Raw genomic sequence first — 71732 nt, 5'->3', positions numbered from 1 at the left:
TTTGAAAACAATGGTTGGAGGTAAAAGTTTGAAAGTCGACAAGTTCACTAGGAGGAATAATTTTTGTTTGTGACAGATCAAGATTCAGGCAGTGCTTAAACAGCAAGGTCTATGTACACCTTTGTTAAAGCCTGCACCAAACCCTCTATCTGCTGATATCGCCACTCTAAAGGAGAAGACACATTCTACGTTGCTCCTTGCTTTGGAAGATCATATCATCACTAAGGTTGCTGAAGAAGATACCGCTGCCGGTCTGTGGTGTAAGCTAGAGAGTATATACATGACGAAAAGCTTAACCAACAAGTTGCTCTTGAAGCAACGTCTGTTTAGTCTGTGTATGCATGAAGGTATGTCCCTGAGAGAACATCTAGATCAGTTGAATTCAATATTATTATATCTGCGTAATATTTATATTAAGATTGATGATGAGGATGTTGTCTTGATTCTGTTAGTTTCTTTACCATTGTCATATGAGAAATTTATGGAGTCTTTCATTAGTGTTAACAATTCATATTCTCTGGAAGAAGTTAGGTCTGACATTCACAGTAGAGATCTGCGACATAGTTGTAGTGACACTATTTAGGATGGTCAGGTTGTTGGGCTAGTAGCAAACAACAATCAGTGATATGGTAAATCAGGGGAAAATAAGTTCTCTAAGAAACCGCACAGAAGGGGTCTGACACCGAATGATATTTGCAATTACTGTAAGGAGAAAGGGCATATGCAACAACAGAAGGCATCAGGTACTGTCGTTGTTGCCGAGGATGGTACACATTCCGAAGAGGATATCGCCTTAGTTGTTGATGGCCACACACATTACACTGATGTGTGGGTTCTGGATTCCGGAGCATCTTATCATATTTGTCCTAGGGGAGAATGGTTTTTAACCTATGAGCAATTGGATGGTGGCAATATTGTTATGGCCGCTAGTTCTGCCTAGGTTGTTGGGATGTGCTCTATTAAGATTAGGACTCGTGATGGTAAATTATGTACATTGAACAAAGTTAGACTTGTTCCACACATGACGAGAATCTGAGTGATTTTGAAAGGTGTGAAGAGGGGTACTCTGTACTTTCTACAAGGTACTACGCTAACTGATTATGGTGTTGTTGCTTCCTTCGAGATTGACCAAGAAGATATGACGAAATTGTGGCATATGAGGCTTGGGCATATGAGTGAGAGGGGGATGCAAATTCTTGCTAAAGATAATCTTCTTTATGGACACAAGATAAAGGATCCTGGGTTATCTGAACACTATGCTTTTGGGAAACGACATCGCAATAAGTTTCTAAAAGTGATTCATAGAACAAAGGGCACACTAGATTACATCCACGATGATTGTTGGGAGCCTTCACGTGTGGAGTCTTTGGGGGGTCACAAGTACTTTCTGTCCTTGATTGATGATTATTCAAGGATGACCTAGATATTCATAATGAAGCATAAGAGTGATTCTTTCAAGAACTTCAAGCAGTATAACATATTAGTGGAGAATTAAACTAGTAAGAAGGTCAAGAGATTGTGAACTAATAATGGTTTGAAATTCTGTTGGTCTGAGTTTTATGAGTTTCGCAAGAGTGAAGGGATTGCAGGCATCATATGGTTAGAAATACACCTCAACATAATGGTGTAGCAGAACGTATGAATCAAACACTTCTGGAAAAAGCACGATATATGCTCTCGAATGTTGGGTTAACAAGAACGTTTTGGGCGGAAGCAGTTAATACAACATGTTATCTAGTAAATCGTGGACCTCACACAAGTATAAATCTGAAAACTCTCTATGAACTGTGGCCTGGGAAATCTGTTGATTACTCTAATTTAAGGGTTTTTGGTTGCACTGTCTATTATCATGTCAATGAGTGGAAGTTGGAGCGAAGAAAGGAGTATTTGTAGGCTATGGGGATGGTGTGAAATGATATAAGATTTGGTCCCCGTCTGAGAGAAGGGTTATTTTAAGTAGGAATGTTATCTTTGATGAAAATTACATTTTTAAACCAACTGTGAAGTTCACTATTCTAGACGACTGTGGTATTGAGAAGCAGGGGGCAGAGAGAAATTGAGGCTACTTGTGAAGCAGATGAGGGCTCTCCTCAGTCACATTCAGAGACAGAAAAATCAGTTGTTCCATTATCATCAAGAGAACATCACATTATAACTCTTAATCGCCCTAAAAGAACTAATTGCGAGGTACCTCGTACGAGGTATGGCTATGAGGACATGGTTTCCTATGCTTTACAGGTTGCAGAAGAAGTGGATCCTCATGAGCCATCCACTTTCGAGGTAAACAAAGTGGGTACAACAGACAACCCAACTGATATGTTTACCAAGCCGGTTCCGTAGAGCAAGATTCAACATTGTTTGAACTTGCTCAATGTTAGAAGTTGTTGATTGCCCTAGGAGGGGCAAGGCCTGAGGCAGAGTAGGCTCATCTGGGCATTCTGTGTAATGCATCTGCCACATCTGGTACGTCAAGTGCATCTGGTGCATCTGGTTATCAGGAGAAGATTCAAGTCACGATGGAGATTTGTTGAAATATGCCTTTAATTAATGTTGGGAAAATGTTCTACATCAGATAATATGAAGAAATATGCAAAGACTTGGTCATATAAATAAAAGTCTTGTGTGTTAGTATTTCTTGAATCAATAGTTAGTGGATTTTACTATAGCCAATGTTACCTATATTATTCAGTATCTGTAATATGTAATTATTGATTATAGTAAATTCTTTTCAATGGCTCTGCTCGTGGATTAGTCATTACATTGTTGGATACCACGTTAAATTTTGTGTCGTTTTTCATTCTGTCTTTTACCATTATTGTCATTATTCCCACTTCCTGTTATAACAAAATAAGTAGTGATGACAAAACGGACCCACCCACCTTCGTTTAATTAGTTTGCTCCATCTAAACCAGCTTAAAATGGGACGAAGCGAGCTGAGTCAAATTAGATGGTTGAGTCTAACATCTCATTGCGCCCGTTTAGTGCGGACTAATTAGTTGGCAGCCAACCCGCCAAACAAGACTGTTTTTTAGAGAAAAAATAACTTTTTTTATTGCATTTTTTACAACTTAATTGTTACAAAAAAAAAAAAAAAAAAAAAAAAAACTAAGTTGTTTTTATCGTAAAAGTATATGTAGCAATAAATTTGTGGTAAAAACAAGATAATTAGCATATTGTCGAATTCAACATCATACTTTATTGCAAAATAAAAAAAAATCCACCAATATAAAACAAATCATCAAAAAATAAATCCAACAGCCAAAATAAACTCACCAAATATGTTTTCTTATATACATATTCTTTTAATTGCTTCCCAATAGATATTTTGTCAACAACTCCACTTATTCATCATAAAAGGTGAATTTAACAACTAAATTACTTGACAAAAAAATATTTCATCAACAACAAGTGACGAAGGAAGAAACAATATTTAAAGGGGGCCGATTTATATAATACAAAAAAAAAAAAAAAAATTGTTAACAAAATATAAAGATAAGTAATTATGTATGAAAAAAATACTTTACTTTTTTTTTTGTCAGGTAGACCAGTGGTTAGAATTCATCTTTTCAAGGTAAATAAGTAGGGTGTCCGGGGTTCGAACCCCGGCCCTTGCATATGCTCATGGGGACGACTTTAATTTTTTATCGACATAGAATACTTGGACATTGCAACAAAAAAATTAACAATAACATTACAAATATACATAAAATGTCCTCGTGAGCATAGCTCAATTGGTATGAACAATGCATAAAATATGCTAGGAATCTGGATGTGCTATGTGCTTTTCCAAACACCCAGTGGAGGAGTATTTTTTAGTATGTTGTGATTTTATAACTTTTTTCCATTGTGTTTTACTCACTTCAATTAATTCTTGTACGTCGATTAGAGATATTATTCATAAGCAATATAGGTGCACAGAGAAAAGGCTTTGTCACCGTAAACAACATGTAATAAACTAATTTTATTTTAAACCAAGACAGGATAATATATTTATAAACCATAATTTTGAAGACAGTGAATTTGAACCTATCAACTTAACAATAAACGTCTATGTTTTATAAATTACCATTTTATGACTAAAATAACTAAAAGAACTGATATGATACACACATCAAACTTAAAGGACTCCATGATACATTTGATCTTAAATATAAAATGTAAAAGATGAATATTTCGGTACTTTGTGTTGGAAATCAAGTGTGAGTGATAATGTCTCACATCGATTAGAAATGGAGCAAATGTTGAATATATAAAGAGGAGACCCATAAACTCATTGTTTTAAGCTTTTGGATAAGTGTGTGATGTCTCTCTCTCTTAACAGATCCTAGACGTTTAGCCCATTGCCGCTTCAAGCACTTCCCAGTCTCCCAGCATATTTCTATCTTCTATCGTGCTTGCTTCAATTGGCTTGTGTTGATTTTGATACACTTATTCCTCACTCTTTGCCTTTTGTTTTTATATGTGAAGCTTAATTTGTTCTTTCATTTACCTAACTAAAAAAACATTCTTCTTTAAGTCTAACGTTTTTTTATTGCTTGGATAAAATGTCTGTTGTGAATCCAGAATAGCAATATTAAATAAGATACGGACATTGTTTTTAAGTCTCAACGTTGATCAACATTTGCATATGTTTTATCAATACCGTCTTTAATTATTTATTACATAGAGAGAAGTATATGAAATGAGATATTAAATGAATGAGACTATAATTAAAAAATGATAAATTATTATATCAAAAGTAGTAATATTTATTGATTCATTTGATTTGTGTAAAATGTCAAAAAAATGACAATTAAAAAGGAACAAGGTACTATCATTTATGTATAGATACACCCAATATTAATTTTGCATATTCCAAGAAAAATCGATAGAATTAATAATAAGGGATGTGTTTGGAAAATGAATGATAAATGTTTATCAAAATTTGTAAAGAGATGTACAAGATAAACATATGTTACAAAACGCTCTTATGATTAAGAACGGAGAGAGAAGCGATTTGCTTTTCTTTTCACTTTGTAATGTCATTGTTGGGTAATGAGTGTTGTTTACGAGTAGAACGGAGAATCAACCATATTGAGGCAAGAGCAACCACATGAGTTGGACACCACATTTTCATTCAAAATCTTAAGGCATTGGGGGCTTATGCATCCTCTCACTTATATATTGCTACTTTTTCATCTAATGTTGGACTTCTACCTCACACTTGCTACACAACAATCTCCCTCTCAAGTGTGGGTCATCCATCCATTCATTTGTGTATGCCCCCTCAAATTGATGCTTTTTATATATACTTGCACCACCATGCTCAACAGGACATGTTGTCTCACCACCATGTCATGAAGACTTTCAACATAAGGAGCAGATCGAACCCTATACGTTGAACCATCAGCTCTGCGACCATGGTTTTGATAAAGATCATGTGATGTCCAATTCACTTTTATGGTTGCTCTTAGCTCAATGTAGATGATTCTTGGGACTCTCCTCATGACCTAACAGTGAGTAGCTTGGTAAAAAAAACAGGAAAAAGATACATTTTGGTAAGAAAGAAATGCATGTTAGAATCTATAAAAGGCTTAGATATTATAAATGTGTCAACAATGTAAGTACTGAACAAAGGTATCTTTAATTTCCACCAACAATACCATGTGATAAACTCTCAGAAACCTTAGTGCGCAGACCCAAGGCATCTTTAAATGGTACAATTTCTGCATAAAATCACAACGAAATTGAACCAATCCTATGTATGCATTACTGAGTAGTCAGCAACATTGCAGCAACATGACTCCATTGTAATACCATTTCGGTCGCAATTTTTTTAATTGTGTATGTACTCTTAAGTTGCAATTTATATGCAATGTAAGGTTTCTTACTCACACCTTAATACTTCAACAATCTTCTCCTCAAGTGCGAGTAAAATCATCGAGAAAACTCTGATCGATACAAGGAGTCAGTCATTTGTAACTCAAATCATTGGTTTCGATACTATTGTTGGATCGCGAGGAGAGTCTAAACACAGGAATATTATAACATATACGTGGTTTTGGACACCATGTTTACAAAAAATATTAAAGGGCAAGATATATACATCTCCTCATTTAAGTATCGCTCATTGCTCAACACACATATTCTAGCTAGTATTGGAAATCCTTAAAACCTTGCATGGAATTTTTATCATAACCTACTTAGCCTAAGGAATATAACCTGGTTTTTTTATCATATAGAGTAACAAACTTACAGTATTTGCTGTACATTGATTTTATCAGAAGCTATACGATCTCTTAAACAACATCTCAGATTTCAACAATATAGATATATTGCCATGCTTACAAGAACATACAATGAAAACCATAAATACAAAAACAGTCTTCAACATACTAGTATAAACCTAATATGTAACCTGAAACTCAGTTTCCTTTAACTTACCTTCTCAAGAAAAAGTGCCAGTTCACATATCCTCATATATCTTCTAAAAATTGACACTTCAAATAATTGTTATAGCCTTAAGCACCTTCAATCAAACTATGTATATAAACTACTGAAAGAAGTTGAAGTAGCCACGGAAATTTAGAGACAGAAAAAATTTGTTTCTAATTTATTTCGGTGACCAATTTATTTTTCTCTGTCTCTAATTTCCGTTCTTAATTATTTCAACTTTTTCTAGTAACTTTAATGAATTTCAAAGCCTTAAGGACAAATCAAGTTGGCTAATATCCTCCTGAACATTTTCAGAATTACTATTATAACCCCTTGACCAAGAAGCCCCACCTTCCTTAGAATTACCATAACTAAACTGATCTTTTCTTCCACCATGCCTCATCACATGACCTTGTCTATAGTTGTTGTCAAGATGAGCATTTCCATGACTTCCAAGATGGTAATTAGTAGAAAAGTTTGAAGGGTGTTCTGGTAATTCAGCATAAGAAGATTGCATGGCTGAACTCATCTCCCTACTCTTCTTTGCAAGTGTCCTTTCAAGCTTGTGAGCATTTTGGTGTCCTCCCAAAGCTTGAGAGCTATAAAACTTTCTTTGACAATAGTTGCATGAGAATATCCTTTGCTCCATAGATGAAGATGATGATGAAGAAGAAGAAGAAGGTTCAAGAACAAGATCTAGATTCAGATGATGAATATTCTCATTATCTGGTTGGTTTAAGTGAAGAAAAGTATTAGGATGAAAATTATTCATGATTATAGCTATTGATTAAGAGAGAAAGAGAGATGAAAGAAGTTTTAGTGGTATAATGGTTTAAAAGTTGAAACTCAAAGTGTACTATATATGGAGGGGAATAGTGTGTGAATGTGAAACATAAAGAGTTTTAATTCAACTCAACTCAACTAAACTCAAGGGTTCATTGTTCCTTGCAAGACAGAAATAGTAGAAAAATAAGGGAGGGACATATATCTGCAAGATCAGTGGAGATCCTAAGAGGTTGTCGCCTTCATTAATGGCACAGTTTGGATCCTTTGTCGGTCGATGATCAAATGAAACTAAATTAATTAAAATATATAATTACCCAATATGAAGATTAATTAATTATCTGTATTGTTTTTTTGTCTTTGAAAATTAATGTATGATATTAATTACTAATTATTATTTAAGCATATATAGTGTTGTGAGTTGTGACCCTTATCAACAAGCAAAGTAGAGTTTGAACTTAAACCATGCAGTGTTCCATCAGATTTCCTTCTTTGGTATTGCAAAATAGACAAGATAAACCACCTTGACTAGACGAAATAGCGAACATGATTGAAGACCTTTTTTTGCATTTTGTCTTAAATCAAATTAAGGTGCACTACACCTATGTTTCACTACAAGATTGGACAATAATCACGTTTCAACAAGATCATTGGCTTAGATTGGACAATTTTTTAGAAATATTATTTGTTTTTACTTCTCGTATTCAAAGATCAAAAGAGTATTGTCTCCAGTCAAAATTATAAGTAAAAAATCATTTTTTTAGTAGGTTTATTAAGTAATTTTTGTATTTGATCTATAATATAGATCAATTATTCATCAGATACATCAATTATTCGATAAATTTTTAAAATTATTTTTTGCTTATAATAGTGATTAGAAGGAGTATATATTATCACTTTATCAAAATTACTGATGATTATTTTTGTTAGAAAAATAAGTATGTTAAATGAGATAATAAATAGTTAAGATTATTATAAAAAGAAAATTAATTTTATTTTTGTTAGGCAAAAAATATGTAAAAAATATTTATTAATTTTTTTTTACTCATATGTAAATAATTTTAAAAACGACAATAAAAAATAAACATAATTAGTAGTATATCATGAGACATGATGCTCATAGACCTTTTATGAGTTACGGCTCTGTATATGTACAATCAAGTAAGAAGTTTATATAAAAAAAAAATATAAAAAAAAAAATGTAAGGTATATACATGTCTGCCCATGTAGGTGCATGAACATAAGTATATAAGTAAGTATAGGTAGGAAAATAAAAACTTTACCATTTTGGTTGAATTCAGTCAATAATGGCATCTGCCAATATTAATCCTTAATTTCCATTCATGTTAATTTAATTTGGTCTAGCGTGCATTTCCATTCAAATTTGAAACCAACTATATATAGAACAAGCAATAATTTGCCAAGTGTAGCTGATATTCCAAAAAAGAGTGATTTGGTTCCACAATATACAAAATTACAGTTGTAAGAGTAAAATACAATGTTACTTAAAAGGTACTTTTTTCAATGAAATGCTCTACCAAAGGAGTAATTAGGTTAGTCCCGTAACTATATGAAAGAACATTTGATATATTAGTGTATGAGTTCAAACCTACCTTTGCACAGTTCTCAACATTTCATGTGGATAAATTTCGTTACTCTTTGTTACCAAAAAAAAAGATCAATAAGGTTTTAATTTTCTTTAAAGAAATATATATTTTTTACAAGAGTTAAACATTGGAGATCTCTCACACTATACGCAATATCTTTATTTATATTCTCTCTACTTATAGACCTAAGATGTTCTATTAGCCCAATTTCCTTAAGTAATCAATAATTGTAATAAAGTTTTAATATTTTTTACAATTTTTATATATTTATATAATATACCACAATTTCAACTATTAGATTTTCTAATCTAAACTTAATAATTTAGTACATTATCTTCTAATGCATATAGCTGACTTCAAATCTCTTTTAAGATAAGAATTAATCTATCAAGTAGTATTTTTAGAGAAATGATATTTGTACAACCATTTTATAACAATTTTTGTTACAATTTTATTTCTCACACTCATATTATATTTTTACTTTATCTCTCTCTATTAGTTTTGGTTTTCGTGTAAATAAACATTTTTCTTTGTAAGAATATGGTTATTTATTAGGTTGTCAAAAAAATAGATGTTTAAATAATATAACTCTTCTTTTTAAGGATCTCTCTAGTAGTCTATTTTGTGTGAGTGTGAGTAGTTGATCCCACATCGACTATAAATGATTTAGTGTTGAATATATAAGAAAAATAACTCATATACTCGATGTTTTAAGGTGTTTTATGGAGATGTAGTGTCAATATATCTTGTCCTAGATCATTGATTTTTTTTTTTTAAAGAACCTAGATCATTGATATGTGCTTCCTGTATTAGTTGATCATGGCATTTTCAATTTCATCGACTAACTATAGTCAGAGCCAGAATATAGAAACATGTTGTTCAAGCTCTGAACTCTGTTTTTGGCATGATGGCATTATTGCTAACTTCAATTCAATCTTGCATTCTCTCTCCAATTCTCTAATTTAGTGATTCTACAAACATGTTGACTGGACCAAGCACATGGGATATGAAATTATAAAATTGTAACGTAACAGACAAATTAAATTCGAAACCGTCCTCATCCAATATTTGTTATAGCACATAATCCCCATCACGAAATAGGTATTAATAACTTAATAGTAAAACATGATTGAGGGATCCTAATGATCTTGTCATCAACCATGATTGTCTCTAAATCACAGACACAAAATGAACTAAGAAACTACGTCCTGTTTCCGTATGGTCAGTCACTTGGTCTTAAGACTTCAAACCTTAGGAAACATTAATTCTTGTGCTAACTATACAATATCTACTCAATCTAATCGAATGTTTCCTTTTGTACATGAACAAACCTACACTAATAACTTGGTTCCATGTATATGCAGGCTAATGTTGATTAATCTCAAAATTATTGACGCTTGTCTGGTAAACATGTTACAGAACTGCACTAATCTCTGCATGCTATGCTAAGTTGTTATAAATTGTATGCTATCAAAAAAAAAAAGTTGTTATAAATTTTGGTAACACAAAATACCATGATTGTGATATTATGATTACACCCAAAAAGGTTTTTTCTAAATTACCTATGAAGAATGGTGGGTAAATTACCCACCAACCAATGAAAATGAGCAATTTGTTGGTGGGGTCAAGATAGTTCATGGATACCACTTAAAAATGTGCTTATGTGGCTAATGTGTATTGGTTGGGGTAAATTACCCACCATTCTTTCATGGGTACCCTAGTTGTCACCTTAAAAAAATGTATACTTAAGTTTCTTTTCATCATTTTTCTAACAAAAAAATATAGACTTAATTGCATTTTGTTCTCCTATTTTTTAAATTAACATGATCTTAATTCCCTACACACAGACGCATAAATTTTGAATAGTGGAGGCACATTATATCTCTTTTAACTTTTCTTACATGTGGATTTCTAAAAAAATATAGTAAATAATCATTTTGATCCATAAACTTATCATTTGTTATCACTATAATACTAATTTATCAAAATTACAAACACATTATGAAATATCTCTTTTGTTGCTATTTTAATAGATCAAATTGAGTGGCAAAAGATATATATAAGGACTTTAACAACATTTTAATCTTTTTTGTTTGTAGATGGATAAAAAAAAATGTCAAATATTATCCAATCTTGTTTTAGAACTTTTTAAAGAAATAGATTGCTCATTTTAGATGCACATGTATATATATTTTGATCTTTTATATATAATATTAATATTTGATTTAGTTATAATAAATTAATATGTATACAATGGTGTATGTGTCTATTTTTTTACAATAGCAGTGTTGATGCGTCTGTTTCAGTGTTGGAGTTCATGCTTCATAGATTGTCACAATAAAGAGAAGAATAGGAGAGAGGAACTATAGACAACAAGAAGGCAAGAGAAAAATAACCAACATACGAGAGAGTGACAGCCAAAGAATGAGCAACAATCATACTAAACATTCACAATAAGGAGAGGAAAGGGAGGGAGGGAGGGGGGAGAGAGAGAGATAGAGAGAGAGCAACGACCATATTAAGCAACACACTATAATAAAGAGATGATCAACCAACCACGAGAAGATGAGAGAACAACCAAATAAGGAGCAATGACAAAAAAAATTGAACATTAGAAATTGCAAGACCAAAAAAATTGAACATTAGAAATTGCAAGACCAAAAAAATTGAACATTAGAAATTGCAAAAGAGACCACGATGGAAAAATATTTTCAGACCATGTCAAAAATCACAATCTCGCTGAATAGTGGCGATGTTGTTCAAAAGGGATCAAAACGGGCACTATATACTATCTTAACCACATTAATACTAAAAATTCCATTAGAGCCTAGTTAATTATTCATTTCATTTTGAAGGACCAAAATTATGCTTTTTTAGGAACTTTTTTTCCTTCCAACCATCTAAAACATGTTGAGTCTTTATTCGCCAATCATCATTCATTTTCTTTTTTGGATTTCAAAGGCCCTATCAACCCTAGATTTTTTGAGATAACTCACGATGCTTTTAGGTCTATGCTTGATAATGTCAATCCCTCAAAGCAAACTTAACTTCTTCAAGGTATATTCAATTCATCCAAAACAATCAATCAAAGCAAAAAGATGGTTCAGATAACGAGTACATTGCATTCCTTTCCTTAGCCTGATTTCTTCGTGAGGGAAAGGATATTATATTAAGTAAACATTTTGACTTGGCTTTATGAATTTTGCACTGACTTATATGACACTCTTTCAAAGAGTCAAGATTACCTTTCAAATGCAGGTTGCCTTCTTTGACTTCTACAATTATGGTTGAATGCTATTTATGTTTCAAGTTTTCAAGATATCAATATCTCTCTACCTATTGGAACTCCTTATCATGGTAAACTTGCACGCTTGACAAAGTTCGTGACCCTTTCTGATTCGATGTCTTCCTTTATGCAACATTTCGAATGGTTTTGTACTCTTAAACAACACCATTCTTATTTCTTGTTTATCCTATGATGTGCCTTTTAAACTTGATCTTTGTTTCCTTAACTTGCGTTTTGACAATTGTTATTCGGATTGACCTTTCTAAGAAACCTGTTAAAAAGAAAGTTGAAAGGAAGCCTTGCCAGTCATCGAATCTTCAGACAGAGAGGAAGAACAGAAAAAACGACGGAAATTAGCAAATCCAGCCATTCATTTCATATGTGCACTCTTCTGTCGTAGAGGTAATCTTAAGTGTTTGAAAAGCTTTCATACAGATGATTTAACATGTATGTTTCAAGCTTATAGGATCGAACTAAACAAACTTCGTAAAATTATATCGACATTTTTCAAGTTTTCATGTCATTTTTTGTATAGGGACATTGCCTCCAAGTAAACCCATGTTTGAAGCTAAAACCGATGTGACTAACAGATTTAAGGAGTGCATCAACCATAAAATCGAAGTCCATTTTCCTATAGAAAAATACTTTTACTCTAAACTTACTTTGCCAACTTTAAACCTGAAATGCCCAAACATGCAATTAATAGTACTCACAAAGAGCTGACAAAAAGATTAGCATTACATGTTCTGCCAATTACCAATTAGTGAATCCCCTAACAAGCAGGGAGAGGAATAGGCCTATTGAGTCACAGGATTATCCCTACAAATCATTTTTAATCACATAATTAAAGAAACCGCATGGGTTGATCCAATATGCACATAAAATACACATTGCAGAGAAAGAATTTGCACCCACAGAAACAGATATTGCACATAACACACACAATAGTACTTCTATTGTTTTGGGAATATATTTTGTCTCCATGCATACAATTGCATTTTCATATGAAGTTGGTGTAATTGTATTCATCTTTGTCACACACGGACTTAATTTGTGGCAACTACTAGACCTTCGTTAAGTCTCGCAGTTAATTCCTTTCGCAGAATTTTTCCTGAGGCGGCTTTAGGAATTGTTTCTGTGAAGTAAACTCTGTTTATTCTCTTGTAAAATACAACCTGCAGCAGATTAAAACCACCTTAGTTCATAATTCTCTTACATTTCCTATTTTTGCAACAAACATATGTAAAGTAATAATATAATATGCAATACACTAATAGTAAGAAAATTATTTTTGACTGCACACCTTTGCATAGCAATATTAAACTATAATCCTTAAACTCATCTTGACACTCCCATAACAAGAAAATTAATCTACTAATTTGGTAAAGATTAAAGAGAACCTGTTGCGATATGTATTGCTTGATTTCATCCTCGCTGATCTTTGAACCATTTGATCTTACAACAAAAGCAACTGGAACTTCTCCAGCAGCTTCATCTTTCAATCTAAAACCAATACCACCATTATCATTATAATTAGTCATTCAAAAAATCACACTTAAATAAACTACAAATATAGAGAAAAAACATATAATTAGCAACCAAAGTTAGTGACGGAAAAAATAAAATCTTCATTCCCTCGTTACAAATGGATTTCATATTTTTTTTAATCTCTAGTCTGGTTACTTACGGTACGACAGCAGCATCAGAAATGTTTGGATGAGCAATCAACAATGCTTCGAGCTCAGCAGGAGCTACTTGGTATCCTTTGTATTTAATCAATTCCTTTAATCGATCAACAATGAAGAGTTCGTCGTCGTCGTCAATTAAACCAATGTCACCTGTGTGTAGCCATCCTTCTTTGTCTATAGTTCTCTTTGTCGCCTCAGGGTCATTTAGGTATCCTGATCACAGTCACAAACCATGTCTAGCATAGTAAGTCTCTAGGGGAAAAAATGAAAAATAGTTTCTGAAGAGTGTATTAAAATGAAAACATATCATATTAAATTATTCTTATAAATAAATTGTCTTAAAGTTAACACTCACAAATTCTTTTTTTTTTTTTTTATGAAAACACTCATATGGTTAGGTGAGGATGTGGACTTGTTTTTTTTTATGAAAACACTCATGTGGACTTTGTCCACTTGAATTAGTGAAGTGAGTTAGGTGAGGATGTGGACTTTTTTTTTTTTTTTTTTATCTAAATAAGAACCTATGGTGCACACACCTTTTCTTCTTTTTTTATTTGACAAGGTGCAGACACCTTTTTATACAATATCTAAATATAATCAAACCTTTTTTTTTTTTTTGTCTTAGATGAAGTGGTAATCCACTGAAAATAAACTCACACACAACTGTGAGGTCCCGGATTCGAACCCGGGTCATGACGTCCGACCTTGCAATTTCGGCATTTGCCAGTTGAGCTAGGACTTCTAGACAATATAATCAAACCTTTATTTTAACAAAAATTATAAATCAATCCTAAACCTTAAAATACTATATACAACAGTTCAACCTATAGCCAATTTTATTCAAATCAAAATAAGTTATCGAAGGCAGAGAAACAAGTCCTCGGAACTCAACTCAGATTTCCTATATCACTGATTATACACATTTCCATGGTCAAAGGATTTGTGATCATGCAAGATTAGATGGGTTAGATCTTTATCTCGAAAATTTTAATATTTAAAAAACAAAAAATCAAAATATGTTTATTTTATAGACAAGTTGATTTCAAACTAATTGTCATGGATCCCGTAACTGCATGAATGTATCTTCTTGCCCCCTGCTGCTATTTTAGAAGTTAGATTAGATTATTGCTTTAAAATGAGAAAGTGACCTAAATTAATGCACACGACAATTGTAAGCACTTGTCCACTTTAGCTGAAACCATTTGCATGATTTTTTTTTTATTTTAAGAGGCTAATAGCAAGTGATAGAAAACATTTCGTCAAAAAAAATGTGCGAGAAAGCATTCTGCATTTTTTTTTTAGCAAAGAAAGCATTTTGCATTATTAAAATATAGAAAAACGATTTTGTGTTTTGATGATGCATAGGTGAAAATTAGGCATAACATAACAATACTTAATAAAATGACGAAAAAAAATTAGGATTAGTATAGTTGGTGGTTGGGTCACCTAAGGCCCGTTTTTTCTTTTTCTTAGTTTTGAAAGTCAATTATCTTTAACATATCTTAATAATACGTTGAAAAATAAGGAGAAATGAATATATTTTCAAATAAATAGAACAATGGCAATTTGAAAAGAAAGAAAAAAATCAAGTAGCATAGTGACTATAAATTAACCTCTTAAGGTGAATAATGAGGTAAGACTTACGCAGACGAAAATATAATTATTAAATCGGAAGAATTTATAATTTCTCTAATCAGAATAATTAAATCTATTTATTTGAATGTCTAATAAATTGTTCCTTCCAATTCCTATTATAAATTGTTCCCTCCAATTCCTAATTATAAAACCCACCTTTCAAACTTCATACTTCTTTGTTCCCGGTATAAGACTACTTTTAAATTTTCACATGCATTAACAATTTCTTTACAAAAATATCTTTATCTAATTATAAGTTTCATTCTGTTTTTTTTTTTTTTTACAGGAATGTTTCATTCTGTTTTTCTTCTTTACAAACATTCTGTTCTACTTTATACTATGTTTATTTTTTAGTTATACCATATATACTATATGCTCGTGAACAATTGGCCCAATCATTGTAAACGAGGTGCGTGTGTTAATCTGCTTTCGGTTGGAGCATAAATATGTGGAGAAGTGATAATACCGTTATCACGTTGACACATGTCACAATTTGATGTAGGTGTAGAATTGACATGTATCCATGTGGTTTCATACACACACAAAAAAAATCACATTTTATGTCTCTCACATGGTGTGGTACAATGTGTGCACGGAAAAAAGGGTTTTCATGAAACATTGGCTCCATTTGTTTAAGCTTTTTTGCCAAAAATATCTATTTTTTTCCTTAAAAAATCTCTTTTTTCATTTTTAAGTGTTTGTTAAGGATTTTTAAAAAAATCATTTTATTAAAAAAATCTATTTGATCCTAAAATGAAAAGCTATTAGGATTAGCTTTTCTCAAAATCTAATTTTTTTTTTCAACAATAATGAAGTAACACATGTACAAATTAAAACTTTTTTTTTAAATGGATTTTTTTGGATAGTATGCAAACAAAAATAGTTTTAGATTTTTTTAAAAATCTCTAGATTCTTATAACTTAAAATCTTTTTTTTTTTTTAAGTCGAAATAGCAAAGAGCCTTAAGTGCAACTTTTACTGTCCCCACCACCAATCCACGATATCATCGATCAAAATATTTAAAATATTTGTAGTGATTGCCTTGCAATAAAACACCAAATCATCAACTTTTTTATCCACCAATCTCAAACATGACCCCTCAACCAAATCATCTACTTTTTCATGCTTGGTGCATGTATATTCAATTTTTTTGAATGTTTAAGTTGTTGCTTTTAATTTATTTTTTAAAAAAAAAAAAAAAACGCTACTTTTAAGTTTTGACCTAGTTTCAACTTTTAGACAAATGCCCTTAGCATGACCTTGTTAAATTATTATAAAAATATATATACAAATGAATACCCTTTCATATATTTTATAAAAGTAGAGTACAATGAGAGGAGGATATAGGAATGGGAATGAATACCTTTCATAACCTTGGTGCCTCTAATACAAATTTCACCAGCTTTGTTTCTTGGAAGGGAAGCACCAGTTTCTGTGTCCACTATTTTCATCTCAGCGTTTCTTACAACTGTGCCACATGCGCCAGGCTTTGTCTTGAATGGTTCCTTTGCAAATGCCAAGCTAATTGAAAGTGGTCCTGCCTCTGTCATTCCATATCCCTGTAGCATCATGTATCAAATTAAACCCACGAGTTATTTTTGAGCATCCACAATGGTGAGATTTTCACCATTTAAGACCTGGTACCTAATAGGTGCTCTCATTGTGGAAAAAAAACTTAGGGGTTTTAAAAGATTCAAGGTTTAACTTAAGACCCCATTCTTATATGGGCCCACATAACCTTTTATTAAAATAATAATTTTTATGGCTATTAAATAATATTTGTGGGATCCTATTAGACTTTTTGTTAAATGATCTCAATTGAGTACTTATTAAATACTATTATTAAAATATTATTAAAAATTGATATGTCCATGTAAGACCCGTTTAAGAACTCGAAGTTAAGGGTCTCCACCGTGGATGCTCGTATTTCTTTATCTTCTATTACATTAATTATTTTTGTTCACCAGCTACTCTATTACTTTTGCCCCATTTATATTATTTGTAATAATATCTTTTTGAAGGAATAACCAAAGAGAGTGTAATTGCACCATTGTCTAGATTATATTAACTATTTGTAAATCATAATAAAAAGTGGTTCTAAAAGTAAAATTATCATAATTAAGTTTGTTTACTTTAAAAAAAATAAAAATAACTTCTTAAAGAATATCTAAAACTTTTGTACGCTAATAAATTGTGAAATGGGGAACCAAGTAACCATCGCTAATCATTTGTGTAAACTTAAAATAAAAAAAGATCGCGTTAACTTGTGCATTTAGAGCGTATGTTCATAATTCTAATATATTAAAAAATATTATTTAATTTGTATGCACTTTTTAGGTTAAAAAGTTGTATACATACATCCAGTCATTTTTTATAAACCAATTAATAACAAATTTAAATCTTCTTCTCAAAAAAAAAAAAAATTTAAAACTCAAGTTCTTAAATTATATGTATAAAAAATTCTTATATTTTTTTATGTCACCACCAAAGAAAAATATATTTGTTTATTATTATATTTTTTATTTTGGTGGTGGTGATATGTATTATTACATAAATCTTGTTATCCTTACCATAGCTGTACTGCAATAGCGACGTTACGTTACTCTACTAAAATTATTATCACACGAATGAAAAGATACCTTCTATATTTTATCCAAATAATAATAATATTAATGAAAATGTTAATATAAATGAATCATAAATTTATGAAAATGTGATTATATATAAATGAATCATAAATATGGCACCAAACCTGTCCAAGTACAGTTCGTGGCAACCTATCTTTAACAGCTTGTTCAAGTTCCATTCCCATGGGAGCAGCACCAGTTATCATCACTCTAATAGATGACAAATCGTATCTCATAGATTCTCCACTTTTTACCAATGCTAAAACAATAGGTGGCACAAATGACGCTACCGTCACCTTATACTTCTCAATAAGTTCCAAAACCTTTGTTATCTCAAATTTCTCAACAATTAAAACAGCAGCACCAGAACGAATACCACATAGTAAAATCGAATTTAGTGCATAGATATGAAACATAGGTAACACACAAAGTAAGACATCTTCGTAGTTAGTGTATTGGTGTGGATTTTCACCGTCAACTAACTGTGATATTGTTGTAACTAAATTTTCATGTGTTAACATAACACCTTTTGGTAAACCAGAAGTTCCTGAAGAAAACGGTAACGCAACTACATCGTTTGGGTTTATTTTTACTTCTGGTAATTCGTTTTCATCAGCATTTGTTAAAACAGAAAAATCCACAACATTTTCATCTTCCTCCGGTGATGAATCAATGCACACGATTTTGATGTCGATGAGTTTTGCGAAATCGTTGATTTTATTGAGATATACGGATTGTGTTATGATGAGTTTAGATTTTGTTGCGGTGGCTTGTTTAGCGAGCTCCGATGAGGTGTAGAAGGGATTTGCGGTGGTGATAACCGCGCCGCGGAAGGAGGCACCGAGGAAGGTGAGTGCAAATTGAGGAGAGTTACGGAGGACGATCATGATGACATCACCTTGTTGGATTCCAAGAGTGTTTAGACCGGCTGCGATTTTGCGGACGGTGAGGTGGACGTCGGAGTAGGTTAGGGTTTCGCCGGTGTCGCCGTTGATGAGACATGGACGGTTGTTGAATTGAGAGAGGTTTTGGAAACAGTAAGAGTGTAATGGAAGGTGTGTTGGAATTTCAATATCGGGAAGTTTAGAACGGAATATGAATTCTTGTTTTTGTTCTTGTTGTGGAGGAGATGGAGATGGTGACATTTTGATATTAGGAGAATGAGGAAAAAAAATGTTTTATTTTGATTTAGCTAAGGTTTGGTTGATCTGATGGAGCTAATTTGGTGTTTATATATATTTGTATGTGTGAAATGTGAATAGTGGTAGTTTGGTTATGGTAACATCAATAGTTGTTGAGACAGGGACAGCCATATCATATGGATGTCATTTGCAAATGTGTTTTGTCCACGTTCTAATTACTTTCTACACCACTATTTCCTCACTACTCCATTATTTGTTGAGACAGGGACAGCCATTTGATTTGAGACATAATTATTCACTACAATATTTTTTAACTTCAATCCTCAAAAAAAAATTACTTCAAGTCACACGCCATTAGTTATATATTTTTTCACTGCAAGACAAGGTGGAAGAACATCCTTTCGGATTTCGATTTCAATTTTCTTTTAGAGAATAACTCAATTAGTTTATATAATTCTCGTCGACTGGTGGGGTCTAAGATTTTTTGAACGGGGTAGGATCTAAGTAGATTGACTCACAGATTTTAGTGGATGTTTGAGGTGGACCGATGTTGCACTTGTAAGACTTTTCAATCATGCATTGCACGGTAACAAATCCAATATTGGTTTATGGTGCATTTAGTTTACACTACTAAATAGAATGCTACAACTTATACCACTAAAATAACATATTGTAATAGCTTTTTTATCATCCAATCCGTTAGAATAAATTAATAATATATCAATGACTTATATTGATGGTGTAAGTTTGAGCAATCTATCTTGGTTTATACCTTTATATAATTGCATGAATCAATCTTAAAGTATGTGTGTTTGCATTGTTGATTGTTGACTTCTTACTGAAGCTGACTTATATCGCATCCAATAAGGATCAATTTATTTAGTACGTTTTATACAATTGTAATTTGTAAATTGAGTTTTTTCCACTTGAATTCAATTTCATATTGTGTTGAACACTAACTCGATAATTAATCTCGGGGAATTTAAACGGAAGTATATCATAATACTCTAGCACATAACTAATTACCGTAGGCAAGGAAAGAAGTGTGTTTATAACTTTATTATAAGGCAATTTCTATGATACACTCGAAAAATTTAAGTGTACCGGTGCACCTATATTTAAATTAATTGTTTAATAAATTGTTTTTTTAGAAAAAATATATTTTCTATTATTTACAATTATTATAACTATATTTTATTTATTAAAAGTATTGTTGAAGCAAAATTCAATTTTCTAAATTTTTTACTACTCATAATAGTGAATATTGATTATTTTTTCGATAAAATGTAAAAAAAGTTAGTATGATTCTTATAAACAATGAAATGGTGTTTTTTTTTTAAATAATATTTTCTAAAATATAAAAGTCGAAAAATAGCTCTTTGTTACATAAAAATTATCGTTATATTATTAATTCACGAAACAGCAGTGGGTGATAAGTATTATAATAACTATATAAACTATCTATTCACATATTTAATTATAAGGTCAATTTAGGTAGTTGAAGTTAAGTAGAACACTAGGTGGAAAGCTTATGTGTTAGACGACGTGTTTGATTATTTATTTATTTTAAAAAATTTAAAATAAACCATCAAAATTGATATATGAAATAATTGAACAAGATCTTTAGAGAAACACATTTCAAAGTTTTAAGTCAACAGTACCATGTCATCTCAAGTGGGTTACATAAGTTTGATTATAATATTTGTTAAGAATATTTCAGTTTAATTATATTTGATATTTTTAGTTGGTTGAGTCTGTTTCGATCGTCGTAGTAGGAATGTCATTCCATGTTGACTTGATTTCTAAAGAAATTATTTTACAGATTGACACCAACAATATAACAAAAATATATAATCTAAATTCTTTTTCTTTTAATGACACCAGCAACATTCTTTATTATGGAAAAATTTGTTTATGGGTATAATTGAAATAATGAATAAGTAAGTATAGATATACTAATCTAGTTTGTTACACTTTCTAAAGGATAAAGGAAAAAAGAAATTGGACATATATATACTCATATCGTGTTTGTTACACTTATATTTTAATATTTGAATTTACTCTTATCTATTTGTTATATGTGTTATTTGTATTGAAAGTTGAGGGTAATTTTGGGAAGAGAAAAAGTCAGCCTAAAAGAGTCAAAACATGCTTTTTTTTTTTAAATATAGTATTGATTATATATGAAGAGGATGCAAATTTTGGACTGAATTCTTTATAATTTCAATTATACCTTTAACCAAATTTTTCTATATTAATATTATATTATTTGTTTTATTAAAAAAGGTAGAGATTTACATATTTGTTAAATTATTGTTGTTATTGAAAAATATAAGCACGATTTTTTGGATTTTTACGATTTGAAAGTCACAAATATTTGTACTTATAATTTTAGTCAAAATCAAAATTTCATATAAAATACCCTTCATAATTTACATGTGTTAGTGCAATAAAAAGAGCAAAAAGACGGACACGTAAGTGTTCATCTTTTCGCTGGCAAACATAAGGACAATTATTGATAACGATTTTAAAATCCAATCTTATAATTTTTTTCATTATATACGGTATAATTTCAAAGGCTTTCCGCGACATTCAAAGACCATAATTCTACTATGTTTTTCAACAGTAGTATTTTTGTTCATTGACTAAATCACCCTTGTTAAATGAAACTATAAATTCCATAATGTTCTTCAACAATATAAATTTTAACATGTCAATTTGTGGGGACCTTTTAGATTCATCCATGCCCTTTTGCTTGTAAAAGTAAATCCAATAGTACCTAAACAACTTGCCAAAAAATAAATAAAATTAAGAGGTCTTGCACAGAGACCTATGATGGTCTCGTACCGTAGCCACAGTCAACAATTTTGTTCGACCAACTTTGAAGGGAAATTGTTTCTGTCGTATCTTTATTAACGTGTCTTACGGAATCATTTCAATTCAGTACGCGAAATCATTTCCCTATTTTAAATTTGTAGGTGCATGTAGGTGAATGAAGTACTACCATAATATTCCAACTTAATCTTCTTACATACATGGTTACATCTTTAGTTGTTGAGATAGGGACAACCACTGTATATATGCCCAGGAAAACCACATATAAAAGTCTCAATTGATTCATAATCACACTAGCGTCACTTCTTCGTCATGTTTTTGACCTTCTACAAAAGGGGTGTATGGAGCCAAGTGGTCAACCACGATAACAGTTTCGAAAAGGTATATGGATTAGTTTTTGGAAAATTGTTGTTCACATATAGTATATGGTTAAAAAAACACTAGTAAAATATTAAAATATTGAAACTTCAGCGGTTAACTACCACGTAACTTCAAACCTGAAATCTTACCGTGAAGTTGTTTGTTTTTCGTAGATGTAACTTTGTTGCAATGTTGAGTTTTTTTTTTTTGTATTTTTTGTTACACACAAAAATTGATATATGGGTAGTTTTTATTGTTTTGTTTAAAGATTGTGAAGTGAACCTGTGAATCTATTACTATGTCATGAACCCAAATTAAAATTTAGAAATTGTTTTGTTAATTTTTTAAAACTTACTGAAGTTGATTTTAAATAGAATTAGAATAAATGAAAACTCAAAAAATGTTGTTATTGTTTGGATAGACAGTTGAATTGAAGTTGTAGTGGGAGAAATGGGTGTTGTTGTTGTTACATGGAAAGAAGAAAATGGATTGTGTAATGTGTGTGTTTTGAGAGGTTGGAGATGATGAAGATATAAAGGTTGGAGATGAATATGAAAAAAGTTTGGAGATGATGGAAAATTTCAGGTTTGAAGCTCCGCAGTAGTTAACTAGCGAAGTTCCGCGGAAGTTAACTGCCGAAGTTCCGCGGCAGTTAACTTCCTCCAGTTAACTTCCGCGGCAGTTAACTATCGAGGAGGTATTTCGGTATTTTACTGATGTTTTTTAGCCATATACTATGTGTGAACAGCAATTTTCAATATTTTGTTGTACTGGGCCTAAAGCCCAACATATACATGGGCCTTATGACAACTTTATTTTCTGGGAAATTGATGTTTTCCATTTTGTTTTTTCTCATTCACCCATTTAAAAAGTGTCGGCGTGAGTTAACTCACATTGAAAAATGTCGAATGTGAGTTAAGAGAATTAGCAATTTTAAAAGGGAGAAGAATAATTTTTTATTTTCTGTCAAGGGAACAGTTGTGTAATACACATACAATTTTTTTTTTTTTACAAAACTTAATACACATACATAGTTTCACCTTTTTAAAATTTGCACATTCAAAGTGATATTGAGGTATGGAAAGTTCCTCCATTTTCGTTATTTGCAAGGCTGGCCCAAGGTAAGATGAGTCCTGAAGTGACATGAGCTTTAAGGTTGAATAAATCATTAAGAATGCCCAATGTGTAATTTAGGTTAGATATTCAACAGGAGGTCTTATAAAATGGGATTTCCAAACCAATTAAACATGTCATTGTAGTCGGGTGAAAGATTGCATTGCGGGTATCTAAGTTGTATTAAAGTTTTACATTGCTTAAGTTTTGTATATGTTGGATGTATAAATTTATTTGTCCACCCTCGCTCTTTGAACTATTTTTTGGTACGAGATTCAAACTCATTTAATATGGTATCAGAGCCGGATTTAATGGTCCAAATTCTACCGTAAACATTAGAGCAGATGTTGTTTCTAGGAGACGGTTACAACGTCTCTGTCAATAAAAGCATGACTGAACGTCACTCATTCTCAAGACACTATTTCACCATTCTTAATTAACACACACTCATTCTGATTTTCTCATTGACTTAAGTGTCAAGTGTTAATCTGGTTTGCAGGTCTCTTTCCCTCGTTGGAGAACAGTTTTCTCCGCACCGCAATCATTCCTCTGCCACACCTAACTCTCCCTAACACGAGCACATTTCTACTAGACTACTCTAGAACAGTCCCAATCGACAATTGACATTCCTAATCTATCGCTAACGTGGCAGCTATATCATATCATAAACAAAGCCACATAACAAACTCCTCGTGATAAATGGATCATTGGTCGTATAAAGCAGTGTGTTTGATTTGGAAGAGAGATTGTGAAGAGAGAAGTTGCCAAGAGAGAGTATGAGAAGAGAGAAAGAGATGAGAAATAGAGTAGATTTAATGTATTGTTTGGTATAAGAGAAAGATGAAAGAAATATAGAGAAGAAAGAAGTGTTAATTATTTTTGATAATACAAAAATACCCTTGCTTTTTAAAAATAAATCCATTGATGCATCAGCTTCACTCTACCATACTTATGAACAAACAATTCAACTTTTAACCCCTGATAATAATATTTTTTTATTTTCTATTTTTAAGCAATTCAATTATTAACTCATAATTATCATTTATCATAGCTTGTGCGATTCATTTACCATCAAATTCGATGCACTGTTCGTTATTTCCTTTCCCCAAATCCATTTCTTTTTCATGTGGGATTTTGATGAAGAAAAAAAAAATCAACTCCTATTATTCTATTATCCATTCCCATTCTCCACCTCCACGTATATAATTAATATAAAAAAAAAAATCTATAATACCCACTTCTCCATATAGGCTTCCACTTCCTCAAAGCAAGGGCAAAAAAGAGAAAACAATGAAAAACACAATTTCTCGTCTTTCTTCGCAGTTTTGTGGAGAAGAGATAAAGTGTGGGCCCCACACCAAATTGGTCTCTCTTCCCTATTTCTTCAGTCTCCCAAACAGGAGAAATGGGGCATCTCCTCCCTCTTTCTCTCTTTAATACTTCTCTCGCCCTTATTTCTTGCCAACCAAACACATTGTAAAAGCCAATACGTAAGAACCAAAATACCCTTTTTTTTTTTTTTTGAAGGATGTAAGAACCAAAATACTGTTGACCAAATCCAATGTTTTGCAAAAAAATCAATAGCACACATGGAAATCCAAATTTTCCACCTCTTTTTTTTAAGGAAATTTTCAACCTATTTGATATTGACAAATTAAACTTTTTTCATATTTATATATTCACTTTTATAGGGAAAAAGCTCTTACATTTGGTCATCAAAAGTATAAGAATATCTAACTACATTTCTTCAATCTTTATTTTTCATTTTAAATATATTACTAATCAGTATAAAGAAAAGTATCAAACCATTAAAAATAAAAAGAGAGTAATTTTTTTCACTCACATTTCTATAAAAAGAAAGAAAAAAAAAACACAACAGTTTTAGTAGAGTACTGTTATGAACCGGTCAAAGACTTGAGTTCAATTGCTTGGGCCAACAACAAACCAAGCCCAAATGCTACATTTGATAATTTACTCACAACACACCCCTTATCCGCAAGGGGGATGCTCAGAGCAACTGAGACATGTTCAAACAAACAATAACGTCTCTTTCCCACGTTCCCTCAAATATCTCACCGTCAATTACACTTCTCACGATTTCGTAACTGCCGGACACACGTGTGCCATTACAGCGGCTCTACATTCACCCACCTCTATAAATAGGATGTTTCTCCCAGCCTCCAAGGTAGAATCTTTTTCACTCTCAAACCCCCAATTCTGAACATCTACTGACTTGAGTATCGGAGTGTCTGCAGGTACACATCCCCCGTTCAGTCCAACGCTCACTAAAGTACTCTCACCACCGTGAACCACCACATTAAAGAAAGCACCGGCAGCTACCTTCTGATCAAGTACCATAAAATATCAGTTTCTAATCCATTAAAGAATAATAATTAATTAGATATAATATTTTTTTTAAAAATATGTGATGATGCCTTGAAAAATCGGCAAAAACTGCTTAAAATTCTCTATAGTTAATGATGCATTTTAAAATTGGTGTCTCTCGAATTAGATTTTTTATATGATCCCACTTTTCCGTCTTAAAGTCATTGAGTCTCGATTCACCATTTTGAAACCGTTTAATAGATCTTATTAAAATTCTCTCAAAAAAAATAAAATAGATCTTATTAAAATAGCATTTTAGATAATACACCGGTTACTCTGTCTTTGTAAAGTCTTTTTAGACTTCACAAGTTTAGTAAATAAATAACATGGTCTAACACAAAGGAGGTAAAAATAAACGTTAGAAGAGAAATGGGGATATTTGGAGTTTCTTACTAATTTGAACTAAAGTGAATGAAATCTTTACTGACCATAGTTACAAATTTTCTCTTTTCAATTCATTCTTGCCTAATACTCTTCATGCAGCTAAATACGAAACAGTCAAACTTTGATTAGTATATAGAATACATTAATTAGTAATTGAACCAAGCTTTCAAACCGTAGCCGTGTTGATAACTAGTACACGGTAATCTATTTCTACACGAAATTTCCATTTTCCAGCACCACTTTCCTTAACCAACCATCAAGTTTATTTATCGTTTAATTAATCTACAAAAATTCCTTTAATTTAATATATTCACATTCAAACACTCCATCTTTGAACTTACTCCTATAAATAATCTTTCACCCACCTACAATAATAATCATTTGCACACAAACTCTTCAATCTTTTACAACATGAGCACACACAATCAAAAGCAGAACAAGTCTTTACTAAGCCGCCTTAGAACGGCGGTGCAAAAGGTGAAGCTTCTTATAAGCTCCACCATACTCAACCACACATGGAACGCTGCAAAAATGCTTCGTGGTGCTTCTTTGAGTAATCGACAACTAAGTTTCAACGATCGTCCGGGATTGATGATGTGTTCTTCGGAGGAAACTGATTCAGAGGGTTCTGTTTCTCCATCTCCTTGTCTTCAAAGGACAATAAGTTTCCCTTCAGATGAGGATGACATTGATAAAAGATCGGAAATTTTCATAGCTAATTTCAGACGACAACTTTTGTTAGAGAGACAAATCTCATTGCAGCTACGTTATTGCAAGGAACAAAATAGTTCTGGATTGATATCTCCTTGAATATATATTGTTTTGTTTTTGTTTTTGTTTTTGTTTTCTTGAGTTTGATTATGTCTAATCGATATTAAGGATGATACATTAATGGAGGACTCTGTTTTTTGCTGGAAGGATCTCCAATGAGACCACATATTAAAACAATTGTTGGTTTATTTATTTCTTTTTTTGTTAGATTGGTTTGACCATAAGAGGCTGCAAGCAACATTAGTTTTATGTTTTTGTTAGTTGTTCCTTCGTTCTCTACCATTTGTTTCTTTCTTTTTCAATTGTTCATGTACAACAAAATACATTGAATTATTAAATTGTATTTTATAGACATAGTTGTCTCCTTCCAATCCAAGTTTCGTATCTACACAACTGAGTTTGGTATCATTTGGTCACATTTTGCTTTAATTATTTTGATGTTTAAAAGAGTTTAATTGTGATATAATATTGGTGTAAAAAGTTTTAATTTATCAACAAACCACAACCAATCATATGTTTAATTTTATTTTGAACAAATCATATGTTTAATGTTAGTAGTTACTATAGTTGAAATCAAATATGCTTTTTAATTTGTACCACAAAAAAAATGTTTTTTAATGATACGAAAGTTCTGATTGATTGATAATATAAAAAATAAAAAAAATAAAAACTCGCAGTAGATATAAATTAAATCATTTTTAAATAGTTTATTGATTCAATCAATATAAAATCAACAAAAAGAAAAAATTAGTATTGATTGTGTAACTTAATCATCAACAAAAGGAAAAAAAAAATAGTATTGATTTTGTAACTTAACCGGTTGTTGAACGGACGTCCAAACACAATTCATATATCAAAATTTTTCAAGTTTTTTTTTTTTGACAAAAACAAAATAATATTCATTCATTCAAATAGATAGATTACATTAGATACAAAACATCGCTAAAAACGTAAAAGGTGAATCTACGAACAAACTCACAGCACCCAAGTTAATAGCATAAAACGGAAAAATATCTACAAATAATATGATAAAACCTAAGTCACCGAAATTCACATGCTTCCGGATCTTCAACATTGACGCCCAAATCATTGGTTGAATTTGTAATTGACTGATGCCGATCTTTCAATAGGAAATAAACAAACACCGCGACAAAACGCGAAATCAAATACCGCACAAGACGACGAACAACACAACGTCGTACTTAGACGACGAAATCACAAAAAAAACAAAAAACTTGATATGTGTGAAACCACTTATTTAAATTGAAATAAAAGACAAAAAAAATGTAGAGGGGTGTTTCTAGGTCAAAAATGACCTAAAACCAACGCTCCTCAATGAACGAAAGAGAAAAAAAGTTTAGAGAGAAGTTGAAGTTTATCTCACTAAAAACTAAGTTAGTTATGTTGTAAAATTATTTATATTGTCACAAAATAAATTGTAAGTTAAACAAATACATTTTAACTATAAACATCTTTGTATTTACATTTACAAATTAAAGCTCTGTTTGGTAAAAAGAAGTCATAAGCTAGCTGATAGCTGAAAAACTTGCTTATTAAAAATAGTGTGTTTGATAAAATTAGTTGTTATATATATAAAATGACCTAAAAGTACATGACTATTTAATTTAAAAAAAAAATCAAAATTATGTCAAAAAAAATATATATAACCTTTGAAAATGAATATTCATCAAAACCTATGAAAGTTAAGTATTGTATTTGGTCCCTTCTTCATACATCAAAATAAACATACTATAATGCTAAATTTGAAAAGGGATAAATGTGATCATATACGTTTGATTTAAGTGACTAAATTATCATTTTACAAATCTAAAGAATTATATTAGACTTTGTGTATCTTCAAGACATTGATTTAAAATAAAATAAAAATGATTTTTTTTTTCTTTCTAACCCACATCCATTTAAGAAATTTACTTCCTCAGATAGCTTAGAAATAATAGGTAGAGAATTGGACCGGTACCAATTGAAAAATACATAAAGAGGCCAAAAACAAGTCTGGCATAACACAACCAAACCAAAAGGCACACCACAAAAACACCAGGAGCTGTTGTCATCACCTAATACAATGAAAACTCCAAAAACAAAGCCTGTAGACAGAAGGAAAAAAAAAAAAAACCAAATAGCAGCGTGGTCCCAAAAGAACCAAAACATAGGAAGCAAAACGCCTGCTGCAAACAGCACCAAGCAGCCGCAACAACATCAAACCGTCCCACAGAGCTACTGTCAGCTCCCCATTTTGAAGGCTTTTATAACTCTAGTAAATATTGTATCAGAATCATAGAGCAACAGATACATTCTCTTCTGTTACAGTAGCAGAAAGAGCACGAGGAAATCCAACGAAGAGAGACACACAAAACCTTAATTCATGTACACAACATTAAAATCAACATCATGGATCAAACGAATTATTGAACAAGATTCAAGGCTCAATTTTAATTTTAATTAATAAAATGTATTACAACCAAACACCATAAATCAAACTTGCCAAATAACTTAGAAGAAAAAAAAAACAGATCCTTTAAATACATATGACATAATAATATTAAAAACATGCCTATTACTATCATTTCCATATTAACTTGGCTATATTGTTACGAGTCTCTTTCATGTAGTTGATCTATCCTCTGGAATTTCATTGTTTGTGTCAGCATCATAAACATCTGGAAGTTCTTCATCACCCCTGTAATTTGGATTATGCTCGACCATAGTAAAGAGTAAGTCATCATGTGAGTTCTGTTGGAACAAAATGTGTTTCACAATGAACCTTATTAAGTTTTGATGATAACAAGGTATTAAAAATTGTCAATTGGTTATTACTAATAATTGTTCAAGTGTACAGGACCAAAGGCTACTCAAGTTATTTCAATAGGTCTTGGAAGAACAATGGAAAGAAAAAAAGAAATTCTGAGCATCTGAAGAAAACTGCTCCTGAAGCTAAACTGCTCCTGAAGAGATGACGTCATCAGAAGCAGAAAGTCATCAGAAGCAAAAGTTTTCATCAGAAGCAATATCTTCACCAGAAGCTACTTTTGATCCTTTAATCAAACTGAAGATTCAAAGTTGCTGATTCTCAATTCAGTCTTATCAAAGAAGAACAAAGAATTGAAAGGGAGGTATCAACGGATATATGGATAGCATTGAGCTCTTGTCTCTCGTTAATAGAGTTGACAAAGTACAAGTGTACAACCACTACCTCCACTACTCTGTTTTCTGTCTACGCTACAAGACAAAACAACAGCCATGCCTGCAGAATTTGTACACTCAAGATGGGAATGAATTTGAAGTTTATTCTTCAAAGGACTACACCCAAATCAGGCAAAGGATCACTGGTGGATAATCAAAGGATTTCAAACGACTCTTTAGACGTGCTGATTATCTCAACGTCTCTTTCACACCTCTATATAAAGGAATGAAGACTTGAAGATTTTAGATAGAGATACATAAGTTCAAAAGCGCCAAAACTCTGTCAATTTGATTCTACAAAGCACACTGAATTTCTGCACTGATTTGATACATCTTAGAAATTCAAAGTCTAGAGTCTTTTCTGTATTGTATTGTGAACACCACTGATTGTATATCAAGTGTTCAATTCAAACTCAATTCTCTGTATTTTTGTTTGATTAGAAGTCTCTTGCCTGCGTGCTTGAGCATTAGAAGTCTCTTGCTTAGTGCTTGAGCATTGGAAGACTCTTGCGTGTGTGCTTGAGCATTGTTTTGTGAAGTCTCATACTTTGAAAGTATTGAGCAGTTGTAATCTTGTGATTATAGTGAAATCTCCTTGGAAGTGCAAGGGGGACTGGACTACTTCCGTGTTGTGGAAGGAACCAGGATAACTGCCTGTGTCTTTGTCTTTCTTTTCTCTGCTCTGTTCTTTTCCGCTGCAATCTGACTCTGATCATTTCATCAGAAGCAATCAAACTGCTTCTGAAGTTTTATCAGAAGAAGAATCCTTTTTTAAGAGAAAAAGAAAACACAATTCAACCCCCCCTTCTTGTGTTTTTCACCTTCAATTGGTATCAGAGCTTGCTCTGTTATCACAGCACTTAACCGTGTTACAGTTCAAGATCTATTAGAAAAACATGTCTGGAGATGAGGAATCAGTTACTCCAAAATACACAAGTGTCAAGCATGACTATGATACTGCTGACAAGAAAACAGACTCTGGAAAAGCTCCAAAGTTTAATGGAGATCCAGAAGAGTTTTCATGGTGGAAAACTAATATGTACAGCTTTATCATGGGATTGGATGAAGAGCTATGGGATATACTGGAAGATGGAGTTGATGATCTGGATTTGGATGAAGAAGGAGCTGCTATAGACAGAAGAATACATACTCCTGCTCAGAAGAAGCTTTATAAGAAACATCACAAGATAAGAGGAATCATTGTGGCTTCTATACCTCGCACCGAATACATGAAAATGAGTGACAAATCTACTGCGAAGGCCATGTTTGCTTCTCTATGTGCAAACTTTGAAGGCAGCAAGAAAGTAAAAGAGGCTAAAGCTTTGATGCTAGTTCATCAGTATGAACTTTTCAGAATGAAGGATGATGAGAGTATAGAAGAAATGTACTCAAGATTTCAAACTTTAGTTTCTGGATTGCAAATACTGAAGAAAAGCTATGTTGCCTCTGATCATGTTAGTAAGATTTTGAGAAGCTTACCTTCAAGATGGAGACCCAAAGTAACTGCTATTGAGGAAGCTAAGGATCTAAATACTTTAAGTGTTGAAGATCTTGTTAGCTCACTCAAAGTGCATGAAATGAGTTTAAATGAGCATGAAACCTCTAAGAAGAGTAAATCCATTGCTTTACCATCTAAAGGAAAGACCTCAAAGTCTTCCAAAGCCTACAAAGCCAGTGAATCTGAAGAAGAATCACCTGATGGAGATTCTGATGAAGATCAATCTGTAAAGATGGCTATGCTGTCCAACAAGCTTGAGTATCTGGCAAGGAAGCAGAAGAAATTTTTGAGCAAGAGAGGTAGCTACAAGAACTTCAAGAAAGAAGATCAGAAGGGATGCTTCAATTGTAAGAAGCCTGGTCATTTCATTGCTGATTGCCCTGATCTTCAGAAGGAGAAGTTTAAAGGCAAATCCAAGAAATCAAGCTTCAACTCCAGTAAATTCAAAAAGCAAATCAAAAAGAGCTTGATGGCGACCTGGGAAGATTTGGATAGTGAATCTGGTTCTGATAAAGAAGAAGCTGATGATGATGCTAAGGCAGCCGTTGGGTTAGTGGCAACAGTATCATCAGAAGCAGTATCAGAAGCTGAATCAGATTCAGAAGATGAAAATGAGGTATATTCCAAAATCCCTAGACAAGAACTTGTTGATTCTCTAAAAGAACTTTTATCACTGTTTGAACACAGAACCAATGAGTTGACAGATTTAAAAGAAAAATATGTTGATTTGATGAAACAACAAAAATCAACTCTATTGGAACTGAAAGCTTCTGAAGAAGAACTCAAAGGGTTTAACCTCATATCAACAACATATGAAGATAGACTCAAGAGTCTTTGTCAGAAGCTACAAGAAAAATGTGATAAAGGTTCAGGCAATAAACATGAGATTGCCTTGGATGATTTTATTATGGCTGGAATAGACAGAAGCAAAGTTGCTTCTATGATCTACAGCACATACAAGAACAAAGGCAAAGGGATTGGATATTCTGAGGAGAAATCCAAAGAATACAGTCTCAAGAGCTACTGTGATTGTATCAAGGATGGATTGAAATCCACCTTTGTGCCTGAAGGTACAAATGCTATAACTGCTGTTCAGTCAAAACCTGAAGCTTCAGGTTCACAGGCTAAGATCACATCAAAGCCAGAGAATCTTAAGATCAAGGTAATGACAAAATCTGATCCTAAGAGTCAAAAGATTAAAATTCTGAAAAGATCAGAACCTGTTCATCAGAATCTGATTAAACCAGAATCTAAAATTCCAAAACAAAAGGATCAGAAGAACAAAGCAGCTACTGCTTCTGAGAAAACAATACCAAAAGGTGTCAAACCTAAAGTATTGAATGATCAGAAGCCACTCAGCATTCACCCTAAGGTACAAGGGAGGAAAAGTAAAACCTCCAAAACTAACCCAAAAGGACCCATGAAGATATGGGTACCTAAATCTGAATTGGCCAAAAATGCAGGTGTGCTTAAGGGCAAGAGAGAAACAAAGGTCATGGTACCTAGACAGCGGATGTTCAAGGCACATGACTGGAGAGAAAGCTTTGTTCCTTACCCTTACAATGAAAGATGGAGGAGAAGTGAAGTTTGGTGGCAACCAAACTGGAAAGATCATTGGTACAGGTACTATTGGTAATTCCTCCATCTCAATTAATAATGTGTGGCTAGTAGATGGTCTGAAGCATAACCTATTGAGCATTAGTCAATTTTGTGACAATGGGTATGATGTAACGTTCAGTAAGACCAACTGCACACTAGTCAACAAGGATGACAAATCCATTACATTCAAGGGAAAGAGAGTTGAGAATGTCTATAAAATAAATTTCTCTGATCTGGCTGATCAGAAGGTAGTTTGCCTTCTGTCAATGAATGATAAAAAATGGGTATGGCATAAAAGGTTGGGACATGCTAATTGGAGATTAATTTCTAAAATTAGCAAGTTACAACTGGTCAAAGGATTGCCTAACATTGATTATCATTCAGATGCACTTTGTGGTGCATGTCAGAAAGGGAAAATTGTGAAAAGTTCTTTCAAATCTAAGGACATTATATCAACCTCCAGACCCTTAGAATTACTCCATATTGATCTTTTTGGTCCAGTTAACACTGCATCTTTATATGGAAGTAAATACGGATTAGTCATTGTTGATGATTACAGCAGATGGACTTGGGTAAAATTCATTAAAAGTAAAGACTATGCATGTGAAGTGTTTAGCAGCTTCTGCACTCAAATACAATCTGAAAAAGAATTGAAAATTTTGAAAGTCAGAAGTGATCATGGTGGAGAATTTGAAAATGAGCCATTTGAACTTTTTTGTGAAAAACATGGGATTCTCCATGAGTTTTCTTCTCCTAGAACTCCACAACAAAATGGGGTTGTAGAAAGAAAGAACAGAACCTTACAAGAAATGGCCAGAACCATGATCCATGAAAACAACTTAGCTAAACATTTTTGGGCAGAAGCAGTCAATACTTCATGTTATATTCAAAATAGGATCTATATCAGACCTATGTTGGAGAAAACAGCATATGAACTCTTTAAAGGAAGAAGACCCAATATCTCTTACTTTCATCAGTTTGGATGTACTTGTTACATCTTAAACACTAAAGACTATCTGAAGAAATTTGATGCCAAGGCTCAAAGAGGAATCTTTTTAGGTTACTCTGAAAGGTCAAAGGCATACAGAGTGTATAATTCAGAAACACAATGTGTTGAAGAATCTATGCATGTAAAATTTGATGATAGAGAGCCTGGAAGTAAAACTTCAGAGCAAAGTGAAAGTAATGCAGGTACAACTGATTCTGAAGATGCATCAGAATCTGATCAACCTTCTGATTCTGAAAAGTATACAGAAGTTGAATCTTGTCCAGAAGCTGAAATCACTCCAGAAGCTGAGTCTAATTCAGAAGCAGAACCTAGCCCAAAAGTACAGAATGAAAGTGCTTCTGAGGACTTTCAAGATAACACTCAGCAGGTTATTCAACCTAAATTCAAGCACAAATCTTCACATCCTGAGGAGTTAATCATTGGAAGCAAAGATAGTCCTAGAAGAACAAGATCACATTTTAGACAAGAAGAGTCTTTAATAGGACTGCTTTCAATAATTGAGCCTAAAACTGTTGAAGAAGCTCTCTCAGATGATGGATGGATATTAGCTATGCAAGAAGAGCTAAATCAATTCCAAAGGAATGATGTGTGGGATCTGGTACCCAAACCTTCTCAGAAGAACATTATTGGAACAAAATGGGTATTCAGAAACAAGCTGAATGAACAAGGAGAAGTAACCAGAAACAAAGCCAGACTTGTTGCTCAAGGCTACAGTCAACAAGAAGGCATTGATTACACTGAAACATTTGCTCCAGTTGCAAGATTGGAAGCAATCAGGTTACTTCTATCCTACGCAATTAATCATGGCATAATATTATATCAAATGGATGTCAAAAGTGCTTTTCTTAATGGTGTCATTGAAGAAGAAGTGTATGTTAAACAACCTCCTGGGTTTGAGGATCTTAAGCATCCTGACCATGTTTATAAACTTAAGAAATCACTATATGGCTTGAAACAAGCTCCCAGAGCTTGGTATGATAGACTAAGTAATTTCTTAATTAAAAATGATTTTGAAAGAGGACAAGTTGACACAACACTCTTCAGAAGGACTCTTAAGAAAGATATTTTGATTGTGCAAATATATGTTGATGATATAATATTTGGTTCTACTAATGCATCTCTTTGCAAAGAATTTTCTAAGTTAATGCAGGATGAATTTGAAATGAGTATGATGGGAGAATTGAAATTCTTTCTGGGAATTCAAATCAACCAAAGTAAAGAAGGAGTATATGTTCATCAAACAAAATATACAAAGGAGCTTCTGAAGAAGTTCAAGCTAGAAGATTGTAAAGTGATGAACACTCCAATGCATCCAACCTGCACCTTAAGCAAAGAAGATACTGGAACAGTAGTAGACCAGAAGCTATACAGAGGTATGATTGGTTCTCTGTTATACCTCACTGCATCTAGACCTGATATTTTATTCAGTGTATGCTTGTGTGCAAGATTTCAATCAGATCCTAGAGAATCTCATTTAACTGCAGTTAAGAGAATCTTCAGGTATCTGAAAGGAACAACTAATCTTGGACTCCTGTATAGGAAATCCCTAGATTATAAGTTGATTGGATTCTGTGATGCTGATTATGCTGGTGATAGGATTGAAAGAAAATCAACCAGTGGAAATTGTCAATTCCTGGGAGAGAATCTGATATCCTGGGCAAGCAAAAGACAAGCAACTATTGCTATGTCTACAGCAGAAGCAGAGTACATTTCAGCTGCAAGTTGTTGCACACAACTACTTTGGATGAAACATCAGTTGGAAGACTATCAGATCAATGCTAACAGTATTCCCATTTATTGTGATAATACTGCTGCTATTTGTTTGTCAAAGAATCCAATTCTACATTCAAGAGCCAAGCATATTGAAATCAAACACCATTTTATCAGAGACTATGTTCAAAAAGGAATTTTAGATATACAATTCATTGATACTGAACATCAATGGGCTGATATATTTACAAAACCTTTGTCTGTTGAAAGATTTGATTTTATTAAGAAAAATTTGAACATGCATTTTGTGTCTGTTTAAAAAATTGCTTGCCTCTGAATAAGAAGTTTGGTTCTGAAGTTTATTCAGGAGCATTTTGGTTCATCAGAAGCTCTTAACTGAGGTTCTGAGGAAAATGTGCTTCTGAAGATGACGTCAGCACTAAAACTTCAGAAGTGTTATTCTTTGCTTCTGAATAGCTTGGTTAGTGGGAACGTTGGCAATTACTTTATGTAACAGCTGTCCCATTACCCAAAAGGTAGTTTTCTGAAGAGTCTCTGACGTGGTCTATTTGTATTGGAGTATAACAAAAAGGGCAATGATTTTTTATTCGCTTTTTAACATACTTTCACGCGCCCCCAATTTGTCATTAATGCTGTGTTTGTTTGTCCCTTCTGAATTACAAATGTTTTAATAAAAAACACTAAGTCATTTCACACACTTCTCACTTCACAACAAACACTTTCTAATTTCTTCTCAACCCTCTGTGTAAGTAAGCACATTCTCTCAACCTCTCAAAACACCTTAGAACCCTAATTCTACTTAAAATCATGGCATCTTCAAGTTCTGCCGGTGGTTCTTCATCGAATATGGATATAGATACTCCTGCTTATGAAATCAAAGGAAGAACTATGTCGATTGAGGAATGGGATCTAATCATTCAAGCGGAAAATCCAGTGGATTTCACTTCTCTAACTCATCATGGATGCGACTTGGTAAGATTCTACAAAAAGCAGAAGCTGATGAGTTACTTCAGTCTTCTCAACGGTCCTACTTATGAAGTGCTTGTCAGACAATTCTGGGTAAGAGCTTCAGTGTTTGACAAAGTTGCTGCTAAACAGGAAGAAGCTCAGATGATTCTGGTTGATCCTACTTTGGAGGGAAAAACCAGAGAAGAAATGGGTCTACTCGCCTTCACTGGGACTGAGATTAGATCAAACGTCATGGGGATTCCTGTAACAATCAATGAGCATGTGATTGCTCAAGCCATGAGAAGGGATGCTTCTGGGACATACGATGGAGAAGAGATTCCTAACCCCAGAACAAGCCCTTGGAAGGAAATAGTAAACAACACTATCTACGGATCAAAGGATGCTAAGCCTTACAGCACCTTAAGCATGGAAAAGAAAATGCTGCTGAAGATCCAAAATGAAAACATTTTTCCCAAAGGTGGAGGAAATGATCAACCTTCACTTGGTCACAAAGTCTTTCTGCATCACACCATCTCTCAGGAAACAACAATGAACGTTCCCAAGTATATGTTTAAATACATGATCAAGGAACTCAAGAAGAGCCAGATGGAGAACAGGAAGTTTGTTCCCTATGGAAGGCTGCTCTCCATAATCTTTCAAGAAGGAGGACTCCTAAGTGCCCTGAAAGACGTGGGTATTTATGATAATCAGAAGCTGGGAGCAGTCACAGGAAAAATAATCAATGGGGCAACTCTAGTCAAGATGAGACTGATTTCAACTTGCAAGAAACTAGATACAGATATGCATGAATCTGATGTCATATCTGATCTAGTCACTCATCACATCCCTATCTGCAAGAAAGATCCCCTGGATGTGCAGAGGGCCTACATCTTGGACTACTACAAGAGCTACAACAAGAAAATCAGCCTGAAAGATATCCCAGAAGAAATGTATGGTGGTGATCTGCCTGTGGCCAAAGGCAGAAAATCTAAAAAGAAGCAGATCACCAAGGAAGAATACCTTGCTGAAGATGCTACTGAGGTTGGTGCTCAGAAGCATAAGAAAGCTAAGAAGGAAAAATCTGCTATGTCCACCATTCTTGAGGAAGTGGAGGATTTGGATGATGTCCCTCTTATCAGAAAAAGGACAAGGAGTACTCAAGAAACAGCAGAACAGCCTGCTTCTGAACAAGCTGGTTCTGAACAAGCTGCTTCTGATCAAGCTGCTTCTGAAAAGCCTTCAAGTCCCAAAAATAAAAGAGAAGCTGCTCTTCAGACCATCAAAAGGAAGAGGTCTAATTTAACAAGAAATCTGAAGACAACTGAAGGAAGAAGGGAAGAAATGTTGAAAGAACTGGAAGAGAACTGGGATGAAGACTCTAGCCCCAAGAAGGCAAAAAGGACTGCAACTTCTGAGCCCATAGTCATGCCCAGTTTTGAAATGACTGAAGAAATGAGGCAGTACGCTAGAGAGGTTTCTGCATCCAAGATAGCAGAAAAGAAAAGGTTGAAGGAAGTGTTTGAGAAAGAAAGAGATGAGCGTCTCAAGGCTGCAGGGTATGTGCCTACTCCTGACATTGCTGCTTTAGCGTCTGAGTTAGAAACAGTTCAGTATGGAGCAACTCTGCTTTCTCAAGCCTTGAAGAATAAGCAAGCTTCAGGAGCAACTTCATCAGTTCCAGTTTCAACAGCTCCAGAAGCAATTCATCCAGAAGCTCAGTCCTCAGGTAATCCATCTAAAGCTCCAACTAATACTCAGTCTCTATCTCTACCCTCTTCATCATCCACAGAATCAGATGACCAACCCCTTAGCCAACATATAAACAAGCTTCTAAAAACCAAACCTACCAAACTAACAGAGTATGGAACACTTGACTATGAGAGTACTCAAATAGAATTTTCAAAAAATAGGATAAAACTTTGTGAGAAATTCAATTTGCCTACTACTCATCCACTATATCCAGATACTCCAGAACCTGTTAGTATACAACAACCTGAACCTACCCAAACAAACTCACCAAATAACCAATCTCCACAAAAAGCCTCTGAAGTAGCTTCAGATGCAACTACTTCAGAAACCCCCCAACACCAAGAATCCTCAACCCTTCACAACTTAGAAAAACATCTAGGTGGTGAAATGCAACCAACACCCACTAAGGCCTCTAAGACAGTTTCTGAAAAGACTGTCTTGAAAACCCAAACAGAAACCCAAACAGAAACCCAAACAGAAACCCAAACCGTCCCTGAGCAAACTGTTCAGGAGCAAACTGCTTCTGAACAAGTTGCTCCTGACCAAACAACTTCTGACCAAACAACAGAACAACAACAACAACCAGATTCACCCACTATAATAGACTTAACCTCTGACCAACCTTCCACATCAAATACAACTCAAACTGAACCTTCACCCATCCCTGACCATATCCTGGAGTCTGAGTATATAGAGGAACAGCTGATTAGACTTAGTGATGAGATTCAGGCACTGATTCTTCGCAGAACAGTTCCTGCACTTCCTATTCACTATTATGATCAGTGGATGGATCTACAGAAGAGCTTTGATGAGCTGCTGGATCAGCTTAGAACTAAATGTGTGTCATCTCACTCTGCTATGCTGAAAAAGCTTTTGGATGATATGCATGAAGCAGCTAAGGAGAAAGAGCTGAATTTTGTGCCTCTGCTGGACATCACTCCTTTCTATCCAGAAGAAGAGTACATCACTAGGGCTGCTAGAATTCAGGCTGGATTTAAACGAAGAATGAGGGAAAAGGATGAGCTACTTCAGAAGAAGGATGATCAGATCAAGTATCTCTTAGAACAGTTGTATAAGCAAGCCCAACCTTAGTTGCACACCCAACTCTAGCTTGTTTTTTACTTTTGTTCTTCGTAGCTGTGTCCTTGTATCTTAATCTTCTTTATATATATTATCATTGTTTCTGGATCTTGTGCTTTTTCACCTTCAATATGTTTTACAAGCTTTAACTCTGATGATATTTACTGTTTAATGCTGCTTGCTCTGATACTCTTTCTTTTGTTTCTATTCTTTTTGTTGATGACAAAAGGGGGAGTAAATGTATAGTATTTTTAAGGCACTGAGCCCTACTATAACCACTTCTAAATTTCTTTTAAATACTTCTGATTTGATTTTATAAGTATTTTATTGAAATTTAATTAATAAGAATAGAACTTAGGGGGAGCTTACAAACCTCACCTTAAAGAACTATTAGACTCAGGGGGAGCTTACAAACCTCTGTCCCAGTAGTCAACTTATTAATTAGATCAACAACAATTGAACATTTTAAATACTATTGTTTGTCATCATCAAAAAGGGGGAGATTGTTGGAACAAAATGTGTTTCACAATGAACCTTATTAAGTTTTGATGATAACAAGGTATTAAAAATTGTCAATTGGTTATTACTAATAATTGTTCAAGTGTACAGGACCAAAGGCTACTCAAGTTATTTCAATAGGTCTTGGAAGAACAATGGAAAGAAAAAAAGAAATTCTGAGCATCTGAAGAAAACTGCTCCTGAAGCTAAACTGCTCCTGAAGAGATGACGTCATCAGAAGCAGAAAGTCATCAGAAGCAATATCTTCACCAGAAGCTACTTTTGATCCTTTAATCAAACTGAAGATTCAAAGTTGCTGATTCTCAATTCAGTCTTATCAAAGAAGAACAAAGAATTGAAAGGGAGGTATCAACGGATATATGGATAGCACTGAGCTCTTGTCTCTCGTTAATAGAGTTGACAAAGTACAAGTGTACAACCACTACCTCCACTACTCTGTTTTCTGTCTACGCTACAAGACAAAACAACAGCCATGCCTGCAGAATTTGTACACTCAAGATGGGAATGAATTTGAAGTTTATTCTTCAAAGGACTACACCCAAATCAGGCAAAGGATCACTGGTGGATAATCAAAGGATTTCAAACGACTCTTTAGACGTGCTGATTATCTCAACGTCTCTTTCACACCTCTATATAAAGGAATGAAGACTTGAAGATTTTAGATAGAGATACATAAGTTCAAAAGCGCCAAAACTCTGTCAATTTGATTCTACAAAGCACACTGAATTTCTGCACTGATTTGATACATCTTAGAAATTCAAAGTCTAGAGTCTTTTCTGTATTGTATTGTGAACACCACTGATTGTATATCAAGTGTTCAATTCAAACTCAATTCTCTGTATTTTTGTTTGATTAGAAGTCTCTTGCCTGCGTGCTTGAGCATTAGAAGTCTCTTGCTTAGTGCTTGAGCATTGGAAGACTCTTGCGTGTGTGCTTGAGCATTGTTTTGTGAAGTCTCATACTTTGAAAGTATTGAGCAGTTGTAATCTTGTGATTATAGTGAAATCTCCTTGGAAGTGCAAGGGGGACTGGACTACTTCCGTGTTGTGGAAGGAACCAGGATAACTGCCTGTGTCTTTGTCTTTCTTTTCTCTGCTCTGTTCTTTTCCGCTGCAATCTGACTCTGATCATTTCATCAGAAGCAATCAAACTGCTTCTGAAGTTTTATCAGAAGAAGAATCCTTTTTTAAGAGAAAAAGAAAACACAATTCAACCCCCCCCCCCCCCCTTCTTGTGTTTTTCACCTTCAAGTTCATCCGAATATAATTATGTAATGCAAATGCAGCAATTATAACATCAATTTGGGTCTCTACGCTATACTTTGGCATTTGGCCAAGTATTTTCCATCTTTTTTTCAACACTCCAAAAGATCTTTCAATACAACTTCGAAGAGATGAATGTGAACGATTAAAGGCTTCTTGAGCATTGGTTGGGAGCTCATTTTCAAATTGAGACTGATGATACCTTACCTTAGGGTAAGGAACCAAATATCCTTCTTTATTTGGATATCCTTTATCAACTAAATAATAACGACCTATTAAAGAAAGAAAACAAAAATTAGATTCTATTAGCTATAATAAAAAAAACTAATCACAAAAAAACATTAAAATAACAATACCTTGTGGTGGCTTTGTAAAGTTTAATGCTGGTGTGTTAATTGCATGAAGGAAAACACGTGTGTCATGTGCTGATCCCTCCCATCCAACTGATATAAATGTGAAACACATATCAAAATCACAATTGGCCATGACATTGAAGGTAGGGATTCCTTTTCTCCCTCTATAACGCATTTGATCTGCCTCCGGAATACATGCAGCGATATGGGTCTCGTCAATACATCCAATACAATCCTATGATCACAAGTTAAATCAGCTGCTCATTTTGAGATGAAAAAAAACTATTTGTATTTTACTATTTACCTTGAAATAGGGCATGTATCGCTCATCATCAGCAATTTGAGGTGGCACAAATTGAAAAGTTGGATCCTTTGGTTTTATAACATCACGTGCAAGTCCCATATATCCCTTGCTCCTACCACTAATGGCTGGGAGTGGTTATGGTGCATAAGGAAATCCTTATGCACCGGGCATAAATTCCAACATAATTGCTTCCTACACCCCCAAAGTGAGCCAAAACCATTTTTGTTCAAAATAAAAGAAATTTGATGGTTGTGATGTGTTTATGCACGATGCATAAGGAAATAACTTATGCACCATAACTTTTGCCCTAATGGCTTCCAAAACTCCTTGAAATGCTCTACTAATAGTCTTGCCAGAATGTTGAAGCCGCTCTCTAGCATCCCTATTAGAGGCACCCCTTGTAAGTATATATAAAAATATCGCCACTTTTTGTTGCACTGACATTCTTTTACTTGCCTTCAATCCATATTTGGATTGTAGGTCTTCACATAATTGGTTAAATAAGTTTTGCTCCATTCTAAAGGCATTCAAACATCAAACAGGATGCCTATTTAGTATCTCTTGCACCCAATTTTCTACTTTTTGACGTGAAGTCATGCATGGTTTTTTGAAAATATATTTATAGTAATATGTAGCTATTGCACAAGATGTCACACTCCAAAAAAGTGCATGCCTTTTTTCTTTTTTGCTTTCGTTCAGCATCCATGATGTACCTACTAGTAAAAGAACGATATAAAACATCCATAACCATATAAAAACAATCATTCAGAAATAAAAAATAAATAATTTCCATCTCATGATTAAAAAGAAAAATAAATACATAGTTCCCATCTCATAATTCAAATATATGATGCTCATAGAAGTGTTAAATATTACATATCCACTAAAAAAACACTAATTGAAACAATACAGTGAAAAAAATATCACTTCTAATTAGCTTGCATATACATCAACCAAGATTTCCTTCCATCATCATCCTCAATGTTCATAAAAATGTCCCGTCTCACTTCATTCTCAATCAGAGTAAGTGCAAAACACCACAAAGCACTCCCTTTTTCCAGATTGTTTTCAGCAAACATCCTATTAATAACTGTGATTGCAGCTGCAACAGTTGAGTTAGCGTTATGATGTTTACCCAAACTGTCATCAGAATTCAATATCTCCACTGCAGTGCTAGTGTTTGATACTAAGGCATCGATTTGACTGCTTAATTTTGCTGCCCCTCCTGATTGTCTTCCTTTCCGCTTTTCCTTGACGATTTTCTTAGCCACCTTTAGAGTAAATGCAGTTTTTTTTGTACCATTTCCTTGGCTAGGTACTTGGTTAACTTCAACACGTCTGGCAGGTACTTGGTAGCTTCATCACCTTGACTAGATACTTGGGTAGCTCTAACACCTTGGGTAGGCACTTGGCTGCCGCTACTCCCTTCCATAAAATCAGGCCAAAATGCACTATCATTATTTAATAAGTCCTTGATACGAGGATCATAACAATTATATTCAGCATAAACATCCTCTCCACTCTCATAATGATTCATATCTTCTCCACAACTTTCATCATCTTCATCCTCAACATTCACAATCAAATGTTTCACAGGTCGAACAGAATTAGGATCCATAGAGGGTGCCACATTCTCTGTCCCATCTGCATAACTGTCTTCAAATAGTTGATTCCATAATTCCTCAAGTGAAGGATCTATTGACTTATTACGAAACTTTTTAGCCTCGGGTTTCTCCTAAAAAGGGAAATATTGAAACATTAAAGTAGAGATCTTACTCACATTTTTTTATTCTAACTTAATTGTATGAACATATGAAAGAAACTAACCTTAATCTTTCTATCCCACCACTCATCTGAACAACTAAGCTTTCCTGTAAGAGGATCCCATCCTAAGCCAGTTTCTCCAAACTTCAAAAATTTCCACAATCGCCAATCCTTCTTCATATAATCATACTTATTCTTCAAAGTTTTGTCCACACATTTCCGCTTAATGATAGATTCAAACTCTTGGTTAATCTCCTTCCATCTAAATGATACACGGCCGTTCTTCCTAATGAACTTGATACAAAGCTCAGAAAAAATCTTTTCATGGTCATTTTCGGTCCATTTAAAAGTCATTCCTCCGTCCATATTTTCACCATTTGATGCCATCTTATAACTTTATCAAAAACAAACTAATGGATCAATTTCCTATAACAAAAATAATTTGTAATAAATATTTTTCCTCTACATCTCTTTAATCAAGCAATGCCAATGTCACCTTATATTGCTAAAAAAAAAATATAACTCATAACGTGCTGCTATCAAGCTTAACACATTCAATTCAACCACCCACACACACACACACTTGTGTGTAAACAACTTCCTCATATTTTCACTGGTTGCTGATAACTGGTAAGGTATGTCACTTGTTTTAAAAACGCAACAAATATATATAAATCAAAACATTTATCAACAAATAAAAAAACTACCATCATTAACATATTTTCTTCTAATTCTTGTTTCTGAATTTTTTAGGAAGAAACTCAATTCTTTTCCAATAAACTCAATTGAAAACTTAATGAAAAAAAAGTGAAAACTTTCAAACAATTTTAAGAATTTAGGCTTAATAGGTGATAGCGATTTTCGCAAGTGTACAAAATCGTGCAAGTAGTAAAATTAAAACGGTAAGACCGAGTGTCGAACTCGAGGATCGCGTTATACTGTCGAATAGTATTTATAACTTAATTGAACAAAAAGGTACTGAATTTGTGTGATTACAATAATGAAAATTAAGTAAAGTAAAATTGGATTGAACTATAATAATAAGATTGTCAGGGATGAGTTTCACCAGATGACTATCTTCAGTTAACAACTTGAATATGACCATTGAATAGACTTATCGTATCATTACCGAATTCTCTAATTTATTCTTGCCCTAATTCTTTAGTGACAAAATCATTAATCCTAAAATAATCCCTAATTCCTTAGTGAATTTAAGATTAGAATTAAGCATGATTGAACAAGAATTCGTAATTGGTTTCAAGGGTTTGCATCTATTCCTAGATTACAAAGGCAAGAATTTCTTATTTCAAAGCGTTTATAAATTCAACTTCCGTTTCACAATATAAACCGTATATCAATTTAAAGGCGGCCAAGCAATAAAAGCATTAATAACAGAGATAAGAAAAATGATTCAATAAACTTCTTCAATAATCAGAGATCTTACTCACATTTTTTTATTCTAACTTAATTGTATGAACATATGAAAGAAACTAACCTTAATCTTTCTATCCCACCACTCATCTGAACAACTAAGCTTTCCTGTAAGAGGATCCCATCCTAAGCCAGTTTCTCCAAACTTCAAAAATTTCCACAATCGCCAATCCTTCTTCATATAATCATACTTATTCTTCAAAGTTTTGTCCACACATTTCCGCTTAATGATAGATTCAAACTCTTGGTTAATCTCCTTCCATCTAAATGATACACGGCCGTTCTTCCTAATGAACTTGATACAAAGCTCAGAAAAAATCTTTTCATGGTCATTTTCGGTCCATTTAAAAGTCATTCCTCCGTCCATATTTTCACCATTTGATGCCATCTTATAACTTTATCAAAAACAAACTAATGGATCAATTTCCTATAACAAAAATAATTTGTAATAAATATTTTTCCTCTACATCTCTTTAATCAAGCAATGCCAATGTCACCTTATATTGCTAAAAAAAAAATATAACTCATAACGTGCTGCTATCAAGCTTAACACATTCAATTCAACCACCCACACACACACACACTTGTGTGTAAACAACTTCCTCATATTTTCACTGGTTGCTGATAACTGGTAAGGTATGTCACTTGTTTTAAAAACGCAACAAATATATATAAATCAAAACATTTATCAACAAATAAAAAAACTACCATCATTAACATATTTTCTTCTAATTCTTGTTTCTGAATTTTTTAGGAAGAAACTCAATTCTTTTCCAATAAACTCAATTGAAAACTTAATGAAAAAAAAAGTGAAAACTTTCAAACAATTTTAAGAATTTAGGCTTAATAGGTGATAGCGATTTTCGCAAGTGTACAAAATCGTGCAAGTAGTAAAATTAAAACGGTAAGACCGAGTGTCGAACTCGAGGATCGCGTTATACTGTCGAATAGTATTTATAACTTAATTGAACAAAAAGGTACTGAATTTGTGTGATTACAATAATGAAAATTAAGTAAAGTAAAATTGGATTGAACTATAATAATAAGATTGTCAGGGATGAGTTTCACCAGATGACTATCTTCAGTTAACAACTTGAATATGACCATTGAATAGACTTATCGTATCATTACCGAATTCTCTAATTTATTCTTGCCCTAATTCTTTAGTGACAAAATCATTAATCCTAAAATAATCCCTAATTCCTTAGTGAATTTAAGATTAGAATTAAGCATGATTGAACAAGAATTCGTAATTGGTTTCAAGGGTTTGCATCTATTCCTAGATTACAAAGGCAAGAATTTCTTATTTCAAAGCGTTTATAAATTCAACTTCCGTTTCACAATATAAACCGTATATCAATTTAAAGGCGGCCAAGCAATAAAAGCATTAATAACAGAGATAAGAAAAATGATTCAATAAACTTCTTCAATAATCAGAAAAAGTCATATAACAAAAGTTGTCATCTCGATACTCTCATCCCTAACAACATGAAAATTAGCTACTCATGATAAAGAAAATAAACAACCAGTGGCGGATCTTAGTACAGACCCATGGGTGCCATGGCATCCCCTGGGTTTTTAATATATACCATATTATGCATAATATTTCAGCAAGTTTTCATTCGTCGCAGCGGTAAGCTAGTCGTATGGTCCCCCCCAGCGGTCGCGAGTTCAACACTCGCGCCATCTTTTTTGACATTTTTCTCTCGAATTTACATTTTTTATTCAAAAAAACCGCTAGCAGAGATTCGAACCTGCATCCGCTTGGTGCTTTCAAACAATATAAACCACTACGGCAGGTGATTATTTTTATCTATTTCTTGAAACTGATTTACATATATTTCATGGTGGTTTGGCACCCCTAATAAATTTACTCAAGATCCGCCACTGTAAACAACAAAGAAAAGAGAATAAACCGGACAAATTTTCGTCACCCTGCATCGCCGTTCTCTATCCGGATCCCTTTAATTGTCGTTGCCTTCCTTTCCCATTGTCATGCGCTGCTTCTTCTCTCTGGTTCCCAAAAGTCCCTCGTATTTGTTGCAGCTCCCTCCTTTTTATATTCCAAGTGAAACCTAATTCCACTCCTCCAATCACGTGCTCTCTTTCTTCATGTCAAGGTCACTTGTTGTGATGGGACCACATGAATAAAATGAGTGCATTATAGCCTATCATGTGGTGCCACGTTAGAACTAATATGAGGAAGAGAAATCTTATGTGTGTATTTTAACATGCGGGGCCCACATCAAGCTGATTGAAATTTGTTCTGCACTTTTCTTATGGAAACAAGTTCAGCCCTTCTTTGGCTTATGCGTTGAACATGATCTTTGGTTTTTTTTCACTCCAACAGCTCAATTTATTACCTAAAAATTAAGAGAACAAAAACTCCAAGAATTCATCTAGTTAGTGAAAATTAATAACAAAAATAATTAACACAACTAAATATTTTTAAAATCCTCTTTTATCTCAGTTTGACTCCAAAATACACTTTGAATTGATTCAATTTAACTTAAAACTACTTAAAAATGACTCTAAAAATACTAACTATAGAGACATTATCAATAGGTCATTTGATCCCTTAATTAATTTCAAGTTTTCATTTTGGTCCCATAAGTAATAAAACTCATGTTTTGGCCCCTCAAGTTTACCTCCGTTGGTCAAATAAATCCTTGACGGTTAAGTTTAACTTTAAATGTCTATGGTAGACCAACCTTAAGAGTGGTCCACCGTAGACTTCATTAATTTTTTAAATTTTAACCGTTTGATCTTTTTAAAGAAACACTACCATTGGATTATGAAGGACTACTCTATCTTACCGTGATCCGACAACAACTACCATTGGATTAAAAAAAGGCTACCATTAAATTATATTTCCCTTTCTTCATCTTCTTCCTTCCTCTTCTTCATATATTCAACATCATCTTCATCTTTTTTTTTTTCAGAATAATTTTTTTTTGTTTATTTAATTTGCCCCACCATAACCAGAATCATCATCATCTTCTTGCTTTGAAATGTCTTCACTGTGATTCCTACAACACAAAATTCTGCTACTACAACTACAACCTAAACCACACCCATCTCCAAAGTTACAAACTTTCATCAACTCACACTCCAAAAAATCCAAAACCAAATGCCAAAAATCATTAAACATAACAACTACTTAAGTATTTTTGCATTCGAAACATAAACTTTTGAGAACAAAATCAAAAAAATTTCAACACCCATAATTCAAAATCAATTCTTTATAACAAAAACCAATCAATCACAAAAAATAAATAGTTGCTTTTGAATTAAAAGAACAACAGATGTGTGTAACCTTCCAATTCCAGATCCTCTTCTTTCTTATCGAATTTTCTATTAATCTCAACATCGTTGACCACACTCGAGGTTTATCCAAATACCCATTTCATAAAGTTCCATTTTTTTTATCTGGGTCGTTTTTTTTTATTCACGCACCCTAGGATGTTGGGTACTGCTATGAACTTTCATGCGATTGTGGTGAGGATAAATTTTATAATCCACCTCAAACTCGCAGGACGTTACATACAGCGAAGAATGATAATTCGTAGAGCTCACAACGATGTTATGCCGAGTCCGTCGTCGGTGAGAGAGAAATCTGTGGATTTGGAATCAATTACGCCTTTCGTTCCTGATTAAATTTCTCCAAAAAATGAAATTGTGTAGGCGAAGAAATTGGGTATGCGAATAGAAAGGAGATATGGAGGGAGTGGTGGTGGCTGCTGTAACGCCCACTTTCGTTTAATCGTTTATTTAATCGAGTTTAGGTGATTATATTATAATTATATAATATATGCATGATTTTGATATATTTTGATGATTTGCGATGATTTTGGTGATTTGATTGATGACGTGATAAGTTATGAGTTTTGGAAGATTTGATAAGATTAAGGGATTTATTTTATTGTTAAATAGAATAAAGATTTAAAAATAATATAAAATATTTAGTTGAGGGCTGTTTTGATATTTTAGATAGTTTTGGGGGAGAAAGTGAGATAAGATAAGTAATTAAGAGGAGATATAAAAAGGTTAGACCTAGTTTTAGAAAAACATTGTTGTACGTACGTTTTTGGAGAAAAAGGGAGAAAAAGCCAAGAGAGAGGGCTGCGATTTCTTCATACAAGGTAAGGGTGAGACTAATAATTCAATAACGTTGATTGTTGTAATTCTGATGATTAATTGACAAAGTTATGATTGATTTAGAAAAGTTTTGGAATTAGGTCTAAACCCTAAAAATTGATGATCAAATGGTAAAACTTGATTAGATTGATGTAGAAACCGTCCTATAACCTTAGAACATGTTTAGGATGGATTATGGAATCAAAATTAGGCTTCGAACCATGTTATTTGATGGATTTTCGAGAAAACCCGTATTCTGCCCGAGCTTCTGTTCATCGCTCGCCACGCGAGCCCCTTCCCTTCGCCTCGCGAGTTCCTTGGGTACCGCTCGCCACTACGAGCAACCTTACTCGCCATAGCGAGCTAAGGCAGAGTGTATGTTAGATTTTATGTTTCGACCTTTTTAGTTGGACCTTGAGTGCCTTTGAGTGCCTGAACATACCTAGTATTGATTAGGAATGAATGTAGGATCAGAGGGAACCCATAACAACACTAGTTTGGGAGTTGAGTGGTACTCGCCGTGGCGAGTAAGAACTCTCGCCTCGCGAGCACAACCAGAATGAAGTTGCTTGTGTGTTTGTGCAATCTGTGTCGCACGTGTTGATCAAGAGTGAACCCCTAACTGGTAATGAGACCTAGTGATGTCGTTAAATGCAGTCTGTAGAGTTGTTTAAGATATGTTGATATTAATTGAACATGAACTAATGTATTGTATATTCATGCAAGATATGAAAGTTTGATTATGATGCAATTGATGTGCTATTGATATAATGATATCATCTTGTTATGTGACTTGTTTATGCTGCTTCCGTTATTTAACTAAGTGCATATGGTATATGATGAAGTTTAGCTCTAAATTATTGGATGCATGTTGATATGTTGATTACGATGTTTTGTTCATAAGAGTCCATGCATAGCATCTCATTGAGCTTAGTCCTCACCACGATTATTAGGAGCTTTGTCCTCCGCACGTTTTATAGGAGCTTTGTCCTCCGCACGATTAAAGTATATTAATACTTATGATGACGATTGGTACCACATGCATATAAGGAGTCTAAGAGCATTGTCACATTGTCATGATTAAGATGCCTTGTTGATAATGATTGAATATGTGATTACGTGATAAGTGTTTATCAATTATGTTATGTTGTTCATGATAATTGGATATATGATTACGTGATAACTGTTTAGCAATTATGCAATGTTGTTAGAGAAATGATTATGATGTTAATTTATGATTCGCAATTACATTGATTAATGTTATTTTGTTATGAAATCTCACCCCTTCTGCTTGAAAATGTTGCCCTTCGTATGGGTAACTTACAGGTGATCGTGCTTAGTGTGCAGTTGCCGTCGTGAGTGACCTTGCTTTCTCTGTGTCGTCTAGGTCGCTCTGATACGTAACGGGATGGGGTTTAATGTTATACATGCTTCATTCTCTTACGTGATTAATATGTTATTTTTATCATGTTATGGATTACGATATGAACTGTTTGATGGGGCCTACGTGCCAAACTGATTTATGATTTCCGAACTAATATTCCGCTGCTATGTTAAGATATTATGTGAAAGTTAAATTATTATTTAACTGTTTTTGGATTACGTTTCTATGTGATATCCCGTTTATGGTTTTTACTCTGATAAATGTTTAAGAAATTTGTATATTGGGAAAACGGGGTGTTACAGCTGCCATAGTTGAAGGCAGTGTTCAAGTTTTCAAGCGTGTGTGTGAGAATTGATGATTAATTGAATTTTTGATGATTTGATTTTTTGGTTTTTTTTTTCTGGGTGTAATTGATGAAGATTGGATGAGGATGATGAAGAAGAGGAAGGAAGAAGACGAAGAAAGGGTAGAAAAATGAGTTGTTGTTGATTTACTGTAAGATACAATGGACTTTCACGATCCAACGGTCCTCTTTCTTAAAAAAAAGATCAAACGGTTAAAATTGAAAAAATTAATAAGGTGTATGGTGAGCCACTCTTAAAGTTGGTTCACCATAGACATTTGGGGTTAAACTTAACCGTCAGGGATTTATTTGACCAACGAAGGCAAACTTGAGGGACCAAAACATAAGTTTTATTACTTATGGGACCAAAATGAAAACTTGAAATTAATTAAGGGATCAAACGACCTATTAAGCCAAGAATTTATAACGTGCTAAAGAAAAAACACAAATATGAAAATTCTTACCTTAATCAATTGTTGCGTCTGGTAAAGAGTCTCTGAGCATGGATCTTCAATTCTTAGCAAGGAGTGATATGATAGTGGATGAAACAATGAAATAGTATCAGAGAAGGAAAACAAAACGTAACAAAACGTGAGTGAATGGGGGACGGTTGCTTTGTTTAGAGAAGAGTAAAAAAGTAATAAAAATAAAATAATAAGGTTATTATTGGAAGAAAATGTAAAAAGCTATCAGCTATAAGCTAAAAAGCTACTTGAATTAGCTTCTCAAGAAAAGCTATAAGCTCGTGAGAAAAGTTTGTTACCAAACACATCATGTTTTCATCCAACAAACTTATAAGCTAGTCCAACAAGCTATAAGCTACATTTTTTGTGTTACCAAACACAGCCTAACTATATAGGTGAGAATGCTTTTCAAGTTTATAGCTTAAAGTTTATAACGGATGTTCAAACATAATAGTATTGATATAGCTTAAAGTTTATAGCTCCTCATGATTTTTCTCAAGTTTTCCCATGAAATATTAATTGAAAAAATTAAGTGTTTTCTTTATATGTCATTTCATATTTATAAATTAGTTCAACGACTAATTTTACGAAACATTGCAAATTCAATTGATTGATTCATCTATTATCTTTTATAAGCTAGTTTATCCATTATAAACTATCTTATTATATGAGTTTTTAGTTGTTGTTTGATCAAACAGACTAGGGAGTCATCTCATGGTCTATTTTTTTTTTTTTGGTGCATGTTCTATTTTATATTTACAAATACAAAAAAAAAATCATAAAAATATGTAAATAAATAAAAAAAAAATAGTGTGGGCCGTGGCAGATTAAAGTAAACCATTGGATACAAATATATACTAGGAATTAGGATCGGGCATCAGTGAGTATACAAAATTAGAAACCGATTTCATGCACTGCGTTGACATGAATTTACAACCAGCAAAGTCTAGGAGGACTCCGACGTCGGTGGTCGTTGTCCCAGACGATCTCATCGCCGAAATACTTTCCTTCCTTCAATTCAGATGCGTCAGTAAGTCTTGGAAAACCCTCATCTCCGACTCCGCTTTTGTGAAATTGCACCTCAGTAGATCATCAACTCGAAATCCTCAATTCACACTAATTACCGAATACATCACATACCATTACGACGCCAGTTATATTGAGTTTGATTGCTGCGTCATTCCCTACTCCATGCGCTGTTTAATTCAGAACCCTTCCTTCTCCCTTTCCATCGATCCTTACTATAAATGGCAACAAAGATAACAAAGATTGCTCTCGTATTGTTGTTGGTACCTGCACTGGATTGATCTGTTTGTATGGTTATTCTTTCGTAGTTAAGTATCAAGAATACTGGTTCCGTTTATGGAACTTAGCCTCCAGACAACTTTCTCCAAAATTTGGCTATTTTCACACTGTCAGGTGTCGTGGCAACTACATCTTCAACTTTGGTTGTGACAATTCATCAGACACTTATAAAGTGCTGGCGTTCCGAGAGAAATTAAATCAACCAAAAAGCAGTGTGAGAATTCTAAGTTTGAGTGATGATGTTGTTTGGAGAGGTATTGAAAGTTTCCCCGCTCTTCCTCTTTGCCTCGCCAACGGTGGATGCTCTACCAATGGTGTGTATTGTAGTGGCACTTTTAATTGGTTAGCCATTCACGACGACATCAATGGTTATAGTTTTGAGGATATTACAGTTGAACAACTTGTTATTTTTTCACTTGATCTGGGGACTGAGACGTACCGCCAGTACAAGCTGCCTTGTGGGTTCGATGAATTGCCACCTGCAGCTCCAATTGTTGGTGTGCTAGGGGGCTGTCTTTGTTTTTCTTAGCACACCTATTTTGTCATATGGCAGATGAAGAAATATGGGGCCGAAGATTCTTGGACTCAATTCCTTAAAATTAGTTACCAACATCTTCAAGTAGACTATGACTTAGCACCTAGTTTTCAATTATTGCCGGTGCTTCTTTTTGAGGATGCTGATACACTGCTACTTAGAAGTCGTCAAGAAAACGAAGCAATTCTCTATAATTGGAGCGATAATAAAGTCAGGAGAACAAACATTACTGCAAGTAAAGCTATACCAATAATTATAGAACTAGCTATCAAGTAAGCTGGTCTTCAACCAGCAATTACATTGAGAGCTTAGTTTCAATTTTTTGAAATTAAGTTCCTCTTTCATGGTTTACTTGTTTGAATTTTCATTCTTTGTATATGTTGTTATAAACTTATAGTTATAGTGGATTGAGTGAATATATAATTTTTTTTATGACTGCTTAGGTTGATTGTGTATTTGAATGACTATCTATTGGTTATTTTGTTAAAGACTTGACAATCTCCTGGTTTTGATGAATATGTTTTTGTTTTTAAATTGTTATTATGAACTAGAAGTTGATTCTCCTGTAAGGAAATTCAATCTCTCTTGAGTTTTCATTGTTTGGTTTGTCATCCAAATGTCTTAAACAAAACTTAAGCATGAAATAATAATTGAGTGAAAGGTTGAAGTGGCAAACAAGTTACACGCATCAACAGACTTGGACGGATAGGTTTATACATAGATAAAAAAGGGAAAACCAATCTAACTTTATTTCTTTTGTAAAATATAATGAGAGTATTTTTCTGGTTAAACTGAACATACGTTTGTGAATTGTATCTCCTTTGTTACTTTTGGGTGATGAAGTTTTGGAATGAGTGTCAATTGGTTTCCAAATACACACAACATAATAAGCTAGTGGGTAATTTTGCTTTTAGCAAAATGTAATGTAGGTTGTAGTTTGAGCTACAAGGGCTTTTTGTACTTCGTATCACAATAGTTTTTTAATCTTATTGGGTGTGTGGGGGTATGTGGTGATGCATGAACTGAAAATTCATAAAGTTAAGTGTCAAGATTTTGTCTATGTGTGAGCTCAGTTATTCTGGTTTCTGTTGGTGGCAAGATTGACACAGTCCATATGGTTGTAGCAGAAGGATTATACCATCATAGTTGATTGGTAATGACACAGGTGAGGTTTTTAATTGTCTGCAGTAAGGCATAGGATATGCTGATGAATATTATTAGGGTGTTTGTTGAGCCTAAAAGTGTTCGAGCAGTGGTTTATTGTTCGCTCTATTACTTGAGTGCTTAGCATATCAGCGGGTGTGCCAAAATTTTATGCGGAAAAGGAATAGCAGCAGGACCATGCCTGCATGTTTAAGCTTCATTGGATGTGGTGCTTTATTTGGATATTCCAAACTGGTGTATTTTTGTTTTCTATCCTTCGCATTTCTTATGCTCGAGTAGAAATTAATTAATTAGTTAATTATCTTTTTGCCTCTTAAAAAAGTCTTTCTTTAGTTAATGTTATGCTTGTACTGCTACTATGATATAAATACCATGTGTATTCATTAGAACAACCAAGTACAACATGATGATTCTATTTCTAGTTTTTATATAAGATTTCATTTTCTTTAGAATTTGAAATTCAGAACCGTGAAATAAATTAGGTCTTGTTTTTATTTTAGCAGGCAAGCAACAAAAAGTTGAAGCAACACTATGCTATGCTTGGAAATTGATTCTTTGGCTCAGTTTCAAAACGATGAAGCTAAGAAGGCAATGCTTGTCAAGGGATATAGTTATGAATTTTAAAGAGACTTAGATTTGAGTTGTTTTCAATTTTCCAGCTTGTAGGAAATGATTTTGAATAATGTGAGCTTAAAAGAAAGCTTTTATTCATTCTGTCATGATCTAATTCAACAGAAAGTCTTTGATTTATCTTAGTTTTTTTTTTTAAGGATCGATTTATCTTAGTTGTTGTTACCGTTGGATGATGTTTGTTATTGAATTTCCATTGAAATAGTTAAAAATTCCGTAGTTGACATTCCCTTGAGTGTATGTCTCTATTTGATGATGTTTGTTACTGCTTAGTCTTTGTCTATATGTTACATGTGGTTCACTATCTGGATTTATATGATGATTGAAACAAGGTAATGTATGTTCATGTGAGGGAACTAGGAAGGAGATATATTCAGCGCATGGACAAATTTTTGCAGTATAAAAGCGGCTGATCATTCCGTAAATAAGCAAGATGTTAAATAGTTTTTTTTTGTGGGATTTGGTGGCTAGTGATCACCTACTGATTTGTGAATTGAGAAAGACTCGTACTTTGTACCTTGGAGTAATTCAAAGGGGGCATGGTAATGTTGTGATTATAACATGAAAATGTGCTGAAAAGTGGTGCAGGATTCTGATTGAAGCATCAAAGGTCTATATGATTGCATGTTATTAATCTTTCTAACTTAGGGATCTTATTGTAGTGATGGTGTCCTAGTGTGCCACAAAAATTGTGTTATTGGTTGCTGTTATCGTTTGACAGTATCCTTACTTTAGTTATAAAGCTGATTTTTGGTTGGTCTTGTGTTGGTTTTGTATTATTGGTGACGTGGTATGGGAAAAGAGACCAACGATAGTGATTTCGAGTCTTTTTCTATACTCACGACATTATTAATATTTAATCCTATATTTTCTTTAGAGATTACAAGAGTCATTTTGAAAATGTCAAGGGGAAAAAGGGAGGAAAAACTTTAAGGGCTAAAAACATAAAATCTAATATTTAGGACTGCACACAATTTTATATAAACCTGGAAATTCTCTTCAGTATTGTGAAATTTGGAAATGTTTCATAATCACAATCTATACAATAGCTATTAGTTTTCAAAAACATCTCTACTCTATCACAAACTTTAACAAATCAAGCATTTCATTTAACTTCAAGATTGGCAGTGAAATCCAAGGACAGTTTAGTGATAAATCACACAGCTGAATCGAGTAGCCGAGTGATCTGCAAATAAACAGAGATGCAAATTTTTAAACCAAAGAGATCCATCCATTGCAGCATCATCTTTCCATGCGATCACCCCACCTTTTTTTCTTATGTCTTTAGTGTTAAACTTTTATTTGCTTCATAGTTCATACTGTTGGCTGCACTTTTGGAATATTTAGAGAGAGCTGTGTTAGGCTTGGACAATATGCTGCACATATCTTGTTAGAAAATGAAATAGTAAATTTGTCATTTTTGTGAACATAAGCTCATTAGTTTTGGTAAAGAATCTATATCAGGATTTAAAGAAAAAACAAATTATGCATGTCCAAATATTCACCTATGACTCCTTCCAATGAGGGTCAATTAAGATCTAGGCTTGGTGTATGAATGAATAAACCAATTCAAGTTTGAGAAAGAAAAAACTCACAGAAAGCTGATAATACAGCCATGCTGAGTATGCTGAAAGTTCTTGACAATGCACTAAGAAATAGGAACCAGTGGCAGTGATGGAGACTGCTATTCATATCAGAATTGGAACTGAGATAATTAAGTTTTTGATAAGCACAATATATGTAGATGTATGTTGCATTCTTCTTAATGTAATGAGGAGGATATATCATGTGAAATTGATATTGAAATGCCAATTGAAGGTGGCAGTGTTGGCGTGGCGGTTATTTCAAAATATGATTATGACTAAGGATAATTTATTCAGAGAGAAGTACTAAATGATGCATAAACAGAATGCTCTTATGGGTGTGGTCTGAGAGAAAGTGCTTCAATATTTTCTTCGAGTGCAACTTAAACATGGAGATCTGATATAAGATTCTGAGTTGGTTGAACGTATCTGGAGCGCTTCACAATTCTGCATTATCAAACATCCATCGGTTCAAAGGATTGTGTGAAACAGGCACAGTTTATTCCCCTGCATATGAGTAATGTTGAAAGGGTGCAACGAAAATATAAACAGAAAAAGATAAAACATTAAAAAAAAAAAAAAAAATAGGACTAAAATTGAAATTATATAAAAATATTAAATAAAATAAATGAATTATATATATTCATACATGATACAAGAGTTCTCACTAAGATTGGAACAAGAGTTCCTCCAAGTTCATACATGCTTGCAGAAAAATGGCAGAGTATAGCATAACAACAACAACAAGAGGATTTCTGAATTCTGAAACAGTGTTGAATACTTGCTTCAATGCTTTTGTCTATTGTACCATTGTCAGTTGTCACCGTCACGGACTCTGTTTCCTTATTTGAACTAAATCCCCTGTTTTCACGACAAAATCTCATGTTTCTCTACACATAAAAACTCTCACTTTTCTCCCCCCTCAATCAAATGAAATTTGATATCATATTATTTCATCATATATCAAAAAATAAAATTAAAACAATGGCACCAAAAAAAGGCTAATTAATAATTAAGCTAAGCTATATGATACATCTTGGATTCCTTCAATGGACCAGTATGGTTAAAAAAATTAAGTGTCTTAATCCACTTCTCTTGATTCTTCAACAAATGAACTGCAATAGTATCATTCACAAGCTCATGACTACAAACAGAAACTGGATCAGGATAATTATACATAGACCATTTTGCATTAAACCTGTTTAATCCTCTACGACCCCATCTCATCCAATCACCAAACACCTTATCTTCTGGACCCTCCACGTGTTTCTTTGGTATATCAGAACCATGAATCCACTCAACAATATCCCAACTTACCAAAAACCCCATCCCTGACATGTAATGTTTAAAAGGGTCCATGCTTCCACACGGTATCACAAAACCATAGTATAAATCCTCCTTCGGTAACGGTTTTAACGATTTTACCAAACTGTTTAACCTCACGTAGGTATCATCATCTGCTTTCATAACGTAGTGGTATGGAGGGTAATCTGGTCCATTCACTGTTTCATTGAAAATCTCTGGTAAACTTGTGAAGAACGTTGATGTTTTTCCTTTGTTCATGTTTTCTGTGCAGTTGAGAATTATGATGTCGTTGTAACGCATGATTTCTAAAGCGATTATGGTTTTTTGATCTTCTTTTGTAATATTACAGAACACGAACTTCACGTCGATTTTTGCACCTTCAGGGTTTTGTGTACCGTATACTAGACGGAGGAAGTGTCGTCGTAGGTATTGGTCGGGAAGTGTGAGAACTCCGATGAGGATTCGAATCTCTTGTTGTTGTTGTTGTTCGTTTATTGAAACTGAGGTGGAAGTGTTTGTTGTGTTGTTTGAAAGTGTGCATCGACCAAATCTTAGAAGATTCTCGAATCGAACTTCGTTTATGGAAGCTAATATGCAGAGGAAGAAGATGGATAAGAAACATAAGAGCATGAAACGTTTTCTGTTTGGTTTTGGGGATTTCATTGCCACTATATTGTGTTGTTGTTGAATGGTGTAATTCAGAAATGGCAAAAGAAGAAGAAGAAAGAAAAGGAATGTGAATTATGGAGTGCTTGGAAATGTGAGTGGTGATGAAACTAATTAATAAAAAAATTCATAAAGTTTCTTCGAGGTAACGCATTGGTTTTCTTTTCGTCCTCTTGGGATTTCCCTTTCACTTTTGACTTCTTCTATTGTAAGAAGAGTGTGATTGATAATAAATTGTTAAACATGAAAAGAAATTAAGATTGCTTGTGTAGTATGATGGAAATCAATTAACGGTTAATTTAATTACTAACTAAAGTATATTAAATGTTGAGAAATATTGTGATGATTTGATTAACTAGACTAGGGATCGGTGTGGATCTTTCAATGTATGTCCCTAATATGTGCCTGATATGGAGTAACTTCGCAAATTAATTATTAGTTAATTGAACACTAGCGTGAGAAAGCAACATTGAGATGGTGGAGTTGAGCCTAAATGCTGGCTGCAACAGTATGTTGAATCTCGTTTCGTTTGCGTGATTTTGATATAAAGTGGTTTGGTCAACTTTTCGTAAGTAGGCATATTGCATGAATGAAGAAGGAGAGCTTGGACATAACTCACGCCATACTTGACTATAAAGCAAGTAACACCATTGACCAGGAAATAATTATTTAGATTAGAAGTCATCAGTTAAAATACTATAATTGTAATTAACTTTGATCTTATTGGGACAATTTCAATTTGGTTCTGCTTGTGCTATGGCCTAGTGCCTCCTAAGTTATAATACATGCTCTTAATTAACATTCTAGTATCATCAAAATACATGGTGTTAATTGTGACATTTGCTTAAGGTTTAAATATGTTTTTGGTCTCTATAAAATTGAGATATTTTATGTTTAGTTCTTACTTAATTTTAATAGTTATTTTAGCCCTTAGAAAATTTGCACTCAGTATTAGTCCTTACTCAATTCAAATTTGTTTAATTTATACTAAACTCTTGAGTTTTTGGACAATTTTTTGCAGACATGTTAAGAACATTACTAAAAGTTCCTCCGCAAAAAATTGTCGCAAAATTTGTTTCACACGTCCATATTTTGTTACTTTTATCTATAACTTTTGCCGTTTTAAAAAATTCATATTTAATTTATTTCATGTTAAAAAAAATTCTAAATTTTAGTAAATGAACCTTTCATAGTGTTCTAAACTTGTCTTAAAAGAATTGTTAAAAAATTTAAGAGTTTAAGGATAGTTAAACAAACTTTATTTTAGCAGAGACTAAAATTAGAAATAATTCTTTTTCGTAATTTTTTTTGTAGGGACTAAAAAACCTATTGAGATTTTTCATCAGGAAATATGAGGTTGAATTCAAAGTCATGGCGGCTATGTTTTATGGATTGTTGTGGTTAATATTGTTATACTATAGACACCTTTATTTAGGTTTTAAATACGAAACTCAATAGACATGGTTGTTTATGAGATTTTGGTGGTATAGGATGAACCTACAATTTAGGTCCTAACTAATAAATATATATAAACATCAAATTTGAATACATGATACAAAAACTTTGAACTTTTTATTTAATATTCAAATTTCGTACTTATTTTTTTAAGCCTAGGGCGGTCGCCCTTTTTGCCTGTCTTAGATACGACTCTGTCAATAGATAACAAGTACGTCTTCAATGAGTAACTCAATAGATAATGTTAACATTGTTATACTAGAGACACCTTTGTTTGGGTTTAAATATGAAACTTTACAATTGTGTATACAAATTTCAGACGATGTTTATCACTTCATCTACAAACCAAAAAAGAAAATAGCAGTAGAAACGACCAACTGATAGTGCATGAAGAAACAAATTTTATTTTAAAACATTAATCATTATATTTTTTATATATTTTTTTGAAAGATTAATACTTTTTATATATAACAATTAAAACCATATATTTTTAAAAATAACATAACCTTGTGAAAAAGTTAAAACCCTCTTGTAAATGTAAAAAAACAAATAAAACCCTAAATGAATAAAAAGTCTCGGTGAAAAAAATGCAAAAGCAAACCCAGCAGCTCCATAAAAAAATGCAGTAGCTGGACACTTTGCTCTTGTATCAGAAACGAGCAGCCAGTACTTCGCCACGAACAGTGAGAAACTCCGTCCACGCTTTCCTTTTCTTTTATCTTTTATTTTTTTTATGCGATTCCAGCTCGATTTGCGTCGCAGTAGATTACAGTTCCCCTCCGCATCGCGATTCAAAACATACGAATGTTTGGATCCGAAAATTGACAACTGACTGTGGTTTTGCATTTGCAGGGTTTAGCACATTTCATCCTCATTCATTATGGCTAACGGTCCAGCACCGTTTTCTGAGATTGGCAAAAGAGCAAGAGGTATTACAATAATTCAGTATTTATTTTCATATTCTGATTCACTATAAGCTCTCCGTTATAGCTTATGAAAACAACTGATTATACAAAAACTGTTTGAATTTATTTTATCTTGTGTTGTAGAAATAGCTTATTCATAAGAGCTTATGCTATAAGCTGCAAAATTAGTTCTTTAACCCTACAGAGTCTAAATAGACCCCTCGTTACATTAGGATATGGAAAGTGTTGTCAAATATCAGCATGGCCGATTGCGGTGTTTGACTGTTCACCAGGAGTATTCGACACCACTGATTACAATTTATTACTTGTTCACCCCTCACTCAAGTATACATCATATATGTAAGACACGTCACTTAACCAAAATATTTTGATTAAGTTAAGTAGAATTTATCAATGAATCACCTCACCAATGTATTAATCGCCAGCGTTCTGAGAGAATGAATATGAAAAGTTTTTCTCCTTTTGAGAAACCTTTTTAATCACTAGAAGTCACCTGTGGTTAAACATCTAGATTTTTGGGCATCGGCTTCTTTATATTTCCCATCATGTCACATTTGAATTTTCTAAAATATATTGTTGGTACTAAGTTGTTAGTTTTATGGTTTGCTTGCAGACCTCTTGTACAAGGATTATAATTTCGACCACAAGTTTAGCCTGTCGATTCCAAGTTCCACTGGATTGGTAATTATTACCCCACTTTTCAACTATTATCATTAATTATATTTTTTCTTTGCAGTAGAGTGTTCAAATCCTTTTTGCTTGAATATGCCATAGTTCCAATCACACAGTCGCACAAATCTGTGCTTGTGTGTCTCTCAGTGTGTGCAATATTAACATGATTCTTCTTTTCATATATAATGATAAAATTTAATTACGTCCGTTGTCTATTTTTCTCTCTTTAAACTATCGAGTAAAAAAAAATAAAAAATGAAGTATGAATTTATTTTATACAATACATCATTGATTGATTCAGCTAAGTTTACTCATTGAAATGTGAATATTTGACACTGTTATTATTGTTATAATCAAATATCATTGGTTGTGGCATCAAATAAACTTTGAGATACTATATAGAATTATCTTTATTTACAAAGAATCATTGTTTCTTCTATTTAGGGTAATATATCAATTATCATATATGTTAAACATTGGAAGTCTCTGTTTATTGTAAATTTCTAAATAGTGCATTATGTATGCTGACCGTCAAATACTGCACCAATGTGGAGAGAACGGATATTGCTTTTTCCTCCCCTGATAAAGTCGATTTTATAAATTTTGCAACTTTTATATATTTATCTTTCATTTCGTTGGTGGTTTATATATTCTCATGGGGATGGGTGCTAAAGAGGATGCATATTTGTGGCAATGGGCAACTTGTGTTAATGTTATATTTTTCAAATGTATTGTAAGACAGGGAGCCTTTAGTCTGTTATTCTAACTGATGTAGTAATGTGCCTGATTTCAACTTCAATTTTCCATTTCGCAGGGCCTTACAGCTACAGGGTTGAAGAGGGATAAATTTTTTGTTGGTGACTTAAACACGCTTTACAAGAGTGGAAATGTTACAGTGGATGTGAAAGTCAATACAGACTCTAATGTAAGAAGTAGAGATATTTTATTTTTTTCCATCAAATATCATTCCTTTTATATATGATAATATAGGTACCTGTACTGCTTCTTCTCTTAATCTTTTGATCAGTGGTTTTTGCAACTTCATAAAAATTAAAACTGGTTCAGTTTTGTATGGTGATTTGAACTGAAACCGGTAGTTAATAACTTAGTAAGAGCGTAAGATGCTTCATTTTAGCTTTTATTTTTTCCTTCTCGTAATCATAATGATGTTTATGTGATTTAATTCCACAGGTATCTACAAAAGTGACTTTGAATGATGTTTCCCTTTCCCATAGTAAAAAAGTAGCGTTGAGCTTCAATATACCTGATCACAAGTCAGGAAAGGTGAGTAAAATCTAGCTTTTCAATGTGTGATAATGTTGATGCATGTTTCTTAAGACTGAATTTAAGGATGCAGTGTTTGTATTTGCTCTGGAAAATATTTTAAGTGTTACCTTACTTTTAATTATCTATCTTTGTGGATTTCGTGAATGCACAACTCTCCTGGAAATTCAATCCATACTATCAATGATGATAAAGCTTTTCAAATAAGCTCTTTAGTCAATAAAAGGGACTGCATTCCTTAAGTTATGCTGAAAATCGCTGTTTGCATATTATGTTGATGATAGTTGATTCACTTGCAAGTTAATAAGCTAAATATATGATATCATTAAGTTAAACTTTAAAAATATGAATTTTGTGTGTGAGATGTGGTAGACAGACTGTCTCTTTGTGGTTAAAGTTACCAGCAATTATTAATAACAGTAACACCGATGAAATGATTTTACTTGGGCAGTAACTGAGTGAAACAGCCATTCCAGTCATGGAGTGTGGCTGCCTATATTTAACAATTTTTTACCCTTCCAAATCCCATAATGTTGATGAGGTTCAGCTTCATGCGAAGGATCCTTTTTCATATGGTTAGCAAGACATATGCACTGTATTAACTTTGGCATTCTTACAACGTATCTGACTGGAATATTATGTCAGTTGGATGTGCAGTATCTTCATCCTCATGCAGCTATTGATTCCAGTATTGGCTTGAACCCAGCCCCTAAATTGGAGCTTTCCGCTGCAATTGGAAGCAAAGATATATCTATGGGTGCTGAAGTTGGATTCGATACAACCTCTGCTTCATTCTCAACATATAATGCCGGGATTGCCTTCAATAAACCAGATTTCTCTGCAACACTTATGCTGTAAGTGTTGTTAGTACCATATTTTCCTGGTTCAGTATCATAATTCATATTGTAATATCCCGTTATATTTCTTAAGCCAAAGAAACCATATCATTGCCTTCAATAAACCATATCATGGTTCAGTATCATAATTCATATCATGATTTGTTATTTGGAACTTTTTAACCAAAAAAAGTTAAGGGCTTCTTTGGTTTAAAAAACATGGTATGGTTTCACTAATCATTATGTGAGTGTTTCCATGTTTTCACTTTTATTTAAAGATTTTATACGGAAAATGGTCAATATACATTCTCGTCATATTCTAGAGTCTAGACAAATATTTGAAAGGGTAAATTACACTAATAATGGTTTTAGGATCTTTAAAAAAAAATGGTTTTAGGATTTTAGAAAATAAAATAAATTTCCAATTACCTATTTTGTCTTATTTATATCTTGGCCCAGAATAATTATTGAATCTATCATTGTCCCATTGTTGATAGTAGTGAACAAAAAATGTTTTCTTATATTAAAAATGCTCTAGGTTATCATTGAATTCTGAAACCTTAAAGTTGTGAACAACTGCTACGTGAGATATGAGCTGAAATAATTGCATCGCACTGGAGTTGAGGGTATTAATAGGTTTTATTTCTGAACTTTTAAATCTAAATTGATTAAAACCACAGTTCATCAAAGAAAATGAAACACGGGCATGGTTTTTGCAATTAGACCCCCAAATATATCTTCTATAAGTTTTGCAGATAATAAATCTTATAACAGTGTGGATAATTGTATGGTTTGTGTGAAATTTTCTACGAACCTTGGGATATTTCAATTTTTTTATTAGATTATTATTTTGGAGAGGATATCACACGATGAACACCTCTGATTGATGTACCATTTTCAATGCAATATGCCTTAGACCAGACCCCTCTGGTATATGGAGATTGGAGATAGTTTTTATTGTTTACCACATATCTCTTCATCGGTCATAAATTATTTGTACATGTGCGCCAAAAAAATTGTTTGTACAAGTCTTATTTAATTTTTATTTTTTTTTAAGAAAATCTTATTTATTTTTAAAAGATGCTAGTGTAGAAGCTACACATTTTATGGAAAATAATGCAACGGAGATTAAGAGAGATATCCATGTGCGTATATTGTTTACTTTTCCATTTTTTTTTTAGTGTCTTACTTTTGCTCACAGTTTGTGAAAGTTGTCTTTTCTTTCGGAAGTTGTAGGATTCAGGAAATGTGTTTACATGGACTCACTGTTTATGCAGGGCTGATAAAGGACAGTCTCTGAAGGCATCTTACATTCATTATGTGGACCGCCCAGATGGATTAACAGTTGCTGCTGAACTCGCTCACAAGTTGTCCTCTTCTGAGAACAGATTTACCTTTGGGACCTCACAGTCAATAGATCCAAAAACAGTTTTGAAGACTCGATTCAGTGATGATGGCAAAGCTGCCTTCCAATGCCAACGAGCGTGGAGGCCAAATTCACTCATAACCCTATCTGCCGAGTATGACTCCAAAAAAATCATTGGTTCACCTGCCAAATTCGGTCTCGCTCTTTCTCTCAAGCCTTAAACTGGTTTGGCAATCAAATCTTATTCAACGACTTTTTAACTTTACCATTCTATCATTTTACATTGTTGCCATTACCTCTGGTGGGATGTTTTAAGCCCTCTCATATCATAAGGTAAACCAAAGGAATCAATATAATTTGTGAAATCTTCTAAAGCGGCACAGGGGAGAGACCCGGTTTTGAAAACTTACATAATGATTAGAATTTTTGTTGCCGATTTATTGTGCTGCCATTCTATATCTGGCATAAGTTGTGGGATAAACGTTTTTTCCCTAGTGATTCATGGTCAGGTGAATAGTGGATGTCTGAGGTCTAATCTCATTATTTTACACAACATCTTCTCATATGAACCAATTGTGGTTTATCATTCTATTCCTTTAACACTTCATCTACAGAAAAATACGCATCTCGAGCAGTTGAATGATTACAATTTAGATGTTTTATACTAGGGATGTAGTATGCATAAGAGTAGATGAGGTGCTGGAGACGGATTCATATGGTGTATGTGAATAAATTCAATGATATGTATTATCTTTTTGACGTGGTTACATATTGGATATTGATGTTCAGACTTGTATCAGATTCTTTGCAATTCCACACTACAAGCATATTTCTTGGACACCGGGTAAATAAAACTGGATCGAATTGGTTGATTCAGTCTAATAGATCGGAAACCATGCATATCTTTGGTCTAATGAGCAGTGTAATCTATTTCCTAGGACTGCTCAAAAAATTGCTAAATCGGTTAAAATCTTACTTAAACCAGCAAAAATCAGCTTTTCTACTGTCAAGAAAGGCATGGCTTTCTAGTTTTAAGAAAAGGCATAATTACGTTGTTTTGCGTTGTTTTCAACAGAATTGGTTGCAATTTGGCAGACATCACTATTGCACTCAAAGGCAGGTGTGAATATAGTTAAGGTTGTTTTGGTGCAGTGTAGACTGTAGATACGGGATTTGCTATTAATGGCGGAATCCTCTTTCATTTTTTAACCCTTTATTTTCTGTACATATTACCCAAGTTTTAGAGAGAAGCTCAAGTTTGTAGCTTCCAAATATCACGGCAATATTTACATCGAAATGCGAGAATTGGTGATTCAACGCTACACCAAACATAGTATAAGTATATGTACATTTAGTGGATCCAATTAATATACATTTCAAAATTCTTAAAAACTATAGTATCAAAGAGGATCCTAACTCGGAAAAAAGTTGCTGGTGCTGGTTGTAGGAAGATGCGTTAATTGGTTTGTATCACGTTGAAGATAGAAATCATGTACTTTGAATGAGTAAGCATGTTAATTTACGAGGGAGCTCTGCCATCTGCACAATTTTTTCCTTAATAAAATTGTTTTAGTATTTAAAGATTTTTTACATTATCGATGAATTATAAATTAACTATAATTATAAATGAATCTGGTTTGTCGATAGTGTAAACTTTTTACCCCAATAGTATATGAAAAATAATCTTGTCAGAATATTCTCTTTCAAAAAAATTAATTCTGCCCTAAATTAACATAATTATAAAATTGAAAAATATGTTTAACCATTTTTTTAGGGAATATTTAACCATTTTTTAAATAAAATATATAACCCATTTTAGAATTTTTCTCTTTTTTTTTTTTTTTTTATAAACGAGAATTCTCTCAAATGAATGCACTAACAGAAGTCATCGTAAACTTTGCTCAGTTGGTTGAACAATACATAAAATATGCATTCAGAGTTCAAACTCTGACCACTACAAAAAAAAAAAAAAAATGCACCAACAAAAAATCAAATGAAAAGAACCAAGTTTATACAAAAATAAATAAATAAAAAGAACCAAGAGTTTAATTAAATGCTCGTGTTGTCCAAAAATTTGGCATTTACATTGGCCAATTTGATTTTGATATTTTAATTTGAAAACTTAACACATAAGCTAAATTAAGAAGAGAGGAAAGAAAAAGCGTAGGAGTAGGGTAATTGAAATTTCATTCATAGTGAAAGAAAGAAAGAAAGTGATTCTGGTTGGTTTGTTACGTGAGAGTTTCGTTTGAATCAAAAATGTCCCACAGCGACACCATACCCCTTCACGCATCATCCCAATCTGACATCGACGAGATCGAAAATCTCATCTACGCTTCTCCGGCCACCGTTCTTCCTGCTCGTCCACCATCTCCTCCACGCGCTTCAATCCCCGTCACTTCTTCCACTTCTTCTCCTTTCATCAATTCCAATCTTCCTAATCCTGCACCCCCCAAATCCTCTTCTCTCCCCTCTCTCCCAAAACCCCCTTCTTCTTCTCTCCCTCCTCTTCCTCCTCCTCCTTCTTCTACCCGACCCGATATCTCCACCTCCGGATTCGGACCTGCTCCCAATACCTTGACTGAACCTGTTTGGGATACTGTCAAAAGAGATCTCTCCAGGATTGTTAGTAATTTGAAACTTGTTGTTTTTCCTAACCCTAATCGTGAAGATCCTGGTAAGGCTTTGCGTGATTGGGATCTTTGGGGACCTTTCTTCTTCATTGTTTTCTTAGGTCTCACTCTTTCTTGGTCCGCTTCTGTCAAAAAGGTATGATTCTATTCAGATCATGAATTACATTCATTTATCAATTATTTGTCATTAAGAATCTGAGATTATGTTGATGTGGAAGGTTGTTATAGTAATTTGTCTAGATCTTGAAGATTAGTGATTGTTCATAGTCAATTCAGATTAGAATGATTTTCTTTATTTGTAAATACATTTGTTTCTTTCTTTACGAAATTTCCATGTAACTAGGGAATTGGATGGTGATTTAACCTTTTTCACAATATAGTAAATGGTTCCCGTACAGTCTTTAGATGCGGATAATCTCCATTTTTCTTGTAGAAGTTGACTTTAATATTAAGGGGCATGATATTAGTAGGTAAGATTAGATAATTGTTATCCTGTTAGGATTATTCAATGTTGCATTAGGCCAATGATCTTATGTATTTCGGGTCCGTTGATTTTTTGGTACCCAGCTGATATGTAGAACTGTGTCCATTCAAGAGATTTCCCTAATAATAAATGTTAATAGTCTTTATGTTGTTAATTATGCTCATTTTTATCTGGACTCATAATAAATTGAATTTCTTGCTGGGATTCTCTTCAATTTGTGGTTTGGTATGTAGTTCTTCACACATTGTCAACACTGATTATATATTCACCACTCTTTTTCTCTGCGTGAATTTATACCAAAGGGATTGGAACATATAAATTCTGAAAATAGAGAAGTAAAATCTTTATTAGCCCTGTTTTTTTAATTGTCTGTGTATATGTTTATAAAGATGGCTTAGTGTTTTGGAGTCATAGGGTGCAAGATTCATATCCCACTCTCCGCTAACATCTAACAAATCTAACAATTTATTAACATTTTCCTTTCCAAATAACATTTAGATTGCATTTTGATAGAAATATAACATTGGCCGTATTCTTTCTCTGATTTCCCACAAAACTGTTTTTTGAACTTGTATTTGCAATTTTCAAAGTAATGTTGTACATTTGTAGAGTTTTGTCTCCCTATATATTAGTAATGTATGCGACTTGTCATCTCTTGCAAAGATGGTACTGTGATCTTACCGTCATTACCTAGAGATGCATAATTTGTTTTCTGCATGGGCATAAACGATAAAGTTTTCTGCATTGGCATAAATGACCAACTGCAACTACTCAAGGAAGGGTTTTGAAAACAATAAAATCAATCAACACAATACCTAATCCTAAATCGTAACATGAACATATAGTGAGCCTAACTACAAATACGTTCAGAATTACCTGAACGTGCAGATTTGAATGAGTCCGTGATCTGTTTGCAACCTTTTCTGTTGTGTGTGGGTGAGGAGAAAAAAACTATTTGTATTCCACTAGTGATGAAATATGTGTTCCTAAATGGGACAGCTACACCATATAATGGAAAGAAATAGGGGCTTCTCTTTGTTAGATGACTGGACTCGCTTATCTATCATAGCTAGTCCACATAAGACCTTCCGCATTCACCCATTACCGAAAGTGCTTCACAATAATTATCTCATTCAAATCCAGTAATATAAACTACATAATTGGGACTAACGATTGCAATATACTACAACAACAACAACAACCAAACCTTATCCCACTAAGTGGAGCCGGAATACTAACAATGGCAATATATTCTAATATTTTGACATCAAATAATTTGAGTATTAGGAACAATTAATCTGACTTAGTCCAAGTTTTAAAATAACCGAACATGTTTTTCTTTGAAATTTTCCTTAGATAGCTGAAAGTACTTAGTTTTGAAGTTTTCATTTGATGGGATTTTTAGTAAACAAGAACTGTGGTAGCCAACAGTTTTCAGAACTGCTGCCTGCTTCCCTCTCCCTCTAACGTGCCATTCAGTTCTATAAAGCATATAACACATTGGCTGTGATAGATGCATGTAAGACCTGTCAAATTCTAAGTTGGCTCCTTTGTCTTTTATACTATATATTCTGCTCATTATTTGCAGCTCTTTACTCTTGTTTTCTACATTATTTGCACGACCTGTCAAATGAATTTAGTCATGTTCCTTCTGACATTTTCTTTTCATTGTCTCAGTCTGAGGTTTTTGCGGTTGCATTTGCCTTACTTGCTGCTGGTGCTGTAATTTTGACATTGAATGTCCTGCTTCTGGTAATAGCCTCTTTCTGTCTTTCATCTCACCATTTTATGAGCTTTTAACTTTTTTTCAGTGTCATATTTACTGGTCGAGGTGTTGTAAAATATATGTTTTGATGTATAAAAAGGAAGATTTAATTGTAGCATAAGGTAGCCTAATTGAGAGGCAAAAAGGGCAGGGGCATATATTTGACTTTGTCTTCGTCTCTTCAACTTTTCAGGGTGGACACATTATTTTCTTCCAGAGTCTGAGTCTGCTGGGTTATTGCTTATTCCCTCTTGATGTTGGTGCATTAATTTGTATGTTGAAGAACAATGTTATAGTGAAAGTGGTAGTGGTATGTGTGACATTGGCGTGGAGCTCTTGGGCTGCATATCCTTTCATGAGTTCTGCAGTCAACCCCAGAAGAAAAGCTCTTGCTCTCTACCCTGTTTTTCTCATGTATGTATCTGTTGGTTTTCTCATCATTGCCATTGACTAAATGCATCAATGTTTCTGATTACTTTATTCAGATAACTACTTGGAATTCCCTTCTAAATAGGAATTTTTGTTTAATGATCAACCTATCTTATTCTTTGTTACCCTTCTTTTGTACTCGCGCCCCATTTTCTTTTTCTGTTTGATATTTTTGTTAGATATATGAAGACAAATGATTGTATAATATTACATGGAATATATGATGAGACCAAACTTGCTGCAAACCATCTCGTTTAATTATATTTTCCCTTATTACAGTATTTAGTATGTGAAAATGAATTCTGGCAGGGATGGAGGGCATATAGAAAGAGGGAATTAAACAAAGATTGTTTTATTTTTTGGATACAAAATTATTCCTTATTTTTGTTTATTTATAACGAATACTATATTTTCACAAGATTAATTCTTTTTTAAGTTAAGATTTATTTACTCGAATATTTTATTGACATTATAAAAATTGTATTGTGTTCTTTCAAAAAAAAAAATTGTATCGTGTGAAACTATATTTGGATGCATTGACGGCACAATTTTTAATATAATATTACTATATTTGCTTCTTTAACCGGTGTTCAACAGAACTAGAACACTGGTTAGCATTTTTCATTTCTATATTTCAAGTTGCATTTTGAACTTACCTATCGGTGCTAATGAATATTTATTATTATTATTATTAAAGTAGTACTCCCTTTATTTCAAAATAATAGTTGTTTACGATTTACGTACGATTTTTAAGAAAACGATTAATTTTATTGATTTCAATGGTAAAATTAGTATCATTTACTAAAATATTTTTATTAATTATAGTTTGTGGAATAGTTAAGTTGGATGAAATTCAATAAATAAAAGTATAATAGTGAAAAAAAAATA

General features: G+C 33.4%; 7 protein-coding genes, 1 long non-coding RNA gene and 1 pseudogene across 9 annotated transcripts; 3 read left to right on the top strand and 6 right to left on the bottom strand.

The window, feature by feature from the left end:
• Positions 1 to 6324: 6324 nt before the first annotated feature.
• LOC11446043 (zinc finger protein 2) lies at positions 6325 to 7345 on the bottom strand. The gene has a single exon (XM_003610092.4). It carries the CDS (start codon positions 7184 to 7186, stop codon positions 6677 to 6679), a length of 510 nt encoding a protein of 169 aa, XP_003610140.2. The 5' UTR covers positions 7187 to 7345; the 3' UTR covers positions 6325 to 6676.
• Positions 7346 to 12761: 5416 nt separating this feature from the next.
• Positions 12762 to 19267, bottom strand: LOC25494254 (4-coumarate--CoA ligase). 2 transcript variants are annotated; one of them, XM_013603074.3, is made up of 5 exons: positions 18166 to 19185; positions 16777 to 16972; positions 13778 to 13991; positions 13491 to 13593; positions 12762 to 13265 (listed from the first exon to the last, which is right to left on the bottom strand). In XM_013603074.3, the coding sequence occupies exons 1-5, from the start codon at positions 19183 to 19185 to the stop codon at positions 13137 to 13139; spliced, it is 1662 nt and encodes a 553-aa protein (XP_013458528.2). In that variant the 3' UTR covers positions 12762 to 13136. The 2 variants fall into 2 exon arrangements, with proteins under 2 accessions (XP_013458528.2, XP_039689339.1); XM_039833405.1 differs by lacking the exon at positions 12762 to 13265 and adding an exon at positions 13272 to 13406 and having other exon boundaries at positions 13452 to 13593; positions 18166 to 19267.
• LOC112421105 (uncharacterized) lies at positions 14140 to 16768 on the bottom strand. Its single transcript, XR_003011085.2, has 2 exons — positions 14539 to 16768; positions 14140 to 14381 (listed from the first exon to the last, which is right to left on the bottom strand). It is a non-coding gene; the product is annotated as an uncharacterized lncRNA (long non-coding RNA).
• Positions 19268 to 26495: 7228 nt separating the features above from the next.
• On the top strand, positions 26496 to 27406 carry LOC11441777 (uncharacterized). Its single transcript, XM_003610098.4, has one exon. The coding sequence runs from the start codon at positions 26671 to 26673 to the stop codon at positions 27067 to 27069; it is 399 nt and encodes a 132-aa protein (XP_003610146.1). The 5' UTR covers positions 26496 to 26670; the 3' UTR covers positions 27070 to 27406.
• A 2205-nt stretch (positions 27407 to 29611) lies between these two features.
• On the bottom strand, positions 29612 to 42880 carry LOC112420974 (protein ALP1-like; annotated as a pseudogene).
• Positions 42881 to 43174: 294 nt separating this feature from the next.
• LOC11428367 (uncharacterized) lies at positions 43175 to 44466 on the bottom strand. The gene is made up of 2 exons (XM_024782960.2): positions 44111 to 44466; positions 43175 to 44018 (listed from the first exon to the last, which is right to left on the bottom strand). Exons 1-2 carry the CDS (start codon positions 44432 to 44434, stop codon positions 43557 to 43559), a joined length of 786 nt encoding a protein of 261 aa, XP_024638728.2. The 5' UTR covers positions 44435 to 44466; the 3' UTR covers positions 43175 to 43556.
• An 11966-nt stretch (positions 44467 to 56432) lies between these two features.
• Positions 56433 to 59211, bottom strand: LOC11441775 (uncharacterized). The gene is made up of 2 exons (XM_024781318.2): positions 57673 to 59211; positions 56433 to 57530 (listed from the first exon to the last, which is right to left on the bottom strand). Exon 1 carries the CDS (start codon positions 58989 to 58991, stop codon positions 58041 to 58043), a length of 951 nt encoding a protein of 316 aa, XP_024637086.1. The 5' UTR covers positions 58992 to 59211; the 3' UTR covers positions 56433 to 57530; positions 57673 to 58040.
• A 1785-nt stretch (positions 59212 to 60996) lies between these two features.
• On the top strand, positions 60997 to 66332 carry LOC11424728 (mitochondrial outer membrane protein porin 6). Its single transcript, XM_003610088.4, has 7 exons — positions 60997 to 61132; positions 61302 to 61378; positions 61989 to 62056; positions 62862 to 62972; positions 63239 to 63331; positions 63977 to 64185; positions 65445 to 66332. The coding sequence occupies exons 2-7, from the start codon at positions 61330 to 61332 to the stop codon at positions 65752 to 65754; spliced, it is 840 nt and encodes a 279-aa protein (XP_003610136.1). The 5' UTR covers positions 60997 to 61132; positions 61302 to 61329; the 3' UTR covers positions 65755 to 66332.
• A 1317-nt stretch (positions 66333 to 67649) lies between these two features.
• LOC11419607 (protein YIP4b) lies at positions 67650 to 71089 on the top strand. The gene is made up of 3 exons (XM_003610086.4): positions 67650 to 68302; positions 70328 to 70402; positions 70609 to 71089. Exons 1-3 carry the CDS (start codon positions 67793 to 67795, stop codon positions 70867 to 70869), a joined length of 846 nt encoding a protein of 281 aa, XP_003610134.1. The 5' UTR covers positions 67650 to 67792; the 3' UTR covers positions 70870 to 71089.
• The last annotated feature ends 643 nt before the right edge of the window (positions 71090 to 71732 follow it).

This window comes from Medicago truncatula, chromosome 4, assembly GCF_003473485.1.
Source record: "Medicago truncatula cultivar Jemalong A17 chromosome 4, MtrunA17r5.0-ANR, whole genome shotgun sequence".
Lineage (NCBI taxonomy): Eukaryota > Viridiplantae > Streptophyta > Magnoliopsida > Fabales > Fabaceae > Medicago > Medicago truncatula.
Note: the sequence above shows the minus strand (reverse complement) of the source record. Positions and strands in the feature narration are given on the sequence as shown.

Excerpts from the sequence above, each read along its gene's own strand:
- LOC11446043 (XM_003610092.4), bottom strand. The coding sequence starts at position 7,186 with ATGAATAATTTTCATCCTAATACTTTTCTTCACTTAAACCAACCAGAT.
- LOC11424728 (XM_003610088.4), top strand. The coding sequence starts at position 61,330 with ATGGCTAACGGTCCAGCACCGTTTTCTGAGATTGGCAAAAGAGCAAGA. Across the intron at positions 62,057-62,861 it reads TTCCAAGTTCCACTGGATTG|GGCCTTACAGCTACAGGGTT; the intron begins GTAATTATTACC and ends TCCATTTCGCAG. Across the intron at positions 63,332-63,976 it reads CTGATCACAAGTCAGGAAAG|TTGGATGTGCAGTATCTTCA; the intron begins GTGAGTAAAATC and ends ATATTATGTCAG.
- LOC11441777 (XM_003610098.4), top strand. The coding sequence starts at position 26,671 with ATGAGCACACACAATCAAAAGCAGAACAAGTCTTTACTAAGCCGCCTT.
- LOC11419607 (XM_003610086.4), top strand. The coding sequence starts at position 67,793 with ATGTCCCACAGCGACACCATACCCCTTCACGCATCATCCCAATCTGAC. Across the intron at positions 68,303-70,327 it reads GGTCCGCTTCTGTCAAAAAG|TCTGAGGTTTTTGCGGTTGC; the intron begins GTATGATTCTAT and ends TCATTGTCTCAG. Across the intron at positions 70,403-70,608 it reads CATTGAATGTCCTGCTTCTG|GGTGGACACATTATTTTCTT; the intron begins GTAATAGCCTCT and ends TCAACTTTTCAG.
- LOC11428367 (XM_024782960.2), bottom strand. The coding sequence starts at position 44,434 with ATGGCATCAAATGGTGAAAATATGGACGGAGGAATGACTTTTAAATGG. Across the intron at positions 44,019-44,110 it reads GGTGGGATAGAAAGATTAAG|GAGAAACCCGAGGCTAAAAA; the intron begins GTTAGTTTCTTT and ends TTCCCTTTTTAG.
- LOC11441775 (XM_024781318.2), bottom strand. The coding sequence starts at position 58,991 with ATGAAATCCCCAAAACCAAACAGAAAACGTTTCATGCTCTTATGTTTC.
- LOC25494254 (XM_039833405.1), bottom strand. The coding sequence starts at position 19,185 with ATGTCACCATCTCCATCTCCTCCACAACAAGAACAAAAACAAGAATTC. Across the intron at positions 16,973-18,165 it reads CACGAACTGTACTTGGACAG|GGATATGGAATGACAGAGGC; the intron begins GTTTGGTGCCAT and ends ATGATGCTACAG. Across the intron at positions 13,992-16,776 it reads AGGCACCAAGGTTATGAAAG|GATACCTAAATGACCCTGAG; the intron begins GTATTCATTCCC and ends GACTGTGATCAG.